General features: G+C 35.3%; 3 protein-coding genes across 3 annotated transcripts in view; all 3 read right to left on the bottom strand.

Annotated features, from left to right (window-relative positions):
- The window catches only part of LOC131945036 (uncharacterized), a 1,908-nt gene extending 686 nt beyond the window's left edge, over positions 1-1,222 (bottom strand). Inside the window, exons 1-2 of the mRNA XM_059306043.1 lie at positions 1,095-1,222; positions 1-341 (exon numbers count right to left, since the gene is read on the bottom strand). The exon at positions 1-341 is cut by the window's left edge and continues 686 nt beyond it. Of these exons, the coding sequence (XP_059162026.1) occupies positions 1-341; positions 1,095-1,222 (469 nt within the window). The remainder of the gene's footprint in view (positions 342-1,094) is intronic.
- Positions 1,223-23,023: 21,801 nt separating this feature from the next.
- Positions 23,024-26,048, bottom strand: LOC131944963 (uncharacterized). Its single transcript, XM_059305923.1, has 3 exons — positions 25,934-26,048; positions 25,150-25,284; positions 23,024-24,050 (listed from the first exon to the last, which is right to left on the bottom strand). The coding sequence occupies exons 2-3, from the start codon at positions 25,275-25,277 to the stop codon at positions 23,024-23,026; spliced, it is 1,155 nt and encodes a 384-aa protein (XP_059161906.1). The 5' UTR covers positions 25,278-25,284; positions 25,934-26,048.
- A 5,495-nt stretch (positions 26,049-31,543) lies between these two features.
- On the bottom strand, positions 31,544-35,926 carry LOC131947178 (uncharacterized). Its single transcript, XM_059308353.1, has 3 exons — positions 35,859-35,926; positions 33,309-33,451; positions 31,544-32,192 (listed from the first exon to the last, which is right to left on the bottom strand). The coding sequence occupies exons 2-3, from the start codon at positions 33,449-33,451 to the stop codon at positions 31,724-31,726; spliced, it is 612 nt and encodes a 203-aa protein (XP_059164336.1). The 5' UTR covers positions 35,859-35,926; the 3' UTR covers positions 31,544-31,723.
- Positions 35,927-72,089: the final 36,163 nt, after the last annotated feature.

The raw sequence follows: 72,089 nt of genomic DNA, 5'->3' as shown, positions 1-72,089 counted from the left end.
AAATCAAATTTAGATACGTTGAACACTTGCTGATACTGTTTTTAATAAGACCACTGTCTAAATAGTCGTATATGGAACTCCAAAGAATGGCAACTTTTCGAGAGTCGGATTTTGAACTTAAGTCTAGACATTTGTAGCCATCACCTAGAATACATTTTACGTAATCTAGTGCCAGAAAGCTGTCATTGTTTAGCATACACGTGTAGACAGAAGTGGCAGAAGCGATAGATTTAGAGGACGTGGATTCAACATTATACACGGATTCTTTTGTCCCAAATGTTTGATCGTTTTTAAAGTAAACATAGCATTCAAAGTGTTTGTTGGAGATGCAGTCAAAAAATCTGAAAAAAAAATTAAGTTTATATTTTTGTATTTTTAGAAATTCATTAAGATGACAATTTAAAAGCGGTAGTTGCTATCATATTGTTTTTGTTTTCTTGTATGCGGATTGACATTTTTTACTCATTTTTAGCATGAATTCGATAATCTGCTTTTTGTTTTAGTTAGGTACATGTAATAACATAAATAAGTGTATAGTCGTAAACGTAATTTTATTTTAACATTTACGCGACTTACGGGTATCAGCAGTGGTGTTAAAATATTAAAATGTCATTTTAAACCAGACGGTCTACGGGGTAGGGGAAGTAGAGTTTATCTCTATCTGTGACCTGGACCAATGAAGAAAAGATGTGGTCCACACTATGCCCAGCCTCCATTACTTGAGTGGACGCATGTACGATTTACTGACATGAATCTAAATTCGAACTCGAGACTTTTAGGTCAGCAGTCTAGCGCCCTACCACAAAGCCACATCGTCACTTACCTGAAGTCATACTTTACTCTATTTCCAATTTTTAAAAGTGTTTAGAAATGTATATTTTATATCACATTATTTCATAATTCAACATATTCTGAGAACCTTTCTCTTGTATCTGTTACCTCAAAAAAACCCTACCACTATTTTTTAAGCCTAAATCCTATCGAAGTGCCTGCCTAACGCTTACATATATTAGATAATCCAAGACAGTATAAGCCAGGTTCTTCCCATTTTATATAATGTGTGCAACATGATATACAAACAATTTAATACTTACTTCAGAAAGTACGAGTCATCAAACGATATTACTTTCGAACTGATGCTCATGATATTTTCGCGACCATTGACTAGGTGAAACAATATAGTAAGAAACAGGATTGTTCTTAATGGAATGTAGGGGAACATCGTGAAACTGTTGAAACAAATCGTTACACATTATAAAAGCTTGAAAATAGTATGGTTGATAGTAATGTAAAAACTTAAACTTTAATGATTTGCATTTCTAAACTATATATATATATATATATATATATATATATATATATATATATATATATATATATATATATATATATATATATAGCAAAGTGGTCAAGTGCACAATAGGGCACTTCTCGACGCCGCAGGCACTGCAAAATTTGCAGGATCCTGCCTTGGGGCTAAAAAACACAAAGACCGCTGCCGGTTGGCGGCAAAGTCCAAGGAGAGGGGGTCAAAGCTGACCGGCGCCTTATATGAGCTATATATCGAAAAAGAATTCCCACGTAGGAACCTCTTCATAACTCCTGAGTTCGTAGACCGACCCTCGGGGTGAAAAAAAAACTATGATATGTTCCTAAAAATGCAGAAGACATTTAGAACTGACCGATCCGAATTTTCCCTATATAAAATTTTTAATTTTCTGAAAAAACGATGACTCTTTTCAAAACAGTATTTGGAATTTTTGCTCTGTACATCTCGCTCATTTTTTTCCATAAACCCGGGTAAATGAATCGGCCTTATGGATAAACTGTCGGTCAGCCTCTGCTCGCACGCGAGGGCAAAAACGAAACGCGAGTGAAAACTCCTTACATGAGCTATATATCGAAAAAAAATTCCCACGTAGGAACTCTTTGAAAACTATTGGAGTTGTACAACGGGCCCTGGGGGTCAGCGAAAAAAATAATGTCTTTATGTATGGGAAACTTTCTTAGCTAACAAATATCATCTGGCTGGGATTTAGAACTTTTGTAGTTAGCGACCCTGAGCTATGCCAATATAGTCGGCAAGTCTTCTTCTTTGCTTGAATTTGGTTAAGTTATATTAAAAATATAATGATGATTTAATAATTACCTTTCATGATTATCACTGTGTCCAGTTATTGTCAACACCATCAAATTCTTATAACGAAATAAGCAAAACTTACTTCTGGGTCTCTGTTAGGCTGCTCATATTAAAATGTGAACCCACACTGAAACGGATGCAACGTACGTTACACAACTTCCTTGTTCATTGAGTCAATATTGGGTAACGTTATCTGGCACAATGCTGACACAAGAGGCCGGAGGTGGGATACATTATAAGATGTAGATGTTTTAGTAAAAACGTTATTCCAACTGCTAAAGTAAACCGTTAACTTGTTTTCCCCTTTTTTGACTTATGACTTGACTTAATGCTGACCTTACAATCTCTTCATATGCCGAGGTAACAGAAACAGGGAACTACTTGTTTCTTGAACCGTCAAGTTTGAAAGGAAACTTTACTCCTAGAAAATCGTATGTGAAGGAAATATAAACGAAATAATGTATCCGGTTACAAACGTCTCAAAGTATTTTAGTCAATCGAACTTTGTAGGAACATTGATCCTTCATAGTTTCTTTAAATAGAGCCTGCCACTTAATTCTATATGAACTGTTTCAAGTGCTTAAATATCTTTACAATCGCCAAAGCAAATACCTGCTTCCTTTATATGTCTCTTCAGGCTATATATAGTTTAGTGTTTACATTTTGCCAAACGTGTTGAGTGGTGGGATTTTGAAGGTGAAATACAATATGGGAATAAAGGATTGTCCATAATAAAGGTCGTTATATAATTTTATAATATATATTTAAAATATATATGTATGTTGAGACGTGTTTTGTGTTTACTATAATCAACACTATCACAGTTTTATTTTGCGTCAAGTGCCCTCCCGTCCACCCCCTCCTCCGCCGCTCTTATTCTCACGTCAGTCTGTCTGTCTAGATCGAAACGCCTGAGCGAAATTACAGGCACTTCTAACTGGCAGACACGGTTCGTAATGGGTACGTGGATCAAGACATAAAGACAATGCATCATGAGGTTCAACTTGAATTAATTGGTGGCCTGATTAATTTTTTTATGAATTAATTAAAAATTTGAACAAATAAGTAGGCAGTCCTATCAAACTACTCCACACGCGTCATCAAGATCAATAGCGCGTCATCACGTTAAAAAGGTGCCCAATGGTTTTTAGTCATGGAACTCTATTGTAAATAAAACAAGTAAAGTACTAAAAAAAAATTCATAAAAACGTTTTAAAAACAAGGTTTTATGTAATAATGCACGTAAAAGGTGAAAATAAAGAATAAACTTCTATTTAAATAACTATAAAGAAAAGCGTGGGTCTGTTTCTAAATTTTGGGGAGGTATCCAATAGATACTAAAGTGATCCATGCCTTTCTTTATAGTTATTTAAATAGTAGTATATACTTTATTTTCTACATTTTCTACTTTTCTTGTATTGGACATATTATCTACATTATCTGCTCATACCCCTAATAGCCGAACCGGCTCTACGATTGTAAACATTCGGGGTGAACCACAACTGACCTGACAGGTGGAGATGAGGGTGGTGGCTGCGCTGCGTGGTGTCTTCTATGGTCCTCATAAAGAGAATTATATATACAGATTGTTTTCGAACAAGTGTATTAAAGATATATATATATACATATATATATATATATATATATATATATATATATATATATATATATATATATATATATATATATATATATATATATATATATATATATATATATTACGGGTACCTATGGCTAGTATAAAAAATATTAGAGAATGTTTTGGTGATTTGGTGATATCACACTAGCTTTTTTATTTTTTTTTCTATGCAAAACACATGGTACTTTTTATGTTAGCAATGCTAGCAAACGATAGGAAGTTACAGGAGTGTTGATTAGACTGAATATTTTTATCTATAAATTTTAGAATTTAACGTCTTTATGCGTTTTCTATTTTAAAATAAAATTGGACGTTGATTTAAACTATTAAGCAATACAATGTTTGTGGAAAAATCGGCTTTAATTTGTTTTTTCCTTTTGAAATGGAAAAAAAATAAATAATAAAATTGAAAATAATTTAAAACTTTGTAGTAATTAATGTCCAGCAAACTTTTTGGTCCATATATATTGGTTGTCTCTCTTTGTTGCATTGACATTTCAAATGGGAAGTTGAAAATACATTTCTGTTGAATCCTCGTAAATCTTAAAGTACGAGAAAAATGGCCCGTTGAGGAAGGGTACAACGGGCGCTAGGCTGATAGTGCTGTCTCTTTTCTCTAAACTAAAACCAACTCACCCCCCCACACACACACCACACCCACCCCCCACCCACCCCCCACACACCACCCCCACCCCCCACACACACCATCCCCCCCCCCACACACACCGCCCCCCCACCCCCACACACCTGATAGTGCTGTCTCTTTTCTCTAAACTAAAACCAACCCACCCACCCCCACACACCCCCGCCCCCGAAAATTTCAAGTACCCCACCCCTCTCCGTGGAGGAAAAAGTCTAAACTAAAACCACCCCACCCCACCCCACACACAAACCACCCCACCCCACACACACACCACCCCCCCCCCCCACACACACCACACCCCCCCCCACACACACACCCCCTCCCCCCCCCACCCCCCCCCCCAAAAATTTCTACCGTCCCATTCAACGAAATATAATTATATACTTTTTCTAGTGTCCGCTCGCCTCCCCGAAAATTCTACCCCCGCCACCGAAAATTTCAAGTACCCCCACCCCTCTCCGGGGAGGAAAAAGTCTGAAAGAAACACTGGTGTCGCGCTTAGCCACTACCCGAAGAATTGCATTAAAGAAATTGCAAGAAAACCACTTTTTAGATTAGACACATTAATTAGGCGGTAATTTTATTATAGAGTATCGATGAAGAAATTTCTTTTGAGTTGGGGAGGGGGGGGGGGGCTCAGACGTTCTTACGCGGGGGGTGGAGCTTCGCCCCTACACGAAGAACTGTATGCAAGAAACTCTTCACGCAAACCATTTAGATTAGACAACATTTCCTTTTTATTCAATGTTAGCGCGAAAATCAATGACGTCATATAACTGTGAGCACTCTCTGGGTTTGAGATTATTTTCAACTCTATGCTAAATGTGTCGACGTCATACTTCGTTTTTCGAATTACTATGCATGTTTTTAAATTGCTTGTCTTTTCTCTAGAGCGTTCTTGTCAGACAGATAGATAGATAGATAGATAGATAGATAGATAGATAGATAGATAGATAGATAGATAGATAGATAGATAGATAGATAGATAGATAGATAGATAGATAGATAGATAGATAGATAGATAGATAGATAGATAGATAGATAGATAGATAGATAGATAGATAGATAGATAGATAGATAGATAGATAGATAGATAGATAGATAGATAGATAGATAGATAGATAGATAGATAGATAGATAGATAGATAGATAGATAGATAGATAGATAGATAGATAGATAGATAGATAGATAGATAGATAGATAGATAGATAGATAGATAGATAGATAGATAGATAGATAGATAGATAGATAGATAGATAGATAGATAGATAGATAGATAGATAGATAGATAGATAGATAGATAGATAGATAGATAGATAGATAGATAGATAGATAGATAGATAGATAGATAGATAGATAGATAGATAGATAGATAGATAGATAGATAGATAGATAGATAGATAGATAGATAGATAGATAGATAGATAGATAGATAGATAGATAGATAGATAGATAGATAGATAGATAGATAGATAGATAGATAGATAGATAGATAGATAGATAGATAGATAGACAGACAGCGAAACTATTATTATAGACTAGATAAATGGCCCGTTGAGGAAGGGTACAACGGGCGCTAGGCTGATAGTGCTGTCTCTTTTCTCTAAACTAAAACCAACCCACCCCCCACACACCACCCCCACCCCACCCCCCACCCCCACACCACCCCCACCCCCCACCACACACCACCCCCACCCCAACCCCTCACCCCCACACACCACCCCCTCCACACACCGCCCCCCCACCCCCCACCCCCCCAAAAAAAACATGTCTACCGTCCCATTCAACGAAATATAATTATATACTTTTTCCAGTGTCCGCCCCCTCCCAGAATATTCTACCCCCGCCCCCGAAAATTTCAAGTACCCCCCACCCCTCTCCGGGGAGGAAAAAGTCTGAAAGAAACACTGAAACCAACCCACCCCCCCCCACACACCACCCCCCACCCCTACACACCACCCCCCCACCCCTCCACCCCTCCCCCCCCAACCCCCCCAAAAAAAAAAACATGTCTACCTTCCCATTGCAAGAAAACCACTTTTTAGATTAGACACATTAATTAGGCTGTAATTTTATTATAGAGTATCGATGAGGAAATTTCTTTTGAGTTGGGGAGGGGGGGGGGGGGCTCAGACGTTCTTACGCGGGGGGTGGGGCTTCGCCCCTACCCGAAGAATTGTATGCAAGAAACTCTTCACGCAAACCATTTAGATTAGACAACATTTCCTTTTTTTCAATGTTTACGCGATAATCAATGACGTCATATGACTGTGTGCACTCTCTGGTTTGAGATTATGTTCTACTCTACGCTAAATGTGTCGACGTCATATTTCGTTTTTCGAATTACTGTGCATGTTTTTATTTTGCTTGTGTTTTCTCTAGAGCGTTCTTGTCAGACAGAGCGTTCTTGACAGACAGCGAAACTATTATTATAGACGAGAAAAATGGCCCGTTGAGGAAGGATACACCGGGCGCTAGGCTGATAGTGCTGTCTCTTTTCTCTAAACTAAAACCACCCCCCACACCCCCCACCCCCCACCCACCCCCACCCCCACACACACCACCCCCCCACCCCCCACACCCCCCCACCCCCCCCCCCCCCACACACACCCCCCCCCCCCTAAAAACATGTCTACCGTCCCATTCAACGAAATATAATTATATACTTTTTCCAGTGTCCGCCCCCTCCCCGAAAATTCTACCCCCGCCACCGAAAATTTCAAGTACCCCCACCCCTCTCCGGGGAGGAAAAAGTCTGAAAGAAACACTGGTGTCGCGCATAGCCACTACGCGAAGAATTGCATTAAAGAAATTGCAAGAAAACCACTTTTTAGATTAGACACATTAATTAGGCGGTAATTTTATTATAGAGTATCGATGAGGAAATTTCTTTTGAGTTGGGGAGAGGGGGGGGGCTCAGACGTTCTTACGCGGGGGTGGGGCTTCGCCCCTACCCGAAGAATTGTATGAAAGAAACTTCACGCAAACCACTTAGATTAGACCAAATTAGACCAAATCAATGACGTCATATCAATGTGTGCACTATCCGGCTTGAGATTATTTTCTACTCTGTGCGCTAAATGTGTCGACGTCATACTTCGTTTTTCGAATTACTATGCATGTTTTTATTTTCCTTGTGTTTTCTCTAGAGCGTTCTTGTCAGACAGATAGATAGATAGATAGATAGATAGAGAGACAGCGAAACTATTATTATAGACGAGAAAAATGGCCCGTTGAGGAAGGATACACCGGGCGCTAGCTTGATAGTGCTGTCTCTTTTCTCTAAACTAAAACCAACCCACCCCCCCCCCACACACCACCCCCACCCCACCCCACCCCCACACACCACCCCCACCCCCCACCCCCCACACACACCACCCCCCTCCACACACCGCCCCCCCACACACACCACCCCCCCCCCACCCCTCCACCCCCCCCCCCCCCCAAAAAAAAAACATGCCTACCGTCCCATTCAACGAAATATAATTATATACTTTTTCCAGTGTCCGCCCCTTCCCCGAAAATTCTACCCCCGCCCCCGAAAATTTCAAGTACCCCCCACCCCTCTCTGGGGAGGAAAAAGTCTAAACTAAAACCACCCCACCCCCCACACACACCACCCCCCCCCACCCCCCCCCCACCCCCCCCCCACCCCCCACCCCCCCAAAAAAAAACATGTCTACCGTCCCATTCAACGAAATATAATTATATACTTTTTCCAGTGTCCGCCCCCTCCCCGAGGGGGGGGGGGGCTCAGACGTTCTTACGCGGGGGGTGGGGCTTCGCCCCTACCCGAAGAATTGTATGCAAGAAACTCTTCACGCAAACCATTAAGATTAGACAACATTTCCTTTTTATTCAATGTTAACGCGAAAATCAATGACGTCATATAACTTTGAGCACTCTCTGGGTTTGAGATATTTTTCTACTCTGTGCGCTAAATGTGTCGACGTCATACTTCGTTTTTCGAAATACTATGCATGTTTTTATTTTCTTTGTGTTTTCTCTAGAGTATTAATTATATTTCCTTATGTTTCGAGAAATTAAGTAATTTATTATCATGATGATTAGGGTGGTATATATATATATATATATATATATATATATATATATATATATATATATATATATATATATATATGATATATATATATATATATATATAAAAATATATATATATATATATATATATATATATATATATATATATATATATGTATATATATATATATATATATATATATATATATATATATATATATATATATATATATATATATATATATTCGAGGGTTTTACCCACGACGTTTCACATTTACCTAATGGGTTTTCCACTCCCTGTCCTTAATGTCTTTCATCTAAATATAGCATATGTAAATATTAACAGTTACGATGAGATAACTGTTGAATGGGCTTCAACAGGGCAGATAATTTTAGTTAATATATCATTTTTTTCCCAAATTGCTTTTTACGTTTAAATATAAGAAATGTGTGAGGTTGTCCTTAGAAATAATTTTACTATTGGCATCACATTTTATTACATTACGTACAACGGTTTACAATATATATTTAAAACTTCAAACTTTTCAGTATCTATATATATAATTCTCTTCTGGGAGCCGTTAGAAAACAAGCTGCAAGCGCCTCCTTGCAGTCCCCTCTCTTTCTCTTTCTCTCTATCACTACCACCCCCACCCCACCCCCACATTGTCTGGTGAGCTGTGGTCACGCTAAATGTTTACAAAGCTAAATGTTTACAAATCGTAGAGCCGTACAGCCGGGTTTCTATTAGGGGCAGATAATTTAGTTCGATTTTAAACTTACAGGAGGTACCTAAGAAATAACTAAGAGGAGGCTGCTTTCACGTGGGGGGGGGGGGGGGTGTAGGGTCGGGGTTAGGGGAAAGGGGGGGGTTAGTGTTTTAAAGCAAATATTTTCAGTGGCAGCATTGGTACTGTCGAATTCACAAATTATGAATTACTGAAAAGTAGAAAATAAAACAACTAAATAGCGGCGTATGATACGCTGCTACAGTTTACAAAGTTCAATGGGTGCTTAACAAGATATTTTAAAACAATATAGTCCTACATTAGTCGGTGGTCAACGACGGTCCGTCACAACTAGTGGTCGAGGTCGTAGAGATAGCCTGATCCAGTTCTCTCGATGTGGTCAGTGTCAAGGTTTAGAGACATGCAACACTGTGAATAGCCTTTTATTTTTCGCAAAAATTTCACGATACATGTATATATATATATATATATATATATATATATATATATATATATATATATATATATATATATATATTGTTTTTTAAAGATATATATATTTTTTAATTTGTTTGTTTTTGTATGTATGATGCCCCCATTTCTCGTGTTATATAAGTTGAGTATCAAACCTGTTTTTGCCGTATTAATTACAATGAATTGATAAAAAAAAAAGATGTATAGAAAATTAACGGTTCCCTCATGAACCTAACCTTCCAGGGGTCAAGTGAATTAGAGTTCACCTGTTTCTGAGACCTCGGCATTTGAAATGATAATGTGATCAGAACACGATAGAGTTTAGACAAAATGTTTCGGTGATAGGGACAACCTTTCGATTTGATGGTTGACAAATAAGCGGTGAATGTTAAACGGGGCTGTTTTACTTGATCTTTGTAATCATTCCACATTTAATCTCTGAACAAACACTCGCTTAGTAGGCCTATTTACACAACGTTTGTAAATATTTTAGCACTTTATTTTTAAATTTTTAACATCGCAAATGTGTTAAAATATATGGACAAATTTTAACACATAGGCGATACTTTTATTGCGTTTTCAATAGGCTTAAAAAGCTGGTTCCAAATTATTCCAAAAATACCTTCCAAAAAAGCATATTTTTCAACAAATATTTTATATTGTATAACATTTGAGAAATAAGTAGAAAATGACTTTAGGTTTTAGATATTCAAGCAGATATTTACTAGTAATATATTAGTAATTTAGCTAACACATTTATTTTTAGTAGAATTAGGTGTTGTGGTGATAGGGTATGTTATATTATTTAATAAATAAACTACTAACTAGGCTATACACTATTGACCGCTATTGTATATTTTATCATGGAAAACAATTGTTGTAGCAATTGTTGTAGTTACTCTCCCTACTCTCCATTCCGGTTGACTTCAATGAGCAGTTGTGAGAGTTTTTTTTTTTTTTATATTTGAATTGATAAAATTATTCTAAACCGCTTTCCAACGGCTTGTCCTCAATACAAAAACTATGAAAGTGAGTGTAACATATGGTTCCAATACGGCTTTAATTTTTTAAAAGTAACTATAATTTTATCGCTTGCCATATTTGTGTACGATTTTTTTTTTAAAATTGAGCAAAATAAAACCCACGAAGAAACATTGATCATTATGAACTTTCATATTTATACCTGTAAAAACGTATCTTTGTATTCGTTCATCATTTAAAGTAGACATATTTGTAAATTTGAAATACTAAACAAAACTATTTTAAAAAAAGATTTCTGCATACAAATTGTTTTACTTTTTAAAAATTTAAAAGTTAAATGAGTATATTTTAAAGATTTTATGAGCTATAAATTATATTTTATACATATTTCATTCTGCAACATATATTTTCGGTTGTCTCTCTTGGTTAAATTAAATCTTAAACGGGAAGATGAAAACATATTTTCCGCTCAATCACATAAATTAAGATGACTGTTTCTTAAAACAGTGAGCTGTGTCCTACCTTTTAAAATAAAAAGTAATGCACATTCATGTTGATAAGGATATATATATATATATATATATATATATATATATATATATATATATATATATATATATATATATATATATAGTATGTTTATTTGTTTAATTTTAACATAAGTTACCGACAATTTATGAAATCCGGCATTCTATAGCATACATAGGCAATGAATACAATGCCTATAATGGGCAGGCAAATTATGAAATACATCAATACATTCTTTTATACATTTCCTAGTCATTCTATAGAATACCAAATAACAAACAGGCAGAGTTTAGAATGATAGCAAAATATCAAAGGTTAGGGTTAGGGAATGGGTTAAGGATTCGTTTATGGTTGACTTTGGAGTAAGGGTAAGGGTAAATGTAAGGGTAAGGGTAAGGGTAAGGGTAAGGGTAAGGGTAAGGGTAAGGGTAAGGGTAAGGGTAAGGGTAAGGGTAAGGGTAAGGGTAAGGGTAAGGGTAAGGGTAAGGGTAAGGGTAAGGGTAAGGGTAAGGGTAAGGGTAAGGGTAAGGGTAAGGGTAAGGGTAAGGGTAAGGGTAAGGGTAAGGGTAAGGGTAAGGGTAAGGGTAAGGGTAAGGGTAAGGGTAAGGGTAAGGGTAAGGGTAAGGGTAAGGGTAAGGGTAAAGGTAAGGGTAAGGGTAAGGGTAAGGGTAAGGGTAAGGGTAAGGGTAAGGGTAAGGGTAAGGGTAAGGGTAAGGGTAAGGGTAAGGGTAAGGGTAAGGGTAAGGGTAAGGGTAAGGGTAAGGGTAAGGGTAAGGGTAAGGGTAAGGGTAAGGGTAAGGGTAAGGGTAAGGGTAAGGGTAAGGGTAAGGGTAAGGGTAAGGGTAAGGGTAAGGGTAAGGGTAAGGGTAAGGGTAAGGGTAAGGGTAAGGGTAAGGGTAAGGGTAAGGGTAAGGGTAAGGGTAAGGGTAAGGGTAAGGGTAAGGGTAAGGGTAAGGGTAAGGGTAAGGGTAAGGGTAAGGGTAAGGGTAAGGGTAAGGGTAAGGGTAAGGGTAAGGGTAAGGGTAAGGGTAAGGGTAAGGGTAAGGGTAAGTGTAGGGTAAGGGTAAGGGTAAGGGTAAGGGTAAGGGTAAGGGTAAGGGTAAGGGAAAGGGTAAGGGTAAGGGTAAGGGTAAGGGTAAGGGTAAGGGTAAGGGTAAGGGTAAGGGTAAGGGTAAGGGTAAGGGTAAGGGTAAGGGTAAGGGTAAGGGTAAGGGTAAGGGTAAGGGTAAGGGTAAGGGTAAGGGTAAGGGTAAGGGTAAGGGTAAGGGTAAGGGTTAGGGTAAGGTTAGGGTTAAGGTAAGGTTACGGTTAAGAGTAAGGCTGAGGTTGTGTGTGTGTCTGTCTGTGAACACGATAACTTGAGTACCGCTACACCTAGGTTGATGAAATTTCATCTAAAAGTATTATATCAAATATGTATTTCTATATCAACTTTTCAGCGATTTCCGCCTAAAACTTAAGTACGTTTCAATACTTCGTGCGCAATTCTTTTTCCACATTATTCTATTTTTAAAAAGTTTAATTAAAAATTGATTAAAATGCATGTCCATATTCCGAGTTGCCATCCCCGTAGTGTTATGTAAGCAGGTTTGATAAAGTTTAAGGGAAATCAATTCCTCATTATATGTTTTACTACGTAGTTGGTTTAATGAGTGGCCATTAACTTAAACCTCTTGAGTTAGCTTACAAAAGTTCTAATCCTCATGTTGTTCTATCCTTAACTCACTAAATTATTGACCACATAAAACCCCCATCAAGCCGGAACATACTATCGGCATCTTTTTATTTAGTGAAACTAACATTATTCGTGTCCATCAAGTTACATTCTTTTTCAATTCTTTCAATAATAAATTATTAAATTATTCACAAAAAAAACAACAACATATTATTGATTGCATTTTATTATGCCAAATTACACAAGTAAAGAGGGAAAATAAAACAAATATTAAAAAAGCTTTATAGCAACAAGTTTTAAAATGCACTAGATATAAGAAAATAAAACTAATGGAATGTATCTAGAAAGTATAAGCGCAATCAGAAATGGATCAAAATTGAGTTACAAGATTTGCCATAAACCCACAAACAAACAAACGAACAGTAGTTGCGAACTAAATAAAAGCTTGTAATAAACAAACAGACGTTGCAAACTAAATAAAAGCTTGTAATTTAAAAAAATACAATTTTCCTTATTAAATAACAACAAATGAAATAAAACTTTGAAAAAATCGCAGATATATTGTCATGTAAAACATTGTCTTTTATTATGCATAAAACTAACATATTAGTGGCACTTGTCAAAAAGATTTGTATTTAACACATTCTGTAATAGCGTGTACATCCCTACACAGTATATTCAAGTTTTAATAAAATTATGGCTAGAAATTCGTGTCGTTTAATTGACGTGCAGTCATGGTCTTTTTATCTCAAGTTTATTCAAATACTTTTTAAGAAACTGATGATAGCTTGTACATTTCACGTCGGTTTAGTCACTTGTTCCTTTAAAAAAAAATACTCCAATCATAAAGTTCTTTCTTACTTTAGATAGATCTACATCCGTTTAGTAAAGTATACATTTTAATTTTTTTAAAATAACCTTTATCTTTCAATGATTACTTTTCCAGCTCACTTTCCCTTCTAATTATACTACTATCTCATTACACTCTTCTCATTACACTACCATTTCATTACATTCACTCCAGATTACACTCTCTCCTCATAACACCACCACCTCATACCACTCGCCTCTGACTACACTCCCATCAAATTCAACAATCCGATGTTTTAGTTCCGACAGGCTTGCTTAACTCCTCACGAGTCTCCTTATCCACGGAACGGATTCCCCCTGCTTGAGAATAACCAGTTGCATTTGCTGCTATGTTCTGTCCTGCTTCACACTCGTCTTGCAAACTTGCTGCATCGTTGCAACTTCCAACCTTTTTACCTTTAGCTCCATCCACTGCTAAAATCTTATCGGTGTCTTTGTTTTCCGACCCATATGCGCAGTCATCCGTTTTATCTGTATCAACCCTTCTTCCATGTTTATTATTTCTTCTGTTTTCCCTTCTAGCAGATCTGCCATCGTTTTGTAAAAATTCTATTTGTCTGAGTATGTTTCTATTCTGGTCTAGTACAGATACACGTGAAACCTCGACCTGTCTTGAAACAATCACTGAACTTGAATTCATCGCTCTCCTGTACCGAAGGCAAAATATGACGACCATTAAAATAATAGCAGAGGGAACTGTTATTAGGGATCCGATGACTTTATAATTTGTATTCGTTGAAGTTGTCGGTTCAGGTAAAGGCTTAAAGGTAATTGACTCTTTAAGGCTAGGCACACGAAAAGTCGGTTGTACGAAAAATGTATTTCGCGGTATTTCTGTAGGGATTTCATCATGATCTGTAACATGGCTTGTAGGATCATTATCTATACTGTCTGGTGAAGTCTTCCAATACAAAATCAAATTTAGATACGTTGAACACTTGCTGATACTGTTTTTAATAAGACCACTGTCTAAATAGTCGTATATGGAACTCCAAAGAATGGCAACTTTTCGAGAGTCGGATTTTGAACTTAAGTCTAGACATTTGTAGCCATCACCTAGAATACATTTTACGTAATCTAGTGCCATAAAGCTGTCATTGTTTAGCATACACGTGTAGACAGAAGTGGCAGAAGCGATAGATTTAGAGGACGTGGATTCAACATTATACACGGATTCTTTTGTCCCAAATGTTTGATCGTTTTGAAAGTAAACATAGCATTCAAAGTGTTTGTTGGAGATGCAGTCAAAAAATCTGAAAAAAAATTTAAGTTTATATTTTTGTATTTTTAGAAATTCATTAAGATGACAATTTAACAGCGGTAGTTGCTCATCATATTGTTTTTGTTTTCTTGTATGCGGATTGACCTTGTTTACTCATTTTTAGCATGATTTTGATAATCTGCTTTTTGTTTTAGTTAGGTACATGTAATAACATAAATAAGTGTATAGTCGTAAACGTAATTTTATTTTAACATTTACGCGACTTACGGGTATCAGCAGTGGTGTTAAAATATTAAAATGTCATTTTAAACCAGACGGTCTACGGGGTAGGGGAAGTAGAGTTTATCTCTATCTGTGACCTGGACCAATGAAGAAAAGATGTGGTCCACACTATGCCCAGCCTCCATTACTTGAGTGGACGCATGTACGATTTACTGACATGAATCTAAATTCGAACTCGAGACTTTTAGGTCAGCAGTCTAGCGCCCTACCACAAAGCCACATCGTCACTTACCTGAAGTCATACTTTACTCTATTTCCAATTTTTAAAAGTGTTTAGAAATGTATATTTTATATCACATTATTTCATAATTCAACATATTCTGAGAACCTTTCTCTTGTATCTGTTACCTAAAAAAAAACCCTACCACTATTTTTTAAGCCTAAATCCTATCGAAGTGCCTGCCTAACGCTTACATATATTAGATAATCCAAGACAGTATAAGCCAGGTTCTTCCCATTTTATATAATGTGTGCAACATGATATACAAACAATTTAATACTTACTTCAGAAAGTACGAGTCATCAAACGATATTACTTTCGAACTGATGCTCATGATATTTTCGCGACCATTGACTAGGTGAAACAGTATAGTAAGAAACAGGATTGTTCTTAATGGAATGTAGGGGAACATCGTGAAACTGTTGAAACAAATCGTTACACATTATAAAAGCTTGAAAATAGTATGGTTGATAGTAATGTAAAAACTTAAACTTTAATGATTTGCATTTCTAAACTATATATATATATATATATATATATATATATATATATATATATATATATATATATATATATATATATATATATATATATATATATATCAAAGTGGTCAAGTGCACGATAGGGCACTTCTCGACGCCGCAGGCACTTCAAAATTTGCAGGATCCTGCCTTGGGGCTAAAAAACACAAAGACCGGTGCCGGTTGGCGGCAAAGTCCAAGGAGAGGGGGTCAAAGCTGACCGGCGCCTTATATGAGCTATATATCGAAAAAGAATTCCCACGTAGGAACCTCTTCATAACTCCTGAGTTCGTAGACCGACCCTCGTCGGGGTGGAAAAAAAAAACTATGATATGTTCCTAAAAATGCAGAAGACATTTAGAACTGACCGGTCCGAATTTTCCCTATATAAAATTTTTAATTTTCTGTAAAAAAACGATGACACTTTTCAAAACAGTATTTGGAATTTTTGCTCTGTACATCTCGCTCATTTTTTTCCATAAACCCGGGTAATGAATCGGCCTTATGGATAAACTGTCGGTCAGCCTCTGCTCGCACGCGAGGGCAAAAACGAAACGCGAGTGAAAACTCCTTACATGAGCTATATATCGAAAAAAAAATTTCCCACGTAGGAACTCTTTGACAACTATTGGAGTTGTACAACGGGCCCTGGGGGTCAGCGAAAAAAATAATGTCTTTATGTATGGGAAACTTTTTTAGCTGACAAATATCATCTGGCTGGGATTTAGAACTTTTGTAGTTAGCGACCCTGAGCTATGCCAATATAGTCGGCAAGTCTTCTTCTTTGCTTGAATTTGGTTAAGTAATATTAAAAATATAATGATGATTTAATAATTACCTTTTATGAGTATCACTATGCTCAGTTATTGTCAACACCATCAAAGTCTTATAACGAAATAAGCAAAACTTACTTCTGGGTCTCTGTTAGGCTTCTCATATTAAAATGTGAACCCACACTGAAACGGATGCAACGTACGTTACACAACTCCCTTGTTCGTTGAGTCAATATTGGGTAACGTTATCTGGCACAATGCTGACACAAGAGGCCGGAGGTGGGATACATTATAAGATGTAGATGTTTTAGTAAAAACGTTATTCCAACTGCTAAAGTAAACCGTTAACTTTTTTTCCCCTTTTTTGACTTATGACTTGACTTAATGCTGACCTTACAATCTCTTCATAAACCGAGGTAACAGAAACAGGGAACTACTTGTTTCTTGAACCGTCAAGTTTGAAAGGAAACTTTACTCATAGAAAATCGTATGTGATGGAAATATAAACGAAATAATATATCCGGTTACAAACGTCTCAAAGTAATTTAGTCAATCGAACTTTGTAGGAACATTGATCCTTCATAGTTTCTTTAAATAGAGCCTGCCACTTAATTCTATATGAACTGTTTCAAGTGCTTAAATATCTTTACAATCGCCAAAGCAAATATCTGCTTCCTTTATATGTCTCCTCAGGCTATATATAGTTTAGTGTTTACATTTTGCCAAACGTGTTGAGTGGTGGGATTTTGAAGGTGAAATACAATATAGGAATAAAGGATTGTCCATAATACAGGTCGTTATATAATTTTATAATATATATTTAAAATATATATGTATGTTGAGACGTGTTTTGTGTTTACTATAATCAACACTATCACAGTTTTATTTTGCGTCAAGTGCCCTCCCGTCCACCCCCTCCTCCGCCGCTCTTATTCTCACGTCAGTCTGTCTGTCTAGATCGAAACGCCCGAGCGAAATTACATGCACTTCTAACTGGCAGACACGATTCGTAATGGGTACGTGGATCAAGACATAAAGACAATGCATCATGAGATTCAACTTGACTTAATTGGTGGCCTGATTAATTTTTTTATGAATTAATTAAAAATTTGAACAAATAAGTAGGCAGTCCTATCAAACTACTCCACACGCGTCATCAAGATCAATAGCGCGTCATCACGTTAAAAAGGTGCGCAATGGTTTTTAGTCATGGAACTCTATTGTAAATAAAACATGTAAAGTACTAAAAAAAATTCACAAAAACGATTTAAAAACAAGATTTTATGTAATAATGCACGTAAAAGGTGAACATAAAGAATAAACTTCTATTTAAATAACTATAAAGAAAAGCGTGGGTCTGTTTCTAAATTTTGGGGAGGCCAATAGATACTAAAGTGATCCATGCCTTTCTTTATAGTTATTTAAATAGTAGTATATACTTTATTTTCTACATTTTCTACTTTTCTTGTATTGGACATATTATCTACATTATCTGCTCCTACCCCTAATAGCCGAACCGGCTCTACGATTGTAAACATTCGGGGTGAACCACAACTGACCTGACAGGTGGAGATGAGGGTGGTGGCTGCGCTGCGTGGTGTCTTCTATGGTCATCATAAAGAGAATTATATATACAGATTGTTTTCGAACAAGTGTTATAAGATATATATATATATATATATATATATATATATATATATATATATATATATATATATATATATATATATATATATATATATATATATATATATATATATATATATATATATATATATATATATATATTTATATATATATATATATATATATATATATATATATATATATATATATATATATATATATATATATATTACGCGTACCTATGGCTAGTATAAAAAAAATATTACAGAATGTTTTGGTGATTTGGTGATATCACACTCGCTTTTTTATTTTTTTTTCTATGCAAAACACATGGTAATTTTTATGTTAGCAATGCTAGCAAACGATAGGAAGCCAAAGGAGTGTTAATTAAACTGAATATTTTTATCTATAAATTTTAGAATTTAACTTCTTTATGCGTTTTCTATTTTAAAATAAAATTGGACGTTGATTTAAACTACTAAACAATACAATGTTTTTGGAAAAATCGGCTTTAACTTGTTTTTTTCCTTTTGAAATGGAAGGAAAAAAATAATAAAATTGAAAATAATTTAAAACTTTGTAGTAATTAATGTCCAGCAAACTTTTTGGAACATATATATTGGTTGTCTCTCTTTGTTGCATTGACATTTCAAATGGGAAGTTGAAGATACATTTCTGTTGAATCCTCGTAAATCTTAAAGTATTATATTTCCTTATGTTTCGAGAAATTAAGTAATTTATTATCATGATGATTAGGGGGTGGTATATATATATATATATATATATATATATATATATATATATATATATATATATATATATATATATACATACATATATACGTATATACGTATATATATATATATATATATATATATATATATATATATATATATATATATATATATAATCTATGTATATATGATGTTTTTTAATTATTTTTGTGTGTGTAATTTCTCTATTTCTCGTGTTATATAAGTTGAGTAATAAACCTGTTTTTGCCGTATTAATTACAATGAATGGATAAAAAAAAAGATGTATAGAATATTAACGGTTCCCTCATGAACCTAACCTTCCAGGGGTCAAGTGAATTAGAGTTCACCTGTTTCTGAGACCTCGGCATTTGAAATGATAATGTGATCAGAACACGATAGAGTTTAGACAAAATGTTTCGGTGATAGGAACAACCTTTCGATTTGATGGTTGACAAGTAAGCGGTGAATGTTAAACGGGGCTGTTTTACTTGATCTTTGTAATCATTCCACATTTAATCTCTGGACAAACACTCGCTTAGTAGGCCTATCTACACAACGTTTGTAAATATTTTAGCACTTTATTTTTAAATTTTTAACATCGCCAATGTGTTAAAATATATGGACAAATTTTAACACATAGGCGATACTTTTATTGAGTTTTCAATAGGCTTAAAAAGCTGGTTCCAAATTATTCCAAAAATACCTTCCAAAAAAGCATATTTTTCAACAAATATTTTATATTGTATAACATTTGAGAAATAAGTAGAAAATGACTTTCTGTTATAACTGCTGAGTTCTATATGTGTACCACAGTTATGCAGTGAGAGGGTACAACTACCTGATCCAATACCATCTTTCCATATCACTACCATTTGATTATGTTTAGCTATGTTATAGTATATCTTGAGACACGACGACATCAACGAATGATTTGACAGAATGACATCGGTTACTAACTCTATTTATTGCACAATAAGAAATGGACAACGGACAGCTTGGATAAACGATACTACAACTAGACAACCTAACTCTAACATAACACGGACAAGACTAACTTCAATCTTCTTCCCCGGCAACAACGGAACTCACACTAAAACGTCACTTTCTTGCGTACAGCGTCACACACTCACTCGTTCAATATACGGCCGCACCATCAATCCTGCGCACCGATCTCCCAAGTCAAACATGCATCATAACACTTTCGGTTTTAGATATTCAAGCAGATATTTACTAGTAATATATTAGTAATTTAGCTAACACATTTATTTTTAGTAGAATTAGGTGTTGTGGTGATAGGGTATGTTATATTATTTAATAAATAAACTACTAACTAGGCTATACACTATTGACCGCTATTGTGTATTTTATCATGAAAAACAATTGTTGTAGTTACTCTCCCTACTCTCCCTGGCTCTTCCGGTTGACTTCAATGAGCAGTTGTGAGAGTTTTTTTTTTAAATATTTGAATTGATAAAATAATTCTAAACCGCTTTCCAACGGCTTGTCCTCAATACAAAAACTATGAAAGTGAGTGTAATATAATATATATGGTTCCAATACGGCTTTAATTTTTAAAAAGTAACTTTAATTTTATCGCTTGCAATATCTGTGTACGATTTTTTAAAAAATTGAGCAAAATAAAACCGAGGAAGAAACATTAATCATGATGAACTTTCATATTTATACCTGTAAAAACTTAACTTTGTATTCGTTCATCATTCGTTCATCATTTAAAGTAGACATATTTGTAAATTTGAAATACTAAATAATACTATTTTAAAAAAAGATGTCTGCATACAAATTGTTTTACTTTTAAAAAATTTAAAAGTTAAATGAGTATATTTTAAAGATTTTATGAGCTATAAATTATATTTTATACATATTTCATTCTGCAACATATATTTTCGGTTGTCTCTCTTGGTTAAATTAAATCTTAAACGGGAAGATGAAAACATATTTTCCGCTCTATCACATAAATTAAGATGACTTTTTTTAAAACAGTGAGCTGTGTCCTAACTTTTAAAATAAAAAGTAATGCACTTTCATGTTGATAAGGATATATATATATATATATATATATATATATATATATATATATATATATATATATATATATATATATATATATATATATATATATATATATATATATATATATATATATAATATTTATTTGTTTATTTTTTACATAAGTTAAGGATTCGTTTATGGTTAATTTTGGGGTAAGGGTAAAGGTAAGGGTAAGGGTATGGGTAAGGGTAAGGGTAAGGGTAAGGGTAAGGGTAAGGGTAAGGGTAAGGGTAAGGGTAAGGGTAAGGTAAGGGTAAGGATAAGGGTAAGGTTAGGGTAAGGTTAGGGTAAGGTTAGGGTAAGTTTATGGTAAGGTTAGGGTAAGGTTAGGGTAAGGTTAGGGCAAGGTTAGGGTAAGGTTAGGGTTAAGGTAAGGTTACGGTTAAGGGTAAGGCTGAGGTTATGTGTGTGTCTGTCTTTGAACACGATAACTTGAGTACCGTTACACCTAGGTTGATGAAATTTCATATAAAAGTATTATATCAAATATGTATTTCTATATCAACTTTTCAGCGATTTCCGCCTAAAACTTAAGTATGTTTCAATACTTCGTGCGCAATTCTTTTTCCACGATATTATTCTATTTTTAAAAAGTTTAATTAAAAATTGATTAAAATGCATGTCCATATCCCGAGTTGCCATCCCCGTAGTGTTATGTAAGCATGTTTGAGAAAGTTTAGGGGAAATCAATTCCTCATTATATGTTTTACTACGTAGTTGTTTAGTCGAGTGGCCATTAACTTAAACCTCTTGAGTTAGCCTACAAAAGGTGGTATCCTCAGGTTGTTCCATCTTTAACTCACTAAATTATTGACCACACAAAACCCCCATCAAGCCTGAACATACTATCGACATCTTTTCATTTAGTGAAACTAACGTTATTCGTGTCCATAAAGTTACATTCTTTTTCAATTTTTTTCAATAATAAATAATTAAATTAGTCACAAAAACAACAACATATTATTGATTGCTTTTTATTATGCCAAATTACACAAGTAAAGAAGGTAAATAAAACAAATATAAAAAAAACCTTTATAGCAACAAGCTTTTAAATGCACTAGATATAAGAAAATAAAACTAATGGAACGTACCTAGAAAGTATAAGCGCAATCAGAAATGAATCAAAATTGAGTTACAAGATTTTCCATAAACCCACAAACAAACGAACATTAGTTGCGAACTAAATAAAAGCTTGTAATTAACAAACAGACGTTGCAAACTAAATAAAAGCTAATGTAATAAAAAAAATACAATTTTCCTTAAATAACAACAAATGAAATAAAACTTTGAGAAAATCGCAAATATATTGTCAAGTAAAACATTGTCTTTTATTATGCATAAAACTAACATATTAGTTGCACTTGTCTAAAAGATTTGTATTTAACACATTATGTAATAGCGTGTAAATCCCTACACAGTATATTCAACTTCTCATAAAATTATGGCTAGAAATTCGTGTCGTTTAATTGATGTGCAGTCATGGTCTTTTATCTCAAGTTTATTTAAATACTTTTTAAGAAACGGATGATAGCTTGTCCATTTCACGTCTTTTTAGTCACTTGTTCCTTTAAAAAAAAACTCCAATCATAAAGTTCTTACTTAATTTAGATCAATCTACATCCGTTTAGTAAAGAATACATTTTAATTTAAAAAAAACATCATTTATCTTTCAATGATTACTTTTCCAGCTCACTCACCCTGCTAATTATACTACTATCGCATTACACTCCCTTCTCATTACACTACCATTTCATTACACTCCCTCCTGATTACACTCTCTCCTCAAAACACTACCACCTCATACCACTCGCCTCTGAATACACTCCCATCTAATTCAACAATCCGATGTTTTTGTTCCGACAGGCTTGCTTGTCTCTTCACGGGTATTCACGGAACGGATTCCCCCTGCTTCACTATAACCAGTTGCATTCGCTGCTATGTTCTGTCCTGCTTGACACTCGTCTTGAAAACTTGCTGCATCGTTGCAACTCCCAACCTTATTACCTTTGACTCCATCCACTGCTAAAATCTTATCGGTGTCTTTGTTTTCCGACCCATATGCGCAGTCATCCGTTTTATCTGTACCAACCCTTCTTCCGTGTTTATTATTTCTTCTGTTTTCCCTTCTAGCAGATCTGCCATCGTTTTGTAAAAATTCTATTTGTCTGAGTATGTTTCTATTCTGGTCTAGTACAGATACACGTGAAACCTCGACCCGTCTAGAAACAATCACTGAACTTGAATGCATCGCTCTCCTGTACCGAAGGCAAAATATGACGACCATTAAAATAATAATAGAGGGAACTGCTATTACAGATCCGATGAATTTATAATTTGTATTCGTTGAACTTGTCGGTTCAGGTAAAGGCTTAAAGGTAATTGACTCTTTAAGGCTAGGCACACGAAAAGTCGGTTGTACGAAAAATGTATTTCGCGGTATTTCTGTAGGGATTTCATCATGATCTGTAACATGGCTTGTAGGATCATTATCTATACTGTCTGGTGAAGTCTTCCAATACAAAAACAAATTTAGATACGTTGAACAATTGCTGATACTGCTTTTAATAAGACCACTATCTAAATAGTCGTATACGGAGCTCCAACGAATGGCAACCACTCGAGAGTCAGTTTTTGAACTTAAGCCTAGACATTTGTAGCCATCACCTAGAATACATTTTACGTAATCTAGTGCCATAAAGCTCTCATAGTTTAGCATACATGTGTAGACTGAAGTGGCAGAAGAGGTCGATTTAGAGGACGTGGCTTCAACCTTATACACTGATTCGTGTGTCAAAAATGTTTGATCGTTTTGAAAGTAAACATAGCATTCGAAGTGTTTGTTGGAGAGGCAGTCAAAAAATCTGAAAATAAAAATTATAAGCTTATTCTATTTAAGTATTTTTAGTTTTAAAATTCATTAGGGTGAGATTTTAAAAACGTTATCTGATTTCATATTCTTTTCTCGTATACGAAGTGACATTTTTTACTCATTTTTCGCGTAGTTGATAATTTGCGTATCGTTTTAATTCGGTGGATGTAAAATCACAGATAAGTTTAAGATGGTAACATTTTCGCGTTTTTCGGTTACCATAAGTGCTAGTCAAGTAAATAAGTAAAGTTTATTTTTAAACCTGACGGTCTATGCGGCAGGTGAAGTAGAATTCACCTGTTTCTGTGAACTCGGCAAATGAAGTAGTCAGCACTATGCCTAGCCGTGTTTACTTTCCTTAACGTGAGTTAGGTACTCTTCAGAGCTGAGCGGACTCGGTAACATGTTCCACTAATTTGAACCTGGATTTTAACTCGAGACTTAGGGGTTAGCAGTCTAGCGCTCAGCCACAAAGTCACACCGTCCTTTACCAGTAGTCATGCGCGGTGGCGTAGCCAGGTCGGGTGTCACCCGGTGCGGCACTTAATGGTGTCACCCCCCCCCCCCCCACCAGAGGCGTAGCGACTTTTCCCTGCGCCCGGGGACACACTGTCCATTTTCGATTTGCACCCCCCTTCAAACTTTTGGTTTGCACCTCCTCCCCCACACCGTTCTCGGAATTTGTTAAATTTGCTCTTAAAAGACTATTTAACACTCGAATTAATCACTCAAGTAAGTGGAATTATCATTTGTCTCTATATATTTTGCTATTTTTTGCCTTGGTGTCACCCCCCTAAATGGTGTCACCCGGTGCGCTCCGCACCCCCCTCCCCCCCCCTCGCTACGCCACTGGTTATACTTTTCTGTATTTCCGATTTTTTGTTTAAAACTTTCAAATGTTATAATTTATGTCATAGTATTTCATAAAGCAACATATTCTGAAAAAAAAACTTACAATTTTGTTAACATCCTACCACTTTTTCTTTAGCCCGAATCCGATGGAAGTGCCATCCTAACGCTTACATACATTAGAATATCCCAGAAAGTTATAAGACGTGTGCACAAAAATAGACTAGGAATCGAATACTTACTTCATAAAGTAGTAGTCATCAAACCAAATTGCTTTCAAACTGATGCTCATGCTACTTTCTCGACCATTGACTAGGTGAAGCAGTATAGCAAGAAACAGGACGGTTCTTAATGGAACGTAGGGTGACATCGTAAAACTGTTGAAACAAATCGTTATGCATTAACAAAGTTTAAAACTAGTATGATTGATAGTAATATGATAACTTCAACTCAAACTTTAATTTTTTGCATTTCTAATTTATCACGCCAACGTTCATAATATAATATGCATATGTATCTAGCTACATCTATGTAAATATATAGGCCTACTTATTTATATGTATATGAATATACTGTGTTTATACTGTGATTTTTCAAATTTGTCACTCCACAGTTCATAATATATTCTGCATATATATCTGTATGTACATGTATTTTATTTACATATATATGAAGATGAATATACTGTGTTTATTTTTCTTCTTTGTGTTTCTTAAATATAATAAGCTAGGGTTACATGTAAACATGTTATACGCCAAATGGACCGTTAGCTCGGACTTAAGCTTGCTTTGCTTTGTTTTTCCTTCATAAGTTGTTCATCCATTAACAGCAAGGCAGCAGTTGTTTGAATGTGTAGATTTCTTTCTATTTTGGAGTTTTTCTCAGCTAACAATTATCCTTTGGCTTTGTTTTAAAAATTTTGTAGTTAGCAACCATGACCTATGCCTACAGAGACGGAAAGCCTTCTTTTTTTTGCCTGAATTCGGTTAAGTAATATTACAAATATAATGACGATTAGATAATTACCTTTAATGAGTATCACTAGGCTCAGTTATTGTCAACACCGTTAAAGTCTTATATTGAAATAAACAAAACTTACTTCGGAGTCTCTGCTAGGTTGCACACATTAAACATGTGAACCTTGACTGAAACGGATGCAACGTACGTCACACGACTTCCGTGTTCGTTGAGTCAATATTGGGTAACGTTACCAGGCACAGTGTTGACACATGAGAGTGCAGGTGGAATACGTTAAAAAGATGTAGGTGTATCAGTCAAAACGTTATTGCAACTGCTAACGTTAACCGTTAACATTTTTTTTTCCTTTTTTTTTACTTATGACTTGAGATAGTGCTGACCGTACAATACCTTCTTATGCCGAGGTCAAAGGGGAACTCTATTCGTCTCTTGAATCGTCAGGTTTGAAAGGAAACTTTATGTGTACTCCTAGAAAATCGTATGTGAATGAAATATAAACGACAAAAAATGTATTCCGCTACCAACGATCCTTGATAGTTCCTTTAAAATGAGCTTTTCAATAAATCTCAGAGGCGTAGCGAGGGGGGGGGGGGGGGGGGGGGTGGGTGGGCGTGGGGTGCGGACCGCACCGGGTGACACCATTTGGGGGGGGGGGGGCTGACACCAAGGTGAAAAAAATAGCAAAATATATATAGAAAAATTTGAGGGGGGGGGGGGATGTTGCAAATCTAAAGTTTGAGGGGGGGGGGGGGGGGTTGAAAATTGAAAATGTGTACCCGGGTTGGGTCGCTACGCCTCTGTGGGGGTGACACCATTAAGTGCGGCGCAGGCTGACACCGGAACTCCCTACGCCACTGATAAATCTATATGGACCGATTGCTTAAATATCTATACAGTCAACAAAGAAAATGTCCTCTTCCCTTATAAGTCTCTTCAGGTGATATGTTGTGTAATGTTTACAATGTGTCAATAGTGCGTTGAGTGTTGGGATATTTTCGAGGTGCGGTACAGTATGCGAATGAAGGATTATCTATTACATGAGGCATATGTTTAAAATGCGCCCATCCCATATGTATATCTCGCTTTGTTTTTTCTGTAATGAACATTACCAGACTTTTATTTTGCGTCCATTACACTCCCCTCCCCCTCGCCTACACCATTTACTCTCACGGCAGACACAACATTATATATATATATATATATATATATATATATATATATATATATATATATATATAATTCTCTTCTTGGAGACGATAGAAAACAAGCTGTAAGCGCGCTCCCTACCACCCCCACCCCTACATGGTCTGTGGTCTGGTGAGCTGTGGTTCACGCTAAATGTTTACAATCGTAGAGCCGGGTTTAGTGACGGCTGGTTGGGGCAGATAATTTAGTTTGAAACGATTTTAAACTTAGGGGAGATAACCAAGAAGAGGCTGCTTTCACGGGGGCGGGGGGGGGGGGGGGGTAGCGTTTGGGGAGAGGACGAGGGAGGGTTATCGTCTAACGATCTACTGATAGTGTTTTAAAGCACAGTGGGGGGGGGGGGGGGGACATATGTCCCCGGTCGCCGACCTTAGGGGGCACCAAAATGGTTTGGAAAAAATAAATTGAAAGGTTCAAGGGGTGCAAATCGAAAGTTTAGGGGGGAATGCAAATCAAAATCTTGAGGGTGGGGGGTGCAAATCGAAAAGTTTGCCCCGGGCGCCGGGAAGGGTTGCTACGCCTCTGTTAAAGCAAATATATTTATTGGCAGCATTGGTACTGTCGAATTCACAAATTATGAATTACTGAAAAGTAGAAAATAAAACAACTAAATAGCGGGTTACGCCGCGGGTCGGCTCGTATATATAATTTGTATAGATAATGTAAAATTTCTACTCTAATTAGTATCCGCCCAACGAAAAATAGTTTCAAGCGCTCATCGGAAGTTTTAATTTTGGGTTGTCAGTTTATGAAATATAGGTCTTGCATCACTTACTTGTAAAAATAGGAACAATGTTGAGAGAACCGCATGTATGTTTGTGTTTGTAAGTTTTTTTAAGTGATTACGTATTCGCAAGTATTTACTAGTACGTGTGAGTTTATGTTTGTGAGTATGTGTAAGAGTGGGCCTTTATACGGATGCAATACTATGACCATGACTAAACTCTGAACACTTATTTGGTTCGATGCATAAAATGACAGATATATAGGATGTTCAGATTCTACATCCTAATAATTTCTGACATCATGAAATATAAATAAATAAATATATATATATATATATATATATATATATATATATATATATATATATATATATATATATATATATATATATGTATATATATATATATATATATATATATATATATATATAGCAAGACAATTGAAATGCATATAAGATGTGACATTACATAGATTCCCTTAGGCTGTGTCAATACATTTTGTCGTGTATCATTAGACTACCTTGTTCTATTTCTAGACAAGGATATTTGTGCGTGACGTATGTGGAATATCCCATTTCATAGCCATCAAATCGTGATATTTTTTTAAATATCAGTTTATTATGAGAAGTTTTAAATCATATATGTACTCATTTGCATTGTTTTTCTTTGTATTAGGTAATAAAAAAAATAAAAATTAAAAATTAAACTAAAAAACCATACAATTTATACTTCGTTTTATTATTAGATAAATATCAACTAAAACTGTAAGCAAGTTTTAATGGACGAAACAATTAATCATAAAACAACATCAACTGATAGTGTTCCTCCTATGTTTTAAAACCAATGTATCGCATTAAGAAAAAAAAAACACCTTAAAAAAAAATGTTCGTTGCAGTTGTAATTCTTAATGAGGACGATGAATAAAAAAAAATATTTCAAGTAATTGAAATATATATTTCACTTAAAGTAGATCATCATCTTTTCCCGTTTGTGCTCAGGGCACTTATGGCAGAAGAATTAGAATGCATCTGGTTCAGAGACCCCGGCATGAAAGTGTAGTCAGCACTATGCCTAACCGCCATTTTTTTTTTCCCAAACGTGAGTTGTGTTCGGGGTACTTATTGCAGAAGAAGTAGAATGCATCTGATTCAGAGACCTCGGCATGAAAGTGTAGTCAGCACTATGCCTAACCGCCATTTTTTTCCCCAAAAATTTAGGTAGGTAATCCTCAGAGCTGCAGTTGTCGTACTGATATGCCGGTAACATATTGAAATATTTAGTGTGCAATTTTAATGCGCTAATGCTGTCAATGACTATACATCTGTTGGTGACTTTAATTACCGTTGGAACACTTTAAAAATAATTTTTGTTTTTATTAATATACATATTTTTTTCTAATTTCAGTGTGTATACGTTTCTCGTTATATGTACATACAAACAGTTTTAAAAAATTCCTTAGTTAACGGTTTTGATCTTCGATTACACGGTTTTGAATTTGAAGTATCTCCCAGAGAATAACGAACTCTGCTACACAAAAAAGGACCGTGATTTGTTTAGACAGACGGTTGAAAAACGTCACAAAAACCAGAATAGCCGCAGCAGTTATGGCGAGGATGAAGATTTGGGTGCGGTAAACTTGAGCTCTCGTAGCCGCCTCATGGAAAGTGTCGTTCAACTTCATAGTTCTACGTCAGGTTGAAATAATATATTTTCAATGAAAGATGCAAATCTGTTCACGTGAGTTGTAGAAACTGCCTCAAGAAAACTTTTCATTATCTTCTAAAATTAATATATTTGGTGGTTTGTATTTCTATTTTTCGTTGAAATTTTAATAGCATTGAGTTTCACTGTTGAATATATCAACAATCTTAATAATAATGACAAAACATGATTATATAAAATGGTATATAAAAATATTGTATATATTTGTATTTGCTTAAACAATTTACATAAGAAACGAAATAAAGTTTGTAACTAGGGGTGGAGGGTCGTCCATAAATGACGTCACACTCGTAGGGGGAAGGGGGGGGGTCCGTAATTTTGTGACGGTGTGTGTTGATGGGAAGGACGGGTTGAGATGGTGTGACGTCACACTTTTGCATTATAAAAAAAATCAATGTTTGAAAACGAGTTTTAGGCATTATTTCGCGTTTTAGAAAACTGTTGTAATAAAGTGTAATAGGAATTGATTAAAACACTCTATTTTGAACGAGTTCAGACAAGATTTTGGAAAAAATGTTTTAAGAAAAATTCAACTGCAATTTCGAGGGGGCGGTGATTGTTGGCTGAGGTGTAATGTCATTTAAGGGGGTGATCTGGCTTTTTGTGATGGTGTGTGACAGAGGGGAGGGAGGGGAGGTAAAAATCGTAAAAAAGGCTGACGTCATTTATGGATGGCCCCTGGTGAGTTAAATACGATAAACTAACGATTTCTACTTCAACTGTTACAATCAACAGCAATGTCTACACTGTGTCGAAGTAATACAGAGCATTTGGTTTTTAAATCATATGAGTTGTTTTTAATCGTTAGCGATTAGATTACATTTGTACATTGGTAGTTATGTAAATTATTAAGTCAAATCAAAGAGTATAGTCATGTTACTTATCATAATAAAATATAATTAGTTTTAGAAAAAAATTATTATCAAATATAGGCATATATAGGCCTACACATCAATAACTTTCCTTTAAGCATAAGCAGCTAGTTTTGTAAACATTAAGTTAAAGTAACAAATCACCCACACATATAATAATTACCGTATTTGTGATGAACAGTAAAACGTAACTTCAGTTTTACAGACCAAAGCAACTGTCTGACTGAATCTAGTAAGTTAGGCATGAAGTAAATAAAACAACTGAAAAATTAAATAAAATGTTGTGGTTTTCCCTCCTCTAAAATAGGCCCACTTCTTTCATAAACAACAATTTCACAATAACCAGGCGCGGATATTTTTAATGGTTATCACACATTTGTAGAGGGTCCTGTTGTTTTTTTTTTATTTTCATTGTGTGTGTGTGTGTGCGTGTGCGCGCGTATGTGTGTGTATGTTTTCTTTTGAATTGTGAAATACCACAGCCGGAAATTCACGCCTGATACAATCAAACCAGGTGAACTGAAGGCCGCTTGATAGTAGGTCAAATCGGACTAAAGGCCGGGTCTACAAATTTTAAACTGCAAGTAACTGTTCATGCGTTAAGTGATAACAGTGCATGTGTATCAGTGAACGCAGCATATGAAAAGATAGTGTGGTCTGCACTAGGACCAGACGCCTTTACTTTCCCTAACGTGAGCCAGGTACTGACTTGAGATGTGGGTGGACCAATTTCTAATGCATTCGATTTCCAGTTACGTTCGTATCCGATAGGAATGAAAGAATGTTTAGATTATTATCTAATTAGGCATTTATTAAAAAATAAAACGGAAAATAACAAGATTAAATACTAGCGATCGCATTATTAGTTTGCCGTCGGCGGTTACTTCTGTTTTAGGTGTGGGTATGTTTTTCCTGAGCATCGATCCTGGACTAAAAAGGTGCAGGAAGTTTTCTTTTAGAGATTAAAAGCTACTTATCAAATTTTAACGCAAATTGTTATAGTCATAGCCTATGTGGTGTCAACTTCAGTTAAAACAAATTACTAAAAAAAAAATTGAAAATAAAACTAGTGCAAAAAACTTTCTAATTACCAGCATTTAAATGCACTAACTAGAAAATAAACCTAATTTTCTTTCTTTAATAAAAGCATAGACGTAATTTCCTCATAAAATAAATGGTTTTAAATTACAATCTAAACACCGACTTTATTAAATAAAACTGGGCAAGTGGAAGTATTTATAAACGGAACAAATCGTCAGTACAGGCTTGCTTGGTGGGACACTATAAAACTCCTGCTAGATAATATGAAGTCCTTATGTCCTTCTATAGCAAATATAGATCCCACCTGCAATCACCCAAAAGCCGGCTTTCACGACGATTGCAGCTATAATCCCAGTAATCTCGTAAGAAATACCATTCCCGCCGTTATACATATCCTCATCGTAATAGCCTATATCCAAGCAGAAAACCCGACAGTCGTCTATAGTAAAGATAGAGTTGTTTGAGTGTGTTTCTTTCTTAACTGTGATGTCCATTAGCATGTTCGCTTCCCATCTGGAATGACCTGGTTTCGCCTTGCATGGAAGGTCAACAAATAAGAAGCAAGTGGCATACGGATCAGTGTAGCTCGAACAGTCCAGTAGGTTTTGACCTGGTTTGGGCGCACAAGGCTTGATCCAACTATGATATGGAATTAGGGCATCGGAGTAGGTCAGTGTCATTTTCGGAGGTATGAGCCGAAATTTCGTCAAGGTGATATCGTTGTTCAGTGCATTGATGATCCTAAAACAAGAGAAAAACAATTGGTGTATATTGTCGTTTGCTTTATATATTAGTACTACCAAATAAACGTTAAAATTACATTAAAACTTGTAATAATGAAAATGTATGAGTTCTTCTAATTCGTTCTTAATTGTATTATTAAACTAGATTCCCTCCAACACATGTAAGTATTACGTGTCAACTTGTTATGCGCCATATAGGCCGTTGATTCAGATTTTAGCCTGCTTTTATTTTTTCGACTTTCTTTTCAACCACAAACTACAAGACAGTAGTTCTTTGTTTTTCGGAGTTTTCTCTCCTAAAAGAACTCTGTCCCGTGCTATCGAGCCTCATCTGCCCAGGGTTTCGTACTCGGTACTTTTTAGCTAAGAATAAACTGAAAGTCAACTTTACGGGACTTTCGGTTTAGCAAATAGTAAACTGAAATAATTTTAAGCTAATAGCCCGTGTTTAAATAAAAGACCTATAGTACCAGCAATGTGATTAGGTGGACAGGGTAAAATGTTTTAATGGTACATCTTAATTTAATAACAAGTATACCATTACACCTAGCATAAAAATACGTAGTTACGGCAAGCTGTACGGTCGTTAAAGTACACCACGACTTGTTTTAATGTAGTTCTATTCAAATCACTCTAAGAATAAATAACGAAACATGCAGCACGCCGTTATATAAATACACCTTTTTTAAATTAAAATGCGATCTAAACATTAAACATTACTACGAGATCGAGTTATTTGAACTTTTTACGTAGGTCAAGACTTAAAGTCAATGTGTTACTTAATTAAATAAACTATTAACTCTTTGAATATTAATTACATTATTCGTAAAAAAATACTAATTTTCCGTACTATTATACACACGTTGTTTTTTGAAAAATTTCACGTATTTAAAAACTGATTTAAAAAGCATGCTTATAGCTCGAAAGTTGCCATCGCTCGGACTGTTATTTAAGACTATTCGATAAAGTTTATGTGAGATACCTCCCAGCTATCAATCCCACGTTTAGTGAGGTGTATACAATTATACTTTACATTCGACTTGAAGATGTGGTAGAACAGCTGTGAGTTGATTTAAATAGGGCGCTTTTCAAACTAAGAAGTGGTTCTACTCACGCATTGAATCCATCATTGTCCAGCGTGTAGTTCAATTTTTCTTGTTTCGTGTCGTGTTTAGTGGCCGGAGGACTGGTGAAGTTCCAACTCGGGCCACCGGACACTGTGGCCAAGGTCAAGGTGAGCAGTGACAGGGTTATCATCTGTAAGGTCGAGACGGGTTTGTGATACATGCACAAGTTTGATGTTGAGGTTTGACAGTGTTGAGAGATGGCGCGGGACTGAAGCTAGACACATGTTATGAGATAGAATGCAGTGTGGGCTGTGTGTATACAATGAATACAACGTATACGGGATAATCTATATGCATGGTCGTAGAGCCGGGTTTAGTGACGCCTATTAGGGGCAGATAATTAAGTTTGAAATTATTTTAAATTTAGGGGAGGTAACGAAGGGGAGGCTGCTTTCACGGATGGGGGGGGGGGGGGTTGGAGGAAAGGGGGATTTAAAGCAAATATTTTCAGTAGCAGCATTGGTACTGCCGGATTCACAAGTTATGAATTACTGAAAAGTAGAAAATAAAACTAAATAGCGGCGTGTGATACGCCGCGGGTCGGCTCGTATATATAATTCTCTTCATGGAGACCACGTAAACGTACGCTGTTACTCCTTCGATCTTTAGGCATATAGCTACCGCCTCCACCTCCACCATTCTGGTGAGCTAAAAGTCACCCCGAATGTTAACAATCGTACAGTCGGGTCGAATAAATAACAATTATTAGTTTAACTTTATTTTATCTGTATTTTTTTTAAACTCGACACTCTTTTTTACGTTATATTATTTCTACTTTCTTGCATACGAAGTATAGAGGAAGAATAAAGAAGAATAGAGGAAGAATAGTAATAGTGCAAAATCTAAACCGAAACTTTAACAAATTTTGACGTTTTGCAATTTAACTTATGTATGTTTGTTTGTCTGTAAACACTATAACCTGACAATATGTTGACGAAATTTTATATATAAGTATGTTATCAAATTTGTAGTTCTGCTTTAATTTGCGAATGATTTCTTGTAGTAAGAAGCCGTACTTACTCTACTTCCAGTTTCTCGAAAGCCAATAACTTGTGCATCGTTTTAAGTTAGTGGATAATATTTCAAATATAATTATGACTATAAGGCAGTAGTTGTTTGATTGTGTAGTTTAATCTGCTAGTAATGCAACAGTTGTTTGATTGTGTAGTTTACTCTGCTAGTAATGCATCAGTTGTTTGATTGTGTAGTCTACTCTGCTAGTGAGGCAGTAGTTGTTTGATTGTGTAGTTTACTCTGCTAGTAATGCAGCAGTTGTTTGATTGTGTAGTTTACTCTGCTAGTAATGCAACAGTTGTTTGATTGTGTAATTTACTCTTCTAGTAATGCAACAGTTGTTTGATTGTGTAGTTTACTCTGCTAGTCTAGTTGCCGTCACCGTCATATGACTCTTATCTACCCTGGATGTTATTCTCAGGACTTCTGAAATCATACAATCTCCCTCGTGATCAAGCGTCTACTGTTTGTTTATAAATTTCCTTACATGATTTTAAAATAATAAAATAACGTTTGAACAATTACCTTTGATTAGTATCACTATGGTCACTTTATAGTGAAAGCCAGATCTATTCTCATATTGAATTAAATATAATATAATTATAATAGTCTGTGTTGTAAATTGATGATCGAAGTTGAAACGGATAAAAATACAATTAGTATAGTATTGACACATAGGATGCAGGCAGAGTAAGGTAAAACCTGCAGGTGTGTTCATAGTTTATTTCAAGTATCTTCGTTGTTGGGGGGGGGGTGAAAAATACATAGTTATATAGTAAATACATTTTTAGCACGCCTGCCCCAACCCCCTACCCCCACCCCATCCCACCTCTTGAACATATTATTCAGCAACCCACTCCCCTAAAATTCACATCGCGCTTTTCCCCCGGAGAAAAAAATCTAAAATAAATACTGTATGTATCCGTAAGCCGCTGCTCTGATTGGCTGAATTTTTTTTTCTTTTTCAACTTAAGGATTACATTTTTAAAAATACATTTTACACGAAAGTCGAAGCTAGTGTGTTGCTTTGTAATGGCAAATGTACTTATGCACAACAAACGAAGACTAGTATTAAAATATATAAACTCATAAAATATGAACTATACTGAAACTTATTAAAAGAAATCATTAACTCAATAATGACAAAAAACATTTTAGATTTGGACAAAAATAACATTTTTTTTTCTGGACTGTAATTGTAAGATTTTTTCTAGCTAACCGTATGTGCTAACAAAATCAGTTTTCAAAATGTGTGCTGTGCGCAAGAGTCAAACACATGAGAAGTAGAAATTATTGCGAGAGAACATTATTTATTTAACCACCGCATTATCCGTTGTAATTTAATTTATAATAAACTTATCATAAATGATTAAATAAATATGAGCTTGTCATTTAAGGTGTAAGTTGGTGGGTTTTTTTTTGTTTTTTTTGTTGTTTTTTTTTTGTTTTTTATTTTTTGTTGCTTAATTAAATATACTTACATTATATTAGAAAACAAAAAAAAATGATGATTGAACAATTACCTTTAATGAAAATCTGTCTAGTAATTTATTGTTAACACCGTGTTAGTCTTATTTTGAAATAAACATTTCTTCGGAGTCTCTGTTGTGTCGCACACATTAAAATTGAGAACCTAGATTGAAACCGAGGCAACGTTAGTCACACGACATCCGTGTACGTTGAGTCGGTACTGAACAAAGTTACCTGCCGTAGTGTTGACACAGCGAGATGCAGGTAGAATGATGTTAACGCTGCTAATGTATCAGTCAAGCGTTGCTCCGAATACTAGCGTTAACAGTTTACTTTAGGGTACGTTTTACTTTAATCAAAGTTCGGGGGATGGAAGGTAATCTGTAATGTTAATGGTCACATGATTAAATACACCCTCGCTTTTGTATGTTAAGTCGGTGTCCGGTCAAAAAAAACCCTGGACAAAACCCCCCTGGACAAAAACCACCCGACATAAACACCCTGGACACCCCCCCCCCCCCCCCCCGATATAATCCCCTGGACAAAAACCCCCCAATTGAGGTTTATATTAGGAAAAACTAAAGATGATGAGAACCAAAATTAATATATAAATACAAAAAAAAAACATTAGAAAAAACTGTTTTATTTTTTTTATAACTTTAAAAAGACAGATTGTGAGCGATGCCTCGCAAATTCTCAATAATGGCGGACTCATTTAATTTTTTAACAACAGTTAAAATTCGAGCGCTGCTATCAATATTTTGTTTTTCTGTTTTGGTAAACAGTTACCTGAATTCATCTGTGTACAATAAACCTCTTGGAAAGATTGTTCCTTTTTAATAAAGTCAATGAATTTCCAAATATTTCGGTGGCAGCATCCAATATTCGACTGGAAACTTCTGTGCCATCCTTCAACTGAGTTGTTTGTTTTTGGCATATGGTCTTCTGCACGTGTGTGCATGTTCCACATATCAAGTGGAAACATAGGCTGTCTCCGACATCGACGTTGTGGCCTGCCAATATAGTAGTCCTCGAAATAGTTTGCAATTGGCAGTGCTTCTTTGGATGAAAATTTCCAATAATTTTTCAAAGGCATAACTAATGTGTTCAATAGGAACAAAAACCAACGCAGGTAGCATTCTGAGCATGAGAGCAAATTCACTATCAACTTGGTAGAGTTGTTGAAGGCCAGAGTCCTGTAGTTGTACCATCCATAAACCAGTGCTGATTAACCTCCAATAACCTAAGGTTGTCTTTATGTTCAAAACAAAAACATCCTACCTTTTGATGACCATGTGGATGACCTATATTTACGGTGTTGTCGGTGCCCGATCTTTGATCAAAAGCAACTAAGGTCACTCCTTGATCTCGAATAGCATTTTTTTACGTAGAAACTATTTTCTTAGTCGTAAAAAATAAAATTATTTTAATGTAATTTTTTTTATTTTTTTATTCACATCATCGTTATTATTTCTTTATATAAACCTCAGTCCGGGGGTTATTATCCGGGGGGGGGGGGGGTTATGTCGCGGGGGGGGGGGGGTTTGTCCAGGGGGTTTATGTCGCGGGGGGTTTTGTCCAGGGGGTTTATGTCGGGGGGTTTATGTCCAGGGGGTTTATGTCCAGGGGGTTTATGTCCAGGGGGTTTTTGACCGGGAGCCGTCAAGTCAGTCTTTGTCTTAAATAGAATGAACTTGTACCAGATATTTTTGTACGCGTCCACTGCCCACCACTCTTTTCCTACCCTCCCGTCGTATAATCAGAAACAATTTATAACATGTATAGATATTGTATACTGTCTCCAAAACCCACCCGCCCCCTGAAACTCAAGTGCTCATCGGAAGTTTTAAACTTTTAACAGTTAGTTCAGAAAGAAAATTCCGTTTGTAAAAAGAAGCAAGGTTGGAAAAACTTGTAAATTATGTATTTTAGGGAGTGAGTGTGTGTTTGTGCTTGTGCTTGTGAGAGTATATACGCATAGGTGTGAGTTTTGTTTGTGTGTGAGTTTGTGTATCCCGACTATCAATAAATAAATAATAAACATGCGTTGTGTATGTTTGTATGTTTGTAAATTTAAAATAATTTCTAAGCTCTACTTTCGAGCTTTTAAATTCAAATAAAGCGGGTCCAGTAAAAAACATTTTGAGCTGAGCTAAACTATTTGTATCACCAAAATTCTGCACATTAGGAAGTCTTGATGAGTTCGATCTGGTTAAATGTTGTGTTCATTGTTTTCTAACTAAGAATTAGAATGTTAAAAACACCATCACAACAATATAAAAAAAATTAAATCAAGCAACAAGAAAAAAAAACACAAACGTTTATTTAATTATCAGACTTATGTTGAACTTAGACAAATATATCCGCAAGCCGTAATATCTCTGATTCGCATACTACAACGTAATCCGTAATACATTAAACTACTAATTTAGTATGAATACATCCATAACATCAGTAATGTAATTCAAGAAACAAAAAAAAAACATTTCCAAGTTGACGAGAATCATTGCACATTAATTTTGACATTGATATAAATGATGTTTTATTAGATTTTGCTATGAAAGCGAATGTAAAAAAAATTATGATAATAATTTAAGCCTAAAATTATTAAGAATCTTAAATCTTTTAGAATCAATGTTATGGAAGTTGCAAATCCAGAGAACTATAAACTATTTTTTTTTATTAGTTTAAAGCTACATTTCGATGCATTTTAATCAAGCCTAACCGGAAAATCATATGACTCAGTTATAGTTTAACCTTTTTTTTTCCTTTTCACGTTCTGTAACAAACAATAACATTGTTGATTGTTTTTTTTAAAGTTACCGGAAAATATTAAAAAGAAAACATTATTTACAATCAATCTTTAGTAACGTCCAACAAAATTATAACAGTCAGATTATTATAACCTTTTTTATTTAAATAAATGTACCTGCTTTATAAAATATTTATTGGGCCTATCAAATAATTAAGCGATTATTCGCGGTTGAGTTAATTTGGCCCAAACACGTCATATTTAATACAACTCTTGGTTTTATAAAATAAAAATAAAATAATTTAAAATTTCATTTTTAAACTTGTCTTGATTTTACATTTTTCATTATTTTGGTGTAGCCTAATTCATCTCTAATGAGATTGTAACCAGGAGATACTCCCATTGTCTTATCCACAGAAACACTTTCCTTAGAACTATCGTATCCGTAATTAAGTGCTTCTTGACATGAAGCTCCAAATGTAAGACTATCTAAAGAGTAAGAAGACTCTAGTTTTGAGTGTGAACGATGTTGCTCTTCGTCGTATGTGTCTTTTATATTGTTCTTCGTACTACCAGGTCTTGTATTGATACCTATCATGTTGACATACGAACTGACAATTTCTCTAGTACCTCCATGACCGATTTGTTGATTTCCAAACATAACACTATCTACTACTGAATTCTTCATTTGACACACGCTCTGGTAGTTATCCTCTTTTTCGTAAACAGTCGAATAATCCACTTCATTTTGAATGTGGTTGTTTCTTCTACAGGCAGACTTCGTTTCATTATCTTGCATGCCAATGCCAGGATTCACAACTGTTTGAGACATTTTGATCGTATGTCTAATTCTTGTGTGTCTTCTCCGGATGTAAAATATAAGAATAATACAAATTGCAAGGACTAAAACCAAGCTAACTGTGATACCAATTACTTTAGATGTGCTTATACCTTCAGAGTTACTAGTAGTTGTAAGTTCTGTTGTATTTAAAGATTGAGTTGCATTAGGTTTTGTTGGCAGAATATTTTGTTCTGTTGATGTAGAGTACGTTTTGTAGATGGGTGTTGTGTCTGCTTTAGAAAAAATATCACCTCCTGGACCTGATTCTCTATACATCATTTGTGTATCATATGAGATAGATTTCGTGTATAGAGTTACATTTGCCGAGTTATTACATGCAGTAGAACAGTTACGAACAAGGTTACTGAGTAAATAATCAGAAGATGAGTTCCAAAGTATAGCAGCAAAATATATATTGTGAGTATTAGTGTTCTCTTGACAAGTGTAAGCAGAAACAGTTTCACATAAGATTTGGTCGTGTACATCATTTTGATGAACCCTGAATTCATTACTGCATCTGCATCTATAAACAACTGGTTTGAATATTATATCTTGAGATGATATATTTTTGACTTCGCAGACATAGCCGATAGCCCAAATTGAATTAGCATACTTGTAATTGACTATACATTGTATGTTTTTATTGGACAGACAGTCAATAAAACTGGAAAAGAAGGTGAAATTTATCATTTTATTAGTGTAGTGTAAATCTACTTTTTTGAAATTTTTATAAATCCAATCTAAATAAACGATTGCATCATGTTAATTATCCAATACTTACTCATTAAAACTGCTGTCATTAAAGTAAATATCTTTAGAACAAATGCGCATCAGATGTGCTTGAGACAATGACGCCAAATAAAACAATGTGAGAGGACGGATGAAGTACTCCATAACTCTACTGCACCAGGTACTGAAAATGTTAAGAAACTACATTGAGATGACCTAGTTAAGTTATACAACGCTTAAATACATACAAACTGTTTTCCCAGCGTAAAAAAATAATTCTGACTTAATAGTGTGCATACGATATAATATAGGTTTTTCTGTGTTTTGTATTAGCTTATGAAAATAATGATGTTGTAGATTATATATTCATTGATGCATTGACATATAGAATATATATATATATATATATATATATATATATATATATATATATATATATATATATTTATATATATATATATATTGTTATATATATTGTTATATATATTGTTATATATATTGAAAGTAAGTATTGAATGTGTTATGAAGTTATGGAGAAATAAATTTAAATCATGCAAAAAGATGAAAATAGAAAGCAAAAACTTGTAACGTATATATAAACAATTTAATAATGATTTACGTTGTATGAAAATATACTAGCGATAACGGTTGGACAAAACTAAATTTAAAAATTATTACAAAAAATAGATTCTTACTTACCCTGCAATCTACAGAAATGTACTATCTAGTAGCCTTGCTAAACATTAAAGACTTACATCTGCTTATCATGGCAGATATAAAAGATGTTCTGATTCTACATCCTAATGACTGCTGACTTCACGATATAAATAGCATCACACTAAAACCCTTGTTAGAACTATTCTCAACATTTAGATTTAAATAGATCCCTGTTTGCTATGTCAATACGGAGTATCACGCTTCATTAACTATCGGCACAACTTGTGCTATTTTTAGACAAGTTTATTTCGCGTGACGAGTATGGAAAGCCCCACAGTATAAAGGACGTTACTGAAAAGTAATTTGTTAAAAATAGCAATATATATTATAATGATGTTCTTTCTTCCAGAGTTTACTATCATTTGTTTTGTCCGTCCAAAAACACTCTGCTAGCATTCGATGTTTGAGTTTTCTTTCCTAGATTTGTTGCTAATGAGCGTCATGCGTCCGGGTAACCAAACTCAAGACATTTAGGTTAGTTATCATTAGCAATACCCAACCCACCAGTTGAACTGATGAACGTCTATTTTGTGGGTGTTGGTTTTGAAGTGGTGCTAAATTGGCAGTCATGATTTAATAGAGATGTAAATCACACGTTACATTGTATGCGTGATTTTGATCTAACTCACAGGGGGGATGGGTGTGGCCTAGCGGTAGAAAGCTGTACTGTTAATCCGGGTTCGAGTCCGGGTTCAAGTATGTAGACCGTCTCTGGGTTCATGTACAATTATGTTAGTCCTTCATCCATATCTTTATGTTCTTTTCAATAGCTTGCAACAGTGGCGGAACTAGAAAAAAATGGCCCCCCCGCAAAAAACTTTTTTAGGCCCCTATATATATATATCTCTATATGTATATATATGTATATATATGTATGTATATATATATATATATATATATATATATATATATATATATATATATATATATATATATATATATATATATATATATATATATATATATATATATATGTATATATATATATATATCAGGTGCAGTGGCGTAGCGAGGTCGGGTATCACCCGGTGCGGCACTTAATGGTGTCACCCCCCCCCCCCCCCCCCCCCCAGAGCCATAGAGACCCTTCCCAGGGACAAACTTTCAAATTTTCAAATTTTCGATTTGCACCCCCCCCCCCTCAAGTTTTCGATTTGCACCCCCCCCCCTCAAGTTTTCGATTTGCACCCCCCCTCAAACTTTCGATTTGTACCCCCCCCCTCGAGTTTTTCTCTATATATTTTGCTATTTTTTGCCTTGGTGTCACCCCCCTAAATGGTGTCACCCGGTGCGGTCCGAACCCCCCCCCCCCCTCCGAAAATTTCAAGTGCCCCCCCCCCCACCCCCAAAGAAAAAAGTATGGAAGAAACACTGCCAAAGACCCACCCATATTATAACCGAATATAACCCCTCCCCGTTACGGGCTAAACATGAAATTAAACATTAATACATTCAAAGGTGATATAGATCTTTTGGTTGTTTTTAGGCTTAAAAGCTAGATCATTGTATCCTAAATTTGATTAACTTTAATGTATTTAGTGTTAATAACTAATGTTCAATTAATACGTGTACTAATTATAAAACAATTAATAATATAAAGACGAGCCTTACCTTCCTTGTTGTGTGAATTAGACTCGTCAACAAAATACTTCATCAGGTAAATGAACAACTACTGACTAGTGTCTTTAACAAAATGTGCAGAAGTGGTCAGTTTACAGTTCAGTAGTTCATAGACGGTTCGTTAATCTATGCATTACATCTTATTGTAAGAGTAAGGGTGTGGTGAGGGGTAGAGGTGAGGGGTAGGGGTGAGAGGGGGGTGAGGGGGGAGGGGTGAGAGTTGGGAAGGTTCAAGGGAAGGGGACTAGAAAGTGCCGATAAACATCTACATCAATAGTGCCGACTTTTTCCGGTAGTCTAGAAGACCAGAATAGTCGCCGCAACATTTCCCCAGCCTGATTTCAAAGCGTGCCGGCAAAAACTTCAGATGCTTCGCTAAAGGGAGATAACTTAAACTTTCAAAAGTTTATTGATACAGTTGTTAAAGTAAAAATGAACGCAATTATAAATGTATGACATCGAAATAAATAATTATATTTTTTGTAGAGTCCAGGCCAGTAGTTTAAACACACAATCATATATATATATATATATATATATATATATATTTAATAATGTAAACAATATAACAATCCTTTTTTGTTCTCCTAATCGACATCACTAAAAGTAAAAAGGTAGGCTACGTCTTTGAAGTTGTCTATATGTCTGGCGGTCTCTCGAGCTATATTCTGTACATTTTTTTCAAAGACGTTTGCCGACTATCGTGTTTTTTGAAACTGTAGAAGAAAGATAACTAGACCTCCACCTAATTTTTTAAAAAAAATTTAATTTTTTTTTTGTTTTATTTTTTTTTTACATTTTTTTTTTTAAATAATTTAGCCAGGATTTTTTGGGCCCCCAATCGGTCTGCCCCCCTCCCCCGCATTGCGGTGTCTGGCGGCACTGTAGTTCCGCCCCTGCGTCTTTGAAGTTGTCTATATGTCTGGCGGTCTCTCGAGCTATAGTCTGTACATTTTTTTCAAAGACGTTTGCCGACTATCGTGTTTTTTTTGTAACTGTAGAAGAAAGATAACTCGACCTCCACCTAATTTAAAAAAAAAATTTTTACTTTTTTTTTTGTTTTAATTTTTTTTTTTACATTTTTTTTTTAAATAATTTAGCCAGGATTTTTGGGCCCCCAATCGGTCTGCCCCCCTCCCCCGCATTGCGGTGTCTGGCGGCACTGTAGTTCCGCCCCTGCGTCTTTGAAGTTGTCTATATGTCTGGCGGTCTCTCGAGCTATAGTCTGTACATTTTTTTCAAAGACGTTTGCCGACTATCGTGTTTTTTTTGTAACTGTAGAAGAAAGATAACTCGACCTCCACCTATTTTTTTTTTTTTTTTTTTTTAAATTTTTTATTTTAATTTTTTTTTTAAATAATTTAGCTGGGATTTTTGGGCCCCCATTCGGTCTGGGCCCCCCCGCATTGCGGGGTCTGGCGGCACTGTAGTTCCGCCCCTGGCTTGCAATCAATATGTACAATTATGTACAATTTATGTACAATTATGTTAGTCCTTCATCCATATGTTTATGTTGTTTTAAAATAGCTTGCAATCAATATGTTGTATGCGTACATATACATTGTTTCTTGCAAAAGCTTTACATGTGTTCAGATTAACCCTCTGAGAATCGCCATAACATTTTATGGGAGTCGCGATGTCTGTTTGTCTAATACTTTGTACATGCCGCATTCTTCTTCCCATATCTTTATACTTTTGTCATTAGATTGGCAGATTTTTATTCACTTATACAAGACAATGTTCATGTTCTGGAAAAAAAGTAATGTAATGGCATTATATAATTGTATAAGTGTAATTTGCCGAACAAATCAAGAACTATGATAAATAACTCAGTAAATACAAGTATGTAGGCCAATAGATGTTCTTATGCCGATTGAGACCTAGATATATTTAGCAAATACATTCATCAGAACACATCAGCCTCATTATTCCGTGAATGTTTATACTTACCCTCAAAAATTATGGTGGAGGCAGGAAAAAGTTTTATGATTTGTTTTTACGGTAACTGATGTCTATTGTTTTATTAAAATTACATTCCGACACGTCTTGTCTCTCTAGACCAGGGGTCTCCAAACTTTTCAGTCCGAGGGCCGCATTAACTATTAAATTTCAGTTCGGGGGCCAGTTTCTTCCGGACATATCTTTGATTTTTCTGGCAAAGTTCCTCGGCCATCACCAACAAACGTTTTTTTTTCGTGGACAAAAAGATCTCCGCGGGCCGCTTGAATGGACATCGCGGGCCGCATCCGGCCCCCGGGTCGTAGTTTGGAGACCCTGCTCTAGAAAACAAGATTACAAGAACCTTAATCTACTATCGTCTAGAGAAAATAGAATCATTGCCGACTAAAAATGACATATAAATTGATATAACAATAAGTAGTATTAAATAGCCTTCTCGTAAATTAATTATTTAAAAAGTGGAATATTTTTTAAATATACAATATTCGTGTCCACTTAAACAGATTTAAATATAATTTGCATAAAAGGCATATTGTAATAACTTAAGCTTATGTATATAAGGGTATATTTGTGTTACATAACCAACGCAGTTTTAATAATTAACTTACTTCGATTAACTGCGTACATCTTTTATTTCACAGTCTTGAATTTCAAGTATCTCCCAGAGAATAACGATCTCTAATGCACATAAAAAGACCGTGAGTTGTTTAGACAGACGGTTGAAACACGTAACAAAAACCAGAATAGCCGCAGCAGCTATGGCGAGGATGAAGACTTGGGTAGGGTAAACTTGAGCTCTGGTAGCCGTCACAGTGAAAGTTTCGTTCAACTTCATAGTTCTACGTCAGGCTGAAATATTATACTTAATATGCAAGATTTAATCACTATTAAAGTGAGGTTTAAAAGCTGGATCCAGAAATTTTATCTTCACGTCTTAATGTTTGGTATTTCGCTATTTTACTTTCTCAATACATTTTACCAATATCTTGCGATGTGTTTTTGTTGAATAAGATATAAACCATCATCATAATATAGACAAAACGTTTTATACAATAAATAGATTTAGGTGTTTAATCTAGTGAGGATTAAAAATGTAATACAATGTAGTCAATGTCAGCGTGTTACTGCTAAAAATAATTCCTTGCGAAAAGAGTGTTAAGAGTATGTGGTGTATGTGTGACAGAAATCTAAGATATTATGATGATACATTAATAATAGTCTCCGCATAACACAAATGTGTGTTGTTTAAGGATTAGTGATTGTTTCTGAAAGATACTTTGTCTTTTAGGAACGAGTGGGACGAAATGTATGGTTTTAACCATCTTGTAGGGAAGACTTATAATTAGAAAACCAGTTTTGAAATAATGTTAGGATAAAATATATAATAATAGCATTACTTCCTTGTAAGCATAAGAAACTAGTTAAATAAATAATAAAGCCAAATAATAACAAAGCAGACGAAAAGAAAAAGAAGAAGTTGTAAAATATTAACCTATTTACCTTTTTATGTGAGGATTATGTGAAAACGAGAGTAAAGCTCTTCACATCAAAACTACCGTCGAACTGACTTTAATATTCTACGAAGTAAGGGTTACAAAAAAAAAACTAAAAGATTAAATCAAAGATTGTGGGTTTTTTGTTTGTTTCACCGTGCACTTTATGTGTAAACAACAATTTCACAATAACCAGGTTAACTCAAGGCCGCTTGAAAGTAGGTCGAATTGGGCCACAGGCGAAGTAAAAATTTCAAACTGCTTATAAATGTTAGTAAATTGCTCTTTATATCTATACCCAGCAGAGCTGGTTGGACTAAGGGACGTTCTACGGAAATGAACCCGGATTCGAACTCGAAACTTTCAGGTAAGAAGCCAAACGCTTTACCATTTGACACGATACCGTCCTCAACTCAAGTTGTATAGGGTTGCACTAGCTCTCCTTAATGCCAACTACCTGTCTTAATTCAGTAATTAGAACAATGCATATCTGAAGTAGAGAAAAACATGTACGCTTCTATGTATGCTTTCCAACAACCATTTCACACGCTTAAAACAATATACATAGATTAACTACAAGCATTTTTTTTGTTGCCCGTTTAATTCAGGTGTACATAATATTTTTTTGAGAAATCGTTCTTTATTAACATAATATACATGTTTTCATAAGAATTAATTCAACAATTAATAGCATGAAAGAAGAGCGAGACAGATTTACCGAGAGCTCGTAATTCATCCTTGACCGTTCTGCTCTGATGAGTCCTGGATTCTATTTGGTTAAACAAATTTCACGAAAATAAATAACAGTTTACGAAAAAAGACTTTTATTATATTTTTTTTAAAATCAGAAATTTAAAAAAATGCACGACCACAGTGCCAAATTTCAGCTCAATCGGAGAATGGGAAATTGATTAAATTAATATTTTGATATTTGCGGAGCCACTTGCGTACAAACTGAGCAAGCTAAATGAAAACCTTTAATAACATACTAACTTATGTTACGGAGTGGTCTAGCGGTAGAGAGCTTGACTGCTAAACCGTAAGTCTCGAGTTCGAATCCGAGTTCAAGTCGGTACACCTGAGTCCACCCAACTATGATGGGTACCTAACTCACGTTAGCGAAAGTAAATGCGGCTGGGCATAGTGCTGACCGACACAATATCTTTATATGCCGAGGTTACAGAAACAAGTGAACTCTACTTCACTTGCCCTGTAGACCGTCAGGTATGAAAAGGGAACTTTACTTCACTACTACTAATAACTTAATACGGTTCAGTACATAACAATCCCTTTTTAAGAGGCTCGGAAGGAAATGTCTGAGTCACTCCATACTCCACCTGCACAAACATTCACCAACCCATGTATTGGGTTAGTCATACATCCTCGTTCTTACACAGTATTCATCATATTTCGAACGAGATGCTCGATTTTCCGTGAATTTTTTTTTGGCGTTGAAAATATTTAATTTGTTTTTCGTGAGATACTAATGTGATAGGTAACATTCAGCAAATCATTGAATGGCAGTACTTAAGGGCTCTGTATTAAGTGCTATCTGCGATTATATAATCTAAGAAAAAGCGATGAATATATATATATATATATATATATATATATATATATATATATATATATATATATATATATATATATATATATATATATATATATATGTGTGTGTCTGTGTGTCTGTGTGTTTATCAATAATAATTGAATTTCCACCGTTGAGGGTCTAAGAATAACATCCTGGCGTTCGTTTGTTTTTAATGCAAATATTTGATAATTAAATAATGCATGTGGTTTCAGTTCATTATACATTATACTTAAAGGAGTTAACACTATTTTTGTGTCTCATAACATAATCTGATTTTGTTCCCTTTTCAAGATTTTAACTCAAATTTAGGCCGAATAATATTGTTTGTGTCAATTAGTCCTTTATACAATTTGTAGCAGGAGTGAAACATACATAACAATATATTATCTACTGCACAACCTTCTATCGTCTCACCCCCTTCCCCCCCCCCCCACCCCAACCCAATGGTTACACACTATTTCGCCAAGACACACACACATTTACACCTGAATTAAAAAAATATAAAGATTTGCAAATTTTATATTTTAATCCCCATTAATCCATAATAAGTAATATTCATGTATCCGCTGCGTGTTATCAATACACGGTTCAATAAAGTACATAATACATAATCAATAATGATGTACACACTCTTTAAAAATCACTTATGGCTTACCACAATCTACATTTCAACAAAAATAAGCCATCTAAAATCAATATGCAATTGTATTTTATGTAAACATTAAAACAATATGATTGTAATGTAATATGTTTCTTAAAAGCGGTTATTACCTATCAAATAACAAATTCTATTGGAATAAGACACACATGTAATTTATGTTCACATTTGTAATTAGAGTTATTTTTTTATAATCATGTCTTGATAAAGCATAATGCACATTTAAATAGATATACAAGGTTGCACCAAAAGAAAGTAATTGATACCTCATAAAGCAAACGATACATTGTATTTACAAAATCATTTACAGCAAATGGAAAAGTAATTACTTTATAAATGTATTTGTATTCAAATTATAACTAATGCTTGACCACAGCAGATGTATAAATCATCCCATGTACAATAGAAATAAATGTAACTCAAGAATTATGTAGTGGGTTGGGCCAGCAAACACAACAGCACTATGTGTACATTCTACCTTGATAGCACGGTGACTACTTTGTTTGGTTTTTTTAATATTCAAAACCTACAATTAGAGTGGTTAAATAATTGTGAACTGGTTTTATAAATATGTGATAATAATATAAAATTTTGATATTTTTTTTTATTTGGCATATATAGGCTATGTAGTATTTTAAAATGCAAGAACCAACAGACAGTTGATTCCAGACGTAATCGTATTAAAATTAACAGCAATACTGAGACATTTTACTTGTTTATACGACCAAATTGTATTTTTGTAATTTTTCTTAAAAATGTAGTCAGTTGTAAAACATGTGTTCCAATTGGGGAATTACCTACTGTTTAAAATAATATTCGTCATGGCTTAGTTGGCTAAGGCTTGATCCGGTTTTTTGTGTATTGAGGATTAGAGCTAATTTTGACATCCGAATAAGTGTTTGGGGTTTCTTTCGCTGCGAATATTTGGGTTCTTGTTTCTGTGTTTGTGTCAGTAAGCGACTCCTAAGATATCTAGCAATATTTTTTTTTTTAATTCTGGCTACGGTTGTCATCAACATGCTTTACAATTAAATTTGACAAAGACGTTTACTGCAAATTTTGTACTATCGTCTCTAAATTGCTTGTACTAGTTTGATGCAACAAGCCGGGATTTATTTTCTTACTATTCCGACCCCTCAAAAATATCAGTACTACTCTCCATTGAATTACGTAAACCCGACAAACTAATAGATTTGTTTCTGTTTCCCGAATTGTTCCTATCATTATATTTCCTGCGAATGAATATTCCAATAATGGTTCCTACAGCAACAAAACTGCACCCGCCCGCAACACTGAGAGATATGGTCAGTACTGAACCACTGCCTGTGCTTGATGGTGTTGTCTTGGGTGGTGTTTGTGTTGCATCCTGTTGCGGATCGTTCAACTCATTATCTGGGTGATTAGGATCAATATTTTCTATGTCTAAAATAGGAGGCCGTGCTGTTGTACGTATTCTTATTTTATCAGCTTTGTTAGTACTGTCTATTATTTGATTAGCCTTGGTAGTACTATCTATTATTTGGTTAGCTTTGGTAGTACTGTCTAGTATTTGATTAGCTTTGGTTGTACTGTCTAGTATTTGATTAGCTTTGGATGTGCTGTCTAATATTTGATTAGCTTTGGATGTACTTTCTATTATTTGATTTTGTGTTGTTGTACTGTCTGGTTTGGAGGATAATTTTTCATACGCAAATAAAAATTTCAACTGAAAACAAACAATAGAACAGTTTTTAATTTGTTCACTAATTAAATATTCTGTAGTAAAATCCCAGTGTATAAACATTTGAGTGTTGCTACACGAACTATTAAACCCAGCACAACTGTAAAATTCGTAACGATGGCAAGAAAACTGACCACTACTCAATTCCTCTTGATAAAAGGGAGGTATGGGTCTCATACAACCGTACACAACTTTACTAGAACTCGGATCTTGATCTCCAATTGGCTCAACAGCACTCACATTTCCACGTGTCCCCTTAATATTGTTATATCGCAACGTGACTGAGCATTCTTTGTACAAATTTGTTAGGCAATCGGTGAATCTGGGGAACACAAATTTTCCCTAGATCAACTTAATGTAATCTTAGATGTTATTACACAACATTTTAACTCATTTGAATATATTTTAAGGAAAACAATATATTTTTATGTACATGTAAGTAATTTTTTTTTTTCAGTTCATTATGCATATGGGTTAATAATAAACTTACTGCCCAAATGTTTGGTCACTAAAAAATAACGTCAAAGAACTCATTTTCATAACAGCAGCAGAGCAAAAAGATAGATGAAAAATTCCGAGTAGAGTGGAAATAAAAACTAGGATCTGCGCCATCTTTGCTGAATCTAGTCTGTACAAATATAAAGATGCGCAAATATATAACTAAAATAAATAAAACAAACTATTGTAAAGTTTGGTAACTATACAGTTAAGTAACTTAAAATAAAAGAGACATACATAGTTTTCATTTTTTAAAAGACTCAAATGAAAAATGTGCTTTCAGAAATGCGTAAATCATGTAGATCAAACGGACCTAAAATTTAAAATAAATCGCAGTGAAAAAAGAAACCAAAACAACAATGAAGATATTAAAAGCCCCTACGTTGAAAAAACCAATAAAAGTGCTACTACTTTTGTCTAAATTTAGATTGTTATTTCTGCACCAATATTTCGCCTTCTACTTCATAAATAAACCGGGGGTGATCTACCCTAAACTTTCTCGAATATTCGTATTTAACACTACAGGGGATGGCATTTCGAGATGTAAACATTATTGTTAATCCATTTTTAATTACTTAAACGTTTTAAAATAGAATAGAATATCGTAGAAAAAATAATTGCACACCAAGTGAACCCAAAACAAAATGTGTATAATTGTGCGGAATATTATTAGTACTTTATAAGTTCACATGAGTTTTTTGAGAAATTGGAAATAGCATAAATTACTACTTCCGTTCAAAAGAAATTACTCAAAATTTAATCGAAGGCAGAAAATTAGATCTTTTACTTATATGTGAAATGTCGTTTGTCTATGTGAAACATTACTCAAGGTATAAGCTTTTAAAAAACTATAAGTAGAATAAGTTCCACTTCCGGTTATCAGAAATTGCTGAAAAGTTGATGGTACTCAAGTTATCGTGTTTACGCACACACACACACACACACTCACACACACACAGAGACAAACGGACATAATTGCAAAGTTCAGTTTTTCCGACTGGATTACGCATAAAACGCCAAAATTTTGATATATCTGGATTTATCATTTTTGTCCGATTAAAATAAGTCCTCTATACTCCGGCTGTGATGAAGTACTGCGGTGGAAAGCCGTGAAAACTGTCAAATTGTCATGTGATTTTTGTGCACGATTACAATACTTTCTCTATATTCTGTATACGAGAAAGTAAAAAGAAAGTAAAAACGTGGATACTAACACAAAAAGCAAATTGACTAACTTCAACCCACCAATCATCTTCAGAGAACGTGAATCCTTTAAAGAAAAAAATTACTAGAAAAGGCATATTATAACCCACACGTTGTTCATATTAACTAAGACAAAGACATAGTCAAGTGAACTCTACTTCATCTACCTCACATCCGCCAAGTCTGAGTATTCAGGTTGCTTAACAAATAAGAAAAACAACGCCTTATAGTTTGTCTTACCCTTGTAGTATTTTCATTGGATTATACTCTTGTTAATACTATGTTTTAATTGACTCAGCGTTTTGTTAAGTATTAATTTACTAAACCGTTGTCACAAAATTCATCAATTTTTATTCAAATTAAAAAAAAACCGCTGAAATTATTAAATGTAATTTTTTTCTAATTAATATTACTTTAAAAAACGTAAAATCAATATTCTTACACATTACTATCAATAAAAATACTCACCTCTTCTATATGCGCACACGTTGATATGATGTCTTTATAATTAATATGTACTACGGGTCTGGTTAACTCTATTATGCACAAGGATGCAGATCTCAGTAACGCCCGAGTTATATTAGTTTATACATCAACTTGAACAAACATTCCTACCCTGTTCATAATTTTCTTAAAAAAAACCGAGGTTCCTTCGGGTTTTCTCGAAATTACAAACGTGTTCCACTTCTTCAGGGATGGAGGGTTTTTTTCCACTTCCGTTTCACCTTACTTCTTAATGAAATCAAATTATAGCATGAAAGATGTTATGTAAACGTAAGCTATGAAAATACTATATGAGATGAATGGTTACTTATGGTGGTCTTAGTGTGATTATGTCACATTTTATAATCAATAGCTTCATAAATAATTGTTAATATCACACAATTTAAATTCAACTATTGTAAAATGTATGTTTTGTTTTACTATTTAACGCATTGTACAATGAAGCAAGTGTGTCTACATCATGCATCTGAGTAATGGTATTTTCTTGTGCGCCAATTTTCCGACATAGAAATCTGATTGATGTTCGTATTGTTTATATTCATTTTATTTTCTTGTATACAGAGTGTTGAGAAAGTAATGTAATCGTGCACAAAAAGGTGAAACCGGAGGGAAATATTTCGAACGACAATCACTCACCGTAGTGAACGTAGGCCTATAGCTGGTGAACACAACAAAACCTAAATCCGCCTATCTCAATCAGACATACAATGCATGTACATTTCAAGCTCAAATTTCTACTCTAAAGTCTCGAGTTCAAATCCGGGTTTAAGTCAACCTAGCTCAGATGTGTACCTAACTCATGTTAGGAAAAAAAAGTCGGCTAGCAATAGTGCTGACCTTTATATACTGTTGTCTTTGAAACTGAAGAACTCTACTTTATCTGCCCCATGTGTCTCTGGCACAAATGGGAAAAAAATAATAAAGATGATAGGGGTCGTCGTGGTCAAGTCGGTAAAGCTCATGGTTGCTAAACCGAAAAGTCTCGAGTTCGAACCCACGGGTCGATGAGGCCCGTTACCTGGGGCAGCTACTCTTCTAGGAGAGACAACTCCAAAATCAAACAACAGCTGTCTTTTAGTTTGTTTCCTGGTTTGACAAAGGCTATGGAAGCAAATCCAAAAAGAAAAGTAGGCTGAAATCAGAATCAATGGCCATTATGCATAATGTTGACACGAATCCTTAATTTATGAGACCTACGATACCAAGTCTGTTTATCGTAAACTAACACAAACAAACTCTGTGGTTATTCGCCTCTGATGTATTTTTTTATTTTCGAAACATCGTTTATATTTGCCTTAACAAGATCAATTGATAAACCTCAAAACATATAAATAGTTGCTCATTAAATATACTTTTACTTTCCTTGATTTTTAAGATTGTGCATTTTACAGTAGTTTTGATGGGTCTTGTAAATATCGTTAGTGTAGTGTGACGGGTGAAGCAGCAAACGCAAGAATTATCAATGTTTGTTTTTGTCAATAAAAATTGAAGTTCTACAATGGAGATTGAAGTCTAACATCAGAGGCGTAGCGATGGGGGGGGGGGGGGGGGGGGGCAGGGGGGGGGGGGACATATGTCCCCGGGCGCCGACCATAGGGGGCGCCGAAATGGGTTGGAAAAAGTAATCGAAAGTTTGAGGGGGGGTCGCAAATCGAAAGTTTGAGGGGGTGGGGGGTTGCAAATGGAAAGATTGTCCCCGGGCGCCGGGAAGGGTCGCTACGCCTCTGTCTAACATCCTATCTTTTGATATTATAATTCTTAGTTTATTAGTTTAAGAGATTTATACATTATGCTTACATTACGCCCCCCCCCCCTAAACTATAGTCCAAAAACACACACTCAAATGTTATTACTTGCAATTGTTTTTACTTTAAGTCACCATAATAAGAATATCAAAACACGTAAATACACACATTAATTTTAATCAGTTATTTTTGCGCACAAAATGTTTTCGGTTTGAAACGTAAAAAATAATCAATGATGTTAGAGTATTGGTTATAACCAACATATAGTTTATTGTGGCGTATATTATAACCACAGTGAACTATAGTATACATAGTACTATATGTATATAGGTTATAGAAATGATTACAATGTAATATATCGAGCATTCAAAACGCAAAGCTATACATTTCCAAAAGTCTATAGGTGACAATTACGTTAATGTAGTAAACTTGTAAAATGTATATAGTATAAATCATCTTACAATGTTTTCTTGATATAAGAAATTAATTATTTTAAAAAGAAACATTTTATTGCATGTAAATAATTAACACCGGATAAACGATAAAACATAGACTAATTATCATAGACAAAAAAATTGATCACTAAATAATACAAGTTAATTACTAAGTTTCAAATATAATACAAAAACAATGTAAATATGTATTACATACAGAAACGACAAGTATCTATATCACGTGTAGCAGGACTGAAACATATGTGTTGGCTAGTACAAGGCCACTTCTCCCCCCCGATCCCCCGACCCCCCCCCCTCCAAACACATTATTTCCTCAGCAGTTTTCTATATTCATAGAAACCTCTAACCACACATTTTATAATTCTATAACTTAACAAAACTAGCTAATTTATAAGGTTCACACTGACCATGTCATCTTTAATGTTAAACATGGACAACTGCCCATCGACTACCAGACGTTGCAGGATAGTCTTGGTATCAGTCGTAACTACCAACAGACGCACACAAGACACTAGCGATCATTAGCTAATAGGCTAACAGACACAACAGTATCCTACTCACATACTGGTACATTTACAACCAATTAAATATTACAGGGTGAATTGATTTTTTCTAAATGCTCTCAATTTTAAAACGTTAACAAATGTAACTACGGCAAGATATGTTTACATACAATAAAATGGATTTTAAAACTATTATGTTTTAATATAAATTTTTAAAAAATTCCATTTAAAAAAAAATATTTTTTTACATTACTCTAACAAACAGAAAGTTGTTTCCAGCTTAAATCAAATTTAAAAAATACCAACATCACGATCAAGACATTCAGTCACTTATATCTACCACTAAATGTATTCTTAGTCGCCTCAAAAAAGTGTACTACTTGAAAATACTTGTGTATTTTACATTGTGAAAAAGCAGCAGTTCAAAATAAGATTATTCTTAGCTCTGTTTTTTTTTAACACTAGATCCGGTTTCTATTTATTGAAGACTAAATTTAACAACGCTTGAGTACTTGAAGGTAACTCCAGCTAAGAATTGTTGTTGTTATAACTGTATTTGTCTTTGTACGCTAAGGTAAAGGCATCTATCAATATATCATAACTCCGTCTTATTTAGTCATCACTATATTTTACTTTCAATTTTGACAAAAGCGTCGAATGTGCTTATTTCCCGCTGGTCTAAACCAGATGTTTTGTTTTTATTTGATAATCCGTATGCTGAATTAGCTGAATAATTATATTCAACAACTTAGCTAAATATCATCAATTGACATCGAAATATGTATGCATTTTCTGTATATTCTATGGTTCTTCCGTATTTCCCACTTCTAAGTCACAGTTTAGTTTTCTCTTAAAGATAACTCCAATAATTGCAACCACAACAACAGTACCACTCCCAGCAGTAACACTAAGAGATATGGTCAATGTTGCACTTCCGTCACTGCTGGCTGTTGTACGTACAGGTTGTATTGGTGTTACATCTTTAGGCTGATAATTTAACTCACTATCTGGATCCTTTAGGGGCAGTGTTGTTGTACGTACAGGTTGTATTGGTGTTACATCTTTAGGCTGATAATTTAACTCACTATCTGAATCCTTTAGGGGCAGTGTTGTTGTACGTACAGGTTGTATTGGTGTTACATCTTTAGGCTGATAATTTAACTCACTATCTGGATCCTTTAGGGGCAGTGTTGTTGTACGTACAGGTTGTATTGGTGTTACATCTTTAGGCTGATAATTCAACTCACTATCTGTATTCTTTTGATCTATCATTTGAGGCTGTGCTGTTGTACGTACTTTTATTTGATTGGCGTTTGTTGTACTATCTCGGGTTGAACGTATTCTCTTATACACAACATAAGTAATTTCGATATTGCAATCAATGGTACAGTTTTCAAAGAGCTCACTGACCAAATAATCTGTTGGTGATTCCCACCGAATAGCCGGTTCAGATGAGCTACACGCACTAGTAAACCCATAACAGCTGTATTCTCCTATTGCCTCGCATAAAACGTTATAATCCTTAGATAACTCTACATCAGTTGAATCCGCATCACACATGAAATAATAGTTAGTAGAACCGCGGTTCTTAGGCGTAGCGAAATCAATAGATTTCACATTTCCAATTGTACCTTCAGAATTGTTATAGAGATACTTTATCCTACATCGCGTGTACATATTTGATAGACAATCGGCAAACCTGGAAATAAAAATTATTATAATTTAAATTTGATAATCGTAGCATGTTAAAATAATAAAGGGTGTGTGCATTAATTTGAAAATTCACTACATAAAAGTTGAAATGTAAAAAGGCTAAACAGTTGCTAACCAAAGCTATGAAGTGTAATAAACTTACTGAACAGAAGTTTGGTCATTGAAAAGTAACGTCAAAGAACCAATTTGCATGACGGACACTTGGTGAACAGATGGTTGAAAAAGTCCCAGAAAAGCAAATGTTAACATTAGTATCTGTGACATTTTTGCAGATCCTAATCTGTACAAATATAGTTATACAAAATATGTGACCAAAAGTATTAATAACGTCTCTATTAACCTTTTGAATTAAAGAGCATACAGCTAAATGATGGGCTGCATACATGGCTAGTAAACTTCTTATGTAAACAATATAAAGCACAAAACAATCAAAATTGTCATTTAAAATATAAAAGAGACACATTATCGTTAAAATTATGTAATGTATGTAGATTAAATAGAGATAATATAAATAATGCGGGAATGCGGCTCCCCTAATTTTTGTCGTATTATGTTTTACATCAATATGGATTTGGATAAAATTCATAGAAACACAAACAGACATACCATACGATTACAAAACTGTTTTCCTAACTAAATTAAAGATGTATCAAAATAATGAGTTAATTATTTGCAGAATGACAATACTTTCTCTTTTACTTTGTACCATAGAAATTAAAAATGCGTATTATTGCTAATACAGTAGTGCTTATGTTGCACTTAAATCAAGCCAGCATCAGACTTAAGTAGAGAAACTATGTAACAAAAGGCATATAATTTAACACAAAATTATGTTTATGTTCCTGAGACCGAGAAATATGTGCACGCTAATTCATCTTTCAAATGTACCGATCAGTCCAAAAAATTTGGTTACTTTTATTTAGATAGTTTTTTTTTATTACTCTTGATAATAAAATGTGTGTTATTTATTTTTGAAACAGTGTTTTAAGGAACTCTTCAAATTTTATCTCCGATATAAGAAGTACACGCTATAAGTGAAAAATATTCTACTAAGTTAAATATAATTTTTTCTCTTTAAAGCAAAGCACTTATACATTAGTATACATCAAAATACTAACCTCTTCATAGTAAGCCTTCACACACGTTTACCAAAACCCTTATAGATACTTTCAAGTAAAATATTTGAAGTACTAGTTTACACTGTTATGCTAAGCGATTCGAGAGATATTGTGCCATAGATTTATAGACTAACTTGATCAAATCCAAAATATAATATTCAGCTTTTTCTTGAAAAACTGCCGCGCGTGATGTTTGGACAAATTTCAACAAAAGAAAAGTTGGCGACGTCTAAAGAGGTGGGGCTGAAAAGAAAACTCTTTGTCTCTATTTCCGGTGTACGCTTGTTCTTAAAATAAATACAAAAAGCCTCAAAATGTTAACAGTTTGAAAAAAAATGTATAACACGAATGTTTATGTATTATGGTCAGTGCTGTATCGGTTATGTTTATTTTAAAATCCATAAAAACATGAAGACTGATTTGTGTGGATTCATGGGCGTCGTACTGACTCGAGCTAACGATCCGAACTCGAAACTTTCGGGTTAGTAGTCGAAGGCTCTATCATTTGACCACAACGTCTCAATCTCTTTCGCACTTTGCAAACTTACCTATAGGGCAAACGAAGAAAATCAATTGCTCTCTATCTTTTACTTTGATATTGTTTTCAGTTTATAGCACAAACAACTTTATCATTTTCCGATCGAATCCGTGCAAAACCTTTGTTTTGTGACGACGATTTTATTCTTTTAATTCATGTTTTTCGATAAAAGCAAAGATCTATGCAGGGTTTCTTTCGTGAATTTTTCTTCGTAGGTGTTGGGGTAATTATAATTTCCTAGGGCGGTGAAGGATAATGTTTAGACGTATACATTGTCTCGTTAATTTTAATACCTTCCTTAATTTGTTCAGGTAAATGTTGGGCGTATTCAGATGGGACATTGTGTGGGCGATGTACAACTTATAGATGCATGGGAAAACTACTTCTAACTGGAATAGCCAATTTGTTTCTCATGTAATTTTATTGTTTACTGGTAAAGGTACTTAGCCCCTGGCCTACACTTCCCCTCTCTTATCCGTTGAAAATACAGACAAGTAGAGTTTCACTATTGTACTTTGTGAACATTAGGGCAAACACAATACAATCCATATCTTTATGTTAGCCCGGCACATATAGGGGTAGTGTTGCCAGTTCTTTCAGACATTACGACGGGGTACTTCTGCTTCCCCCCCCCCCCCCCCATCCCCCACCCCCGACCGTCCCTCCGACCAAAATGAAATTTATATAGAAAATATATACTTTTATTTGTGCCCCCCCCCACCCGGATAATTTCCCCCACCCCCAAAAAAGGTCAAGTGACCCCCTCCATCCCCCCCGCCCCCCCACCACAGAAAAATGTCTAAAAGAACCACTGCTGGCTTTACTCTCACTATTTTGATCCAGTGCCTATCGGAGCTGGTATGACTTATGGACATTTTATGGTTCCAAGTCCGGCACCCCAAAAGGTGACCTTCGGGTTTTCAGTTGTACTTTCCTCCTCTACATCTTCAGAACATAAGTTTATCTCTGTGATGTAAAAAAAATAATATTTACTTAAATTATGTTATAGTTCAGTGTTCGGTGACATGCTAATTTTCTTTCACAACGTGTATCCCTGATAATAAGCGTTTATTTTGTTGTTTTTAACATAATACATACAAATCAACGTTTTATTGATATAATGGTATTAGTTAATTGATATTTTAAATTTATTTGAACTTTAGCTCCCCCTCCTATCCACACCCCTCACTCTTAAAATTATTTGCGATGATGGGTTTCCTTCCATTTGGTATAATGTCGGGATGATAGGAAGAGTTCGGATATAAGTAAGGTTTACTTTTGGATTTTTTAATGACAGCCTTTAGCTATATGTGTTTATTAATTTGATATAAATAGTCGTGTAATTGCCGGCATTTTGTTTTATATAATACCATCATAATTTATCGATTGATTTTTTTTTTGTAAAATGCTTCACATAATAAATCGCACGTACCCTACGAACAGAGATTATTAATGTTACAGTTTAATTACGGTAATAGTAAAATCTTCTTCTTCTTCTTCGTTCTTAATTATTAGTTTTGAAGGTGATCGAGATTTATCTTCCAGTGGGTTTGAACTCAGACTTTGTTCGTATTTATCAACCATGAGCTTTTTGCCGACTCGACCACGCCTCCAACACAATTAAGCGTTACGTGTTAACTGGTTATGCGCCATTGAGGCCATTGACTCCGATTTCAGCCTGCTTTTCTTTTTGGATTTGCTTCCATAGCCTTTGTCCAACCAAGAACAAACTATAAGGCAGCAGTAGTTTGATTTTGGAGTTGTCTCTCCTAGAAGAGTGGCTGTCCCCAGCTAACGAGCCTCATCTGCCCGAGAGTTCGAACTCGAGTCTTATCGGTTTAGCAACCATGAGCTTTACCGACTCAACCACCCCGACCCCCATAGTAAAATCAACATTTGATACTTAAGGTTAATTTGTTTGCATAAGTAGCACCATTTTAACAATAACCATTGCTTAAGACTAGGTATTTGTCATTTTGGCTTTCAATATAACGTTTTTTTTTTGTGTATCTGAGTAGGTATTTCCTTAAGAGTTTTTTTTAATTATGTCTACACAATCATACTGAAGACTTCTCAAGTGAACAAAACACGTGGTCAACATGAAGCAATATGTGACCAGTCAAAGACACAGTGTAAAAGAAAATATAATAAATTAGCTACAACATCCCTTTTACAACATAACCACACGCACGTATAAGAATTACCATTGTCATTAAATACGAAAAACACTAACCCTTTACTGTAATTTTAGTGGGTTTTTTTTAAAAATCAAACTACAATATACTGAGTAACAAACACAATCCGTTTCTTCCAGGAATCTCTTCGGGAGCGCCCCCCCCCCCCCCAACCCCCTGAGAAAGTCTACCGCCCCCCCCCCCTCACCCTCCCCGAACGAACTGAAATTTATATAGAAAATATATACTTTTAACAGTGTCCGCCCCCCCCCCCCCCCCCCGTAATTTAATTTTAGTCCGAACCCCCCCCCCTCCCCTCCATCCCGAAAATTTCAAGTCCCCTCCCCTCTGGAGAAAAAAAGTCTGGAAGAAACACTGAACACGATTAATGAATACTAAGCTATGTAATTAAATGTGGAACAAAATGAACTGTATCTTTCAATTTCATACAGAACAGTCATTTATCTCTTTAACGCGCATGTAGCAGGATTGAAACACCTCTATAAACACATACTGTATTGGATAGAACACGACTTTTTTACGCCCCCCCTCCCCACATTCACTCCTTCTCGAAAACACACACACGCAAACAAACACATAATTACACCAAAATAAAAAGTATTAAAACTTGCAAATTATAGATTTTTATTTAAATAAATATTCCTTATTAATGATATCAATTTTATAGTTATATTATTGAGTTATCAGTTATGCAATAAAAACATGTTTCGAATCATGTCTTACAACAGCTTAAAGAAACCAACAATGCTTTTAGAATTTGCTATAAACACACTAAGTGTTCTAATAAACCATGGTTCATCTAGAATGAGCTATTTCAAATTAATAGTAATAATTAGTAAAAATTAATTAAATTAATCATTACGTTCGTTCCCCCACTTTTATCATTTTCCGTATTTTTCTTACATCTACGTTTACGTGAAATGTAAAATCCAATAATGGTACCAAGCGTTCCACCCTCACCAAGAGTACCAGCAGATATAGGAAATTTATCATTGTCTAATGTAGTATCTATTCTACCATGCACAACAAGATTCTTCAGGTCTGTATCTGTACACTAACTTGAACAATCCCGGATATGTTCACTGATGAAATAATCTGTTTCTGAACCCCAGAGAATAGCTATATTTGGGGAATTACAGTACACTATATTTTTTAATAATAAACCACCGCTAACTTTAACATAGCTTCAGGTAGTGTTCGCTTAGCTTGTCTGATTCATTTAATAATTCCACCTACACTACACATACACCAGAGACTTTAGTACGAGGACTTCAATTTTTTTTATGAAAATCGTAGGCCTTATTTAAACTGCAGACAAAACACAGGAAGAAGGGTTGTTAATGAACAAAAGAGAGTGTTATTTCAAATCCATGCAAACAGAGAGCTAGTCATCCAACCAGCCAACCAGCCAGCCAGTCAGCCCGCCAATTCGACCGACCGCGACCGACCAACCCAACGACCGGCTTACTTACTGGCAAATGGATCTACGGATAGACGGACAATCAGAAAAAATGGATAGACGGGCACACACACACACACACACACACACACACACACACACACACACACACACACACACACACACACACACACACACACACACACACACACACACACACACACACACACACACACACACACACACACACACACACACACACACACACACACACACACACACACACACACACACACACACACACACACACACACACACACACACACACACACACACACACACACACACACACACACACACACACACACACACACACACACACACACACACACACACACACACACACACACACACACACACACACACACACACACACACACACACACACACACACACACACACACACACACACACACACACACACACACACACACACACACACACACACACACACACACACACACACACACACACACACACACACACACACACACACACACACACACACACACACACACACACACACACACACACACACACACACACACACACACACACACACACACACACACACACACACACACACACACACACACACACACACACACACACACACACACACACACACACACACACACACACACACACACACACACACACACACACACACACACACACACACACACACACACACACACACACACACACACACACACACACACACACACACACACACACACACACACACACACACACACACACACACACACACACACACACACACACACACACACACACACACACACACACACACACACACACACACACACACACACACACACACACACACACACACACACACACACACACACACACACACACACACACACACACACACACACACACACACACACACACACACACACACACACACACACACACACACACACACACACACACACACACACACACACACACACACACACACACACACACACACACACACACACACACACACACACACACACACACACACACACACACACACACACACACACACACACACACACACACACACACACACACACACACACACACACACACACACACACACACACACACACACACACACACACACACACACACACACACACACACACACACACACACACACACACACACACACACACACACACACACACACACACACACACACACACACACACACACACACACACACACACACACACACACACACACACACACACACACACACACACACACACACACACACACACACACACACACACACACACACACACACACACACACACACACACACATACATACCCACCAACACACACAACACACACACACACACACACACACACACCACACACTCAGATACGACGGAAACACAAACACACACACACACACATTTACAACAAATTTAAAAGTTGAAAACCTTGAAATTTTTTAATTTACATTCTTTTTGCATTAAGCTACCATAATAAATAATTCCATATAGATCTACACAGCAATAGTATTCAGTTATCATTTGTGCAAATAATACATGTTTCGGTTCATCACCTTTAACAGAATCAAAATAGCTTAAAGCTTTCTTCATAAACACATTTTAGTAAATTGTATATAGTAAATATGAAGCTATATTTTAACTACATTGAACACAGTTAAATAATTTTTAAAAAATAAAAAAAAAATCTGTTTTTTTAGCTTTACAATTTTATAATTATATGGGTTACATCAACGTAGACCTATATGTTATGTAAAAAATCCATTCGAACCTCTAGGTCCATCGGGTATGTGAAGTAGACAGTGTCGGCGCCAGGTTATTTAGCGCCCTAGGCAAAACTTATTGCAAGCGCCCCCCCCCCCCCGCATTTTTATCGTTTCCCCGGGGACAAACTTTCGATTTGCATTCCCCCCCCCCCCTCAGACTTTCAATTTGTTTTTCCAACCCATTTTGGCGCCCCACTACGGCCAGCGCCATAGGCGACCGCCTAGTTCGCCTTATAAGTAGTGCCGGCCTTTGAAGTAGAGTTAACAATATCAAAGTGAACTTGGAAGATTAACACTCAGTGTGATCATGGCACTCTACCCAGCCGCCATTACTTTCCTTAAATGGAGTTATGTACCTTTAGGACGTGTGAAGACTCCGTGCCGTTATAAGTATAAGTACTCGGGTTCGAATTAGTTCGAAAGTCAACATGTTTGTGTGTCGAGTAACTACTGTCTACTTCTTTTAACTATATTATTGTTTTAACAATGTTTGATAAATTGTTAAAATGTTTACATAAACGGATACATATTTAACATATAACAATATGGTTACAACTACATGTGAACAAGTAACACCCGATAAAAGAAACTATTGTAAAATATGTACATTATCATGGATGAATAATGAATTTAGCTACTGACTAAGAATAATTTCATTCGCCGTATAACTTCACCAAATCAGATATTAATAGAATCACATAAACACCTAACCATACCCTAATCACACACAATCTAAATCATTTTCATCACTATTCGATTGCATTTAACTATGTTTTCCTTATTTAGAATAACGTCATATATTTATATTACTCTAACTTTAAAAAAATCTAGTTCCTGTAAATATATTACTCTCACTTAAAAATGTATGTCTTGTAAATATATTACTCTAACTTAAAAATCAAGAAAATTACAAAAATTAAATCTGTCCCTCCCATCCTTATACGAGGCTTGGATGTATAGGATTTATTTCAGAAATTTTCTTACAGGATGGGAGCATTTGAATTATCCAGTGGAGAGAGAGAAAAGGAGGGGGGCAGACACTAGTTACAGCAGATATTTTTTAAATTCTATTTCGTCTCAGTGGTTGGGCGGATGCGCTAGTATGGGGCACATCAGTGGTTGGGCGGATGCGCTAGTATGGGGCACAGTGCTCAAGACGCCGGCGAGGTCGTTGTTGGGCCAGTAAACACAACCGTAACCTGCTCGCTATGTAAAAATCATTCATGATAATATGTTGCTCGTAATATTAAAGATGAGTGGGGAAATAAGCATAACTACAGCGACGTTGTCTTCATAATATTGAACTGGTTTTGAAATAATTTGGTTTTAATATGAACTTTTGCTCTTGTTTACTTATTTTATTTGTAAATAATTATCATTTTAAAGTTTTCAGCTTTTTATCGCAGAACAAAACGTCGTTTAGATTTTTTTACAACCAAAAGATTTTTTTATTATACAACACAATATGATATATTAAAAACCCTAATTGTCTTAATTAGTGGAATAATCTGCAGGTCACAATAAAATGTTCTTGGTTTTATTTCCTATAAAAGATCAGTTGTTTTCTGCGTATTGAACATTGAAATATAACATTGATTGTAGGGAGATTACTCTAGCCGAGACTTGTGGGTTGATGTTCCTGCGTTAAATTAGTAAAATTTTCGTTAAGGTATCTAACAGTTCCTGATATTGTCGCATGTAGTCATCACTAATCTTTACATTCAATGTTGTCAAAAGAGTACACTGAAACATTTGTAGAATATATTCTAGTTTGCTTGTGTAAATCTTCTGTACTAACCCCTATGTGCATGTCTGTATTACTGCTCCTCAGACCCTTGAAACATCTCGAGAATTCTATTCAGGCACTCCCCTAAAGCCGAACAATTAATAGTTACAGTGGTATCGGTATTTTCCGCATTTTCCGTACTTTCCGCACCTTCCGTGTTTTCCGTATTTTCCGCAGTTTCCGGATCCGCATTTCCGGCGCCTGGCTTTTTCTTATATCTCTTCCGTACGCAAATTCCGATGATGGTGCCCACAGTAACAGTGCCACCCCCACCAGCCACACTGGCGAGGGAGATGGTTAGTATCGAACTGCTGCCACTACTTGCTGTGGTAGTCGCGGGTGGGTTCTCTGTAACGTCCCTCTTGGCGTACTTGTGATGAATATGATCCGATTCTATTATACGAGTGGAAGGATCGATACTGCCTTTCATTGAATTGTCTAATGTTAAATTTACTCTCTCATACAAAACTAAATTCTTTAGGTCTGTACAGTAACTTGAACAATTCCTGATGTGTTCACTGATTAAATAATCTGTTCCAGAACCCCACAGTATAGCTATGTCAGGTGAAGTACAGGCACTAGTCAGTACATTACATTGGTCAGATCGTGTGAGACTGCATGTAACCTTACCATCAGTAGATGAATCTACACAACGGTAAAATAAATCAGAAGAACTAGGATATACAGATCTAGAAGACTGGGTAGCATTTACATATCCTCTTGTTCGATCTCCCTTTGTAAATAAATACTTGACAGAACACTGGGTCTTCTTCTCTGATAGACATTCAGTAAATCTGGGTAAAACAAAAATTAATTTAAGTTCATTAAATATTAGATATAAAAAGACGATACCATATTTGCATTCATTTTAAAATGTACTACGAAACAATTGGTATTTAAATAATGAATACAAATTGTATTTTTCTAGTCTACAAATTATGTAGATAATGAACTTACTGATCAAAAATTTGTTCAGTAAAATTTAATGTCAGAGAATCTATTTTCATGACAGGGGCTAGGCAAAGTGATTGAAGAAAACATCCCTAAGAAAAGCTAAATCTGTGTGATGCGTATCAATTGATAGTTTGGTCAGGATTGTGAGCAGACGCCTTATTCTTCCTATTAGGAATCAGATAAACATTACGGCTGAGTGAACTCGGGTCGTCTAAAAGTCTCTCCGGACTTTCGGGATAGGTAGTGGATTAAAGTTAAGAATTCATATCACCCATATTAGCAGCGGCATGACATTGCCTGGCTTAGACATAAGGAGCATGTCGGTCACACAGTTTCTTCCAGGCATGTTCCAGGAACGAAATGAAATTTATATAGAAAATATATACTTTTAACAGGGTCCACCCCCCCCCTAAGAAAGTCTATCTTCCAGGCATGTTCCAGGAACGAAATGAAATTTATATAGAAAATATATACTTTTAACAGGGTCCACCCCCCCCCTAAGAAAGTCTACCGCCCCCCCCCCCCCCGAAAATTTCAAGAGCCACCCCCCCTCGGAGAAAAAAGTCTGGAAGAAACACTGGTCGGTCAGTACACGACTTAAGACTACGGGTTCCGAAAGTGTAGCTTTCGGCTTCGCAAGCGCGCGTTCTACCACTAGACCACACGGTCCCCTAAATAATACACAATAATCATTTCGAATTTAAAACAATAACAAATAAATTCTACTTCTTCTATCACACTGACCAACAATTCGTATAAAGGAAGTCACTTATCTTGAAAACTGCTCAAATTGCTTTACCTAGCTAGTTTATATAAAGCTCATTCTAGATACCGTATCAAATAATTTAATGAAAGAGACAGAAAAGCTTTTATAGTGTAATGATATTTCCCAGCTTTTATCTCGCACATTTTGAATTAGATATTTTATAAAACATCGACCGAAAAGATATAGGCATCATCCTGTTTAATGTAATTGTGCAATTATAAAATCAGTTCCCTAAAACATTAAGCTGCATTTGTATTGCAATACTAACCTCAGCTACTGCATAAAGGCGAGCCACAAAGTTGAAAGTGATGTTGGACTCAAACACTTGGGTACTAGTTCACTATTTTATTCTAGCCGACTTATATGTGTATGACTTGAAAACCGATTTGATCACAAGGATATTCCATTTTCAAATTTTCTCAAAAAACAGTGATGCATGGGTTTTTACACAGCAATTCAATCAAAAGGTTCGTGCTTGATGAAACAGGTTTTTTTTTCTAGAATTTTTTTTTTCTAGAAATGTTTTTTCTCCTTTTCCGGTCTATTGTAACTCGATGTATGTCGTTACGTGGATGTAACGGATGTAAAAAAAATATCGTGGAGGCTAAAGGCTCTAAGTGGTGTTTATGCTATGTATATAAACTATACTTTAATTTTGAAGGCATTAATGATGTTTAGGGTATCAAGTAATCTTTTGTTTCGTAAAACAATTTAAAGGCTTAAAGCTTACGTTATGTTAAAACAAATTTAAAATATAAACTAGACGACTACAAAAACAGTCGGTTTAGAACTCGACAAAGTTACAATTAGCAAAAGCAATCAACAGGTTTAGTTTATTAAACCAGCAAACTACCAACCCACCTCAAGCATCATGCTACGCTACAGTATACCCCAATCCGTATTAAAACTTGTGTCAATTACACCCATAGTTATAACACGCACTTGGTTATAAAATGTATGCTTGAAGTATAATGTCCAGAACTTAATAACATTCGTATGCGTTTTATGGAATAGTGAATAGGGACTTAAGAGTAAAAGTAGTAATGCAAACAACCACTACGCGTTCTAAAAAAACGACACAAACAGTGAAATGTATGTTTCATTAATAAGATAATATAATCAAGAACATAAACTGTCGTAACATACTCTCTAGTATTATCAATAGCAATTTCCCCACCACTAGCCCTGTCTTACCCTACCCTACCTACCCTACCCTACCCTACCCTACCCTACCCTACCCTACCCTACCCTACCCTACCCTACCCTAGGAGATTTATAGAAAGCCTACATGTGGTATTACGGAAAATGATTTAGAGTTATTTTAAATCCTGAGGGCAAGGAATTGGCAAATCGATAGTTAAAAACATGAATAAAGAGTAGGGACCCCTAATTGTTGACATCAAAAGCTACAACAAGTTTTAAAAACCTAATGTTGAAACAAAATGGTAGGCTAGAATAAACATTAAAAATAGTAATATTAATAAAATAATTTAATCTCAGTTTATAGTATATTATATTATATATCAATAAAAAAGAAAGAAAAGTAAAAGGAATAATCACTTATTTGGCTTAATGGGGGAGGGGGGGGGGGGGGGGGGGAGTTTATAAAGAAAATAACATTTTACTTTGAAAATCGCTTCGGATATTCATTAAAGGAAACGGAGCCAGTTGTTTCAATTTTATTTCAGAATAGTTCACTGGTTGTGTATTTCCCACAGTTACATTTTCCAGTTTGTGCTCAAGATTGTTACATTCGTGTTTGGTTCAACTCAGGAAAGGTTTCGTGGTTATCTTCAATACTTGTATTTGGACTCAATTCTTCACATAGCAGAGTAGCCCTCGCCCTAACCGCTACAAACTAGTCCCTTACAACCATTCACTCCAACTTTTATACCGTATTCGACCTTGGGATAACAATACATAAACACATCGGGGTTAACAATACTCTAGGGTGAACTCAATTCACACACGCACTCTCCCCTAATTCTAGATTATTCTATTCTATCTAACCTACAACTGACCCGTAACACAGATGAAATAGAGTTCATCTGTTTAATGACCTTGGCGTTTACGGTGATAAAGTGGTCAGCACTTGCCAAGTCGCATTTGATGTATGGGATTCCCCGTTCTACATCCTGATGTATTGAATCAATTTGACATAACACGGTAGTCCCGAGTGGGGGGATGGGGGGGGGATATGCAGGCTGCACCAATTACGTCATCTAGGGGGTTAAAAGTAGGACAAATTCTTAACTGTAGTCGTAAAAGAAATGTTTCATCTTGATATTATAATAAAACTGTAGAATAAAGGGGCGACGTCTACTGAAAATGCAAAATAGTTGTAGGAGGTGGCAAAGGTATTTTTAGGAATCTCTTCGCCCGACCTCCGCCCCCCCCCCCCTCCTATTTCCCCCTGCGAAGCACGTCTACTGCCCCAATACCCTTCCCAAACACGCACGAAATATAATTAATTAATTTACTTTAACCAGTGCCCCCCCCCCCCCTCCAACCGGAAATTTAAGTCCACCTTCCCCCCCACTGAAAGTTTTAAGTGACGTTCCCCCCCCCCCCCTCTCTCTCTCTCTGGAGAAAAATTGTATAAGAAACAGTAAGAGTGTGGAATGACACTATCATTTATTGATCGGATGACACCCGGAGGTCACAGCACGTAATAAGGCGTTTTTTTTTACAGTTTTAATACCACGATTGAACTCCCGATTAACTATGTTTTCGAAAATAACATAATCTTTGATTTAACGCTGATGTTGACAGCAATCTCATCACACGTATCAAGTGGTATACGCCAAAATAGAAATCAATTGTTTCGATTTTTAAATAATATTTTTTCTCAAGCAAATACCTTCTTGTATGATAAAAAATAAATTATTTAAAGTCATCAATGTGAAAAAAAATTAATTAACATAGATTAAGTTTTAATTCAATCTGTTTTATAAATAGTTATGAAAGAGGTTTCAGCACTGTATATTTAATATTATAAACCTGCCACCGTTATTAAATATTGAATACTCCCACTGTGTAAAATCTAGATCAACTACGGATTTGATCCAAACGTTTCACTTCCCTGTAGCTTGTGTCAATACGTCGATGTACTTCATCTATTCATCAACGTCACGCCCCATTGCTTTTTTAAAAAAATACGTGTGACTCATGTGGAATTCCCCGCTGTATAGAGAAGACTTTCAATAAATTCGACTTTAGAATATTTCGTAGCTAAATTTAAACGAGATATTCAGTACCGGATATGCAAGCACACATACGTCATAATCCACACCCCCTACCCACGCCTTTCCTGACCCAGAAAAAAAGATGTGCAAGCATTTAAGATAGTTTGTTTTCGTTAGGCCTGTTTTATTTTTAAAAACATGCCTTCTGTATTTGAGTCAATAGTATTTTTCTTACACTAGAAATAAATGTTTGTATTAAAGTCACACGATTATGAACTTTCAAAATGTTATATTTTAGCTTAACGTTACAAAATGTATTTTTTTAGCAATGACACAAATATAGTTTAATAATAAATCTTTTTAATGAGTTAATTTTATTCGAACTTTTCCAAAACAGTCAATTACAAATTGTCGAACAATTACAATAACAAAATAATCATGAAAAGAATAAAATGTTTACGTAATAGTAAACACATCATTATATTATTCAATACGTATACTTTTAATTACTTTTATACATTTTAATTTATTTTAATTTTATAATTAACTAAAATAAAACAAAGGGCTTTCTTCTGATAATAAAAAATAAAAGCTTGTAACAAATCAAGACGCTTTTCCTATTCATGTACAATTAAATATTCTTCTAATAGGTCCTTGCCAACGATGTTCCCTTAGTTCCCTGCTTAAAGCTGATTGTCTTCACTTGTTATTAACAGCTCATGTACTTCATTGTCTACTGAATCGATCGTACAATCGAATTCATCATTTGAATTAAATTGTGTAGTTCGATCAAGTAAGACATTTGTTTCATTACAAGAAAGGTTTTCAGTTTGGTTAAGTAAGACATTTGTTGCATTACACGAAATTGTGTCATCTGTTAAGACTTGTCCGGAAATTTCTACGTTTTGGTTTTGTTCTTGTTCTGTAGTTTTTCTCTTATTTCTCCTCCAAATAATAAATCCTATCATGAGACCTACAGCTAGAAGTACAGCCCCTGTAGCACACGCAGCTATAGTTGCTGTACTGTCTTGACGATTATCTTGCTGTATTCTATTCAGCTGTGTTGAATGTGTCACAGCGTCAGATGTGTTATACACATGTGTCGCTGTGTAAATATAGAAAATATTTGGTGAGGTTCCATATCGTGTTGATGAAGGCGTTATGTTTTCATTTTTTATGTCCGGATTTGTAATGTTTAAAGTTATAGAAGATACGCTCGTAGAATATTGGGTTTCAGAACTTATGGACGTAGTGTCTTTCACTGTAGTGGTTACAGTTGTAGTGTCTTTTACTGTAGTGTCTATGGTTGTTGTTTCTTTTGCTGTAGTGTCTAAGATCGTAGTGTATTTGGCTGTAGTGTATATTGGAGTAGTGTATTTGGCTGTAGTATCTATTGTTGTTGTGTCTTTGGATGTTGTGTCTATTGGTGTAGGGTTTTTGCCTTTAGTGTCTATGACTGTATGGTTATTTGCTGTAAAACCTTCGGTCAAAGACTTGTCGGATGAAGAAATTACGGTCGTAGTGTCTCTGTCAATATTGTATAAAGTCGTGGTGTCGTCGTTGTTAAAATAGTCATTGTTTTCAAAATTCACAATAAAATGGTCGCTGCTTAAATCGAAAGTTGGAATCTCATGTTTTGAAGATATCTTCTCATACAAAACTAAATTCCCCAAACCAACACACGAACTTGAACAGTTTCCTATGTCCTTGCTGAACAAATAATCTCTACTCCCACTCCAAAGTAGAGCAGCGAAATACGACCTGCACGTATCAGTAAAAACT

Source organism: Physella acuta, unplaced genomic scaffold, assembly GCF_028476545.2.
Source record: "Physella acuta isolate Inbredline_101_S28 unplaced genomic scaffold, ASM2847654v3 ptg000007l, whole genome shotgun sequence".
NCBI classification, from domain to species: domain Eukaryota; kingdom Metazoa; phylum Mollusca; class Gastropoda; family Physidae; genus Physella; species Physella acuta.
Note: the sequence above shows the minus strand (reverse complement) of the source record. Positions and strands in the feature narration are given on the sequence as shown.

Excerpts from the sequence above, each read along its gene's own strand:
- LOC131944963 (XM_059305923.1), bottom strand. The coding sequence starts at position 25,277 with ATGTCACCCTACGTTCCATTAAGAACCGTCCTGTTTCTTGCTATACTG. Across the intron at positions 24,051-25,149 it reads GATGACTACTACTTTATGAA|ATTTTTTGACTGCCTCTCCA; the intron begins GTAAGTATTCGA and ends TTTTATTTTCAG.
- LOC131947178 (XM_059308353.1), bottom strand. The coding sequence starts at position 33,451 with ATGATAACCCTGTCACTGCTCACCTTGACCTTGGCCACAGTGTCCGGT. Across the intron at positions 32,193-33,308 it reads GACAATGATGGATTCAATGC|GATCATCAATGCACTGAACA; the intron begins GTGAGTAGAACC and ends CTCTTGTTTTAG.